Source organism: Haliotis rufescens, unplaced genomic scaffold (genome assembly GCF_023055435.1).
Source record: "Haliotis rufescens isolate VD_foot unplaced genomic scaffold, xgHalRufe1.0.p SCAF_2, whole genome shotgun sequence".
NCBI lineage: Eukaryota > Metazoa > Mollusca > Gastropoda > Lepetellida > Haliotidae > Haliotis > Haliotis rufescens.
The window spans coordinates 5,500,291-5,572,379 of record NW_025963890.1 but is presented as its reverse complement, the minus strand read 5'-3'; the positions used below and the strand labels follow the sequence as shown (position 1 = coordinate 5,572,379).

The window sequence follows — 72,089 nt, the reverse complement described above, 5'->3', positions numbered from 1 at the left end:
TAATTATCGCCGATAGTTATGTACAACTTGAAGCCAGGACTTTAATTATCACTGAATGCATCCATTCCCTTGATGAAGGAGTAATAAAGAAGTTGCCATCCATAAATTCTCTTCCTTATGTGTATCACCTCTAAATGCCATTCAAAGACTTGATGTGTTTGAAAGATAATCAAATACAGGTTGCAAACAATCCTGTGCAATCTTTACAGAAAACATAGATGACTTTTTTGTAACTTTTACGGTAAAAAGTAATTCTTTTAATGTGCAACAAAGCATATATGAGGACGATTGTGACTCATTATAAAAAACTCAAATGTTTAGTATTGAACAATGTCAGCTTTTGTCATAGAAACCCAATGAACATACTTGTTGTGAAGCCAAGAGTTGTATTGGTCGTCTCATGCCAGAAACGATCACCAGACCGTATGTCACTATATTGCTGTCCAAGTATGTAGGCAATCGTTGGACCAACCACACCTCCAGAAACAGGGGCCTCGTTCATGGCACCTGCGTAAAGGTCAATTTTGCTGGAGTCCCTGAAAGTGAGAATAGTTGGTGAGTATGTACTAAGCCGCCTTTTCCAATAGTCCAGCAATATCGCGGGAGGTGACACCAAATATGGACTTCACACATTATAATCATGAAGGGAATCGAACGAGGGCCTTCGACGTGACGAGCGTACCCTTACACCCATCAGGCTACCCCACCTTCCCTGAAACGAGAGTGAGGCGTGCTTATAAAATCCTATGTCAGCGCGGGACAATCCACAATAACACAGATTAACCACTGTGAACCACTTTGGTTAAACCCATCTTCCCGAGTTAAAGGCGTAAGCTGACTATGTCCCCCCAAATGACTAATCAGGTCCCACCTCTCGTAAAACTTGCATTTGCCTCGAACAAAAATGACCGCGCCCTGTCAAGACGATCTGATCGATAATCAAGATCTATATTGTAACAAAACGGGTCTTACCTCGCGAAATGCATCAAGTCACTTGAACACCTTCATTAAAAACATGATAGGATTTGCAAAATATCTGTCGGCGCCAAGTTGGCGGTACACATCCTTTGCAAATCCTGCACGTCGAAATCCATGTTGTTTGCGAACCGGATGTCTAGTTCGTCACGCGATTTTGATTGGACTATGCATAGACCATAGACTCGTTAGTCCGGAATTCCGGCTTATTTCGGCAAGGGTGGAAACTGGACTTTTACAGTCAGTTAACTCCCTTGCCTCGCCAAGATGGGTGAAACCACGCGAGCTCCTGTTTGACGCCGAAAGGGCAAGCATCACAATCAAGTCGATTCTAGGATTCCAACCTACAATCAGGATACGCAACTTAACCAACGACATAGCCCCTTGTTTCAACCATAGGGCAACCCTTCAGTAGAGGGTTTGAAAAAAGAAAACACGCCGACGCAGGCAGGTTGTGTCGTTCAAACAAAATGGGGTTACAGGCTGATAAAGAAATATCGCAGAACAAATTTTGCATGTCAAGTTTCAGTCTTCTTAAATATTGTGATGAAATTCTGTAAACAATATGTTGTTTACAAAGACAGTGGATTAGAAGTGTGTTGATATACTTCAGTGCCAGCTTTCTGAGATCCAGATATATACTTTGAAGCCATTTTTGGGGATGGTGCGTCGACCTAGGCCATTATCATAAGTTGTAATATGTTCATACCGACAGGTGAAAAATTGCGTTTTAATTATTTTTCAAAACTATTTATCTAAAAAAACTAAAAACAAAATGGAACTGGTTTTGAAACATGGAGGAAACACTCACGTGTACACAGAAGAAGCGCATGAAGGGTTTGTTGGTGTTGTAATAGTGATCGTTTTGTCGGTGGCGAACTGGATGGCCTTGTCCCGGAAGTCTGAGTAGGGGGGAAGGCCATGGTCCCGGCCTCGCTGTATGTTGAGGGACACGATGTCTTTAGCTCCATCTACAGTCTGGACGTGCTCAAACAGATGGTCAGTCATACCTGCCAAAACAATATGTATCATAGCAGGGATGCCACACGCGCTTAAACAGACGGTCAGTCATACCTGCCAAAACAATATGTATCTAAGCAGGGATGCCACACGCGCTCAAACAGATGGTCAGTTACACCTGCCAAAACAATATGTATCTACGCAGGGATGCCACACGTGCTCAAACAGATGGTCAGTCACACCTGTCAAAACAATATGTATCTAAGCAGGGATGCCACACGTGCTCAAACAGATGGTCAGTCACACCTGCCAAAAAAACTATGTATCTAAACAGAGATGCCCGACGTACTCAAACTAATGATCGGTCACACCTGCCAAAACAATATGTCTCTAAGCAGGGAAGCCATGCCTTTGCTGCCTTTTACAATTGTAACTGGTGGATTCGCCAACCAGTCAGGATGAGATTACAATATCGAAACTAATTAAATGTTTGTGTGAACTCAACTTGAGGTCCAGCTTCACATAGAACGATGAATATATTCTGAAGAAATATCATCGAAATTATCGATTTCAAAATGTTCCCAGAAACCACATTTATATACCAACAACCATCAGAAACGCTCTGCCTCCTTCAGTCTTCCACCTATGGCATTGTTTTCGCACTCACCATGAGTAATCTTCTCGTCGGCCTTCTGATTCTTGGCCGCCAGGAGCCCTTCGAAGACCTCTTTGATGCCATTAGTTGCATAGGCTACATCCATTAACATATCCTCGATCTTGAGATTGGCGTGGTCCTTCACATTGTACGTTGCGCGGAGCATGGAGTGGCCAAATCTGTGAGCAGCAGTAGCAAAGCTGTTGTACAGCCCTGGGTTAGCGGTAGCGTCATAGGCATATGTAGTGCCGAGATCAAAAGCATCGTAGAAATCGTTTCCAAGGATCAGAGGCAACCAGTCCTTGTAAGTGATATGTTGTATGGCAGCAATGACAATACGGCGAGCTTCCTGGTAGAGACGTTCATCGTCCCAGTCAGTGTGTGTCTTTGCAAGACCCCCTACAAGCCTGTTATGTTCCTTTACCCATAGCGTATGCATGGCTGTCAGACCAGCGAAGACATTGACCCGAAAGTCGCCTGAAACAAGTGTGTTTGTTTGTTGTTTAACGCCGCACTATTCCAGCTATATGATGACGGTCTGTAAATAATCGAGTCTGGACAATCCAGTGATTGGCATTTGCATCGATCTAAGCAACTGGTATACGATGACATGCATCAACCAAGTCAGCGAGACTGACCATCCGATCCTGTCAGTCGCCACTTACGACAAACAATGTCGCCTCTTACGGCAAGCATGGGTTGCTGAAGACCTAGTCTAACCTGTATCTTCACGGGTCCAGAAACCAATGGGGACGACTGCTTCAATGAGATAACATATTATGAGATTCTTATGTTGCAGATTGTCCATACAAGTAGCTGCACATTATAAAATGCCGGTGTACAGTAACAAACAGTGATTACAACTGCTATCCTACAAACATGGTTTTGATAGTCCAACGATATGACGGTGCATTAACCTGATAGAAGCACACATTTAACTCCACATATATTGTACTATGGGTCTAAAGTGAGTGAGTAGGGTGGACACCAGAAATGGGCTTCACACATTGTACCCATATCGGGAATCGAACCCGGGTCTTCGGCTTGACGAGCGAACGCTTTAACCAGCAGCTACGGGTCTAAATATCAAAATACTGAACAAACCATGTCTACTTTGTAATGCATATGTAAATTATTTATACTCATCATATGTGAATGAAAAAAATAACCTACCAGCATTCGGGCACTTATTCCCGGATCTCTGTAGGCAAAACGGCTTGTCGGAAGTTGGCAGGTTGTCGCCCCCAGAAGTGGTTTTCAGCAAACCTGCATGATGACAGAGCATGTTCAAGATTAAAGTGAACAAAACCCTTTCCATAATCTTAAGAAATATTTGCTGAAATCAGAGTCCGTTGTACGGTTCTGATAATGCCATAAGTATCTGTTTATGAATTCAAATCAAATAGTGACAATACCGGATGTTCGAGTGAGAGTGAGCGTATCCTGCCCTACCAGTGGCACCCGTCGCAAATACATTCAAAGGCAAGTCAATTGTTCACCTGAAATATAATTTGTGTCACAATGCGTCAAATTTGGAAATGTCCTCCACATGTCAAGCATCGGATGATGCCCTTGTAAATTTTCGCCTCGCACATACACAATACTCGCAATTCTTGCACAGTATGCGTGGGTGTCTTAGATTATACTTACCTCCTGATTTGGTTCTTAATTCGTCCGCCTCTTCAACTGAGCCTCCGTAGACGGTGCTGGCGTCGATGTAGGAGGTGAGGATGTTGAACTGTTCCCGAGGAGACGTATCTGCAGAACATGCAGGGATGATGCTTACGGAAGAGTAATGATGATTATATTCCATGAGGGATAAGTACAGACTGTATACAACATCTGCAGTGGTAGATATGTAATACTTACGGTGTGGAGAGGCTGAAGATCGGCTGAACCCGAGACATTCGTTAAAATAACGATCTCCGGACGGTATAACGATAGGGAAGCAATTCCCACTGAAATAGAAAATAGTTCGGCATTAGATTTATAAACTGTATCGTTCAATGCTCTTTTAGGGATAAAATAATTCAGAAACATTATTACTAGATACGATATATTAGAAACATTGGTATCGTGTTGTGAACACGATGTAAATGAATTATGTTACTAGAAAATCAGATTTCTGTCCTCCTCGAATTTATGGATAGAAATAAAATATTATCAAGTTATATTGTATCGTTTTTTGTTGTGAATTTGAATATCTTCTCAAATATTGCTTCTACGGAATGTCTTACTCAGAGTCGTAGTCGGGATGCTTGCCGTCGCTGTCCAATCCTGTACAGCATCCAGTTTCTTATAACAGATGAGAACATGACAATGAAATATATTGAAAGAAAAGAAAGAGATAAAGGGAATATTGTGAACGGTTACAGGTATTCTAGATCACAACGGGCCGATTGATTTGTTTGGGGGAGTGTATGACTTTAACGGGGAGACAACGTAGGGAAAGGGGGAACATAAGAAACGAGGAGAATATTGTTAGAGGTACATGGAGGTCCAAAAGTATTGCCGAAACAGATGTGTGGGGTAAAAGTAAAGTTAAAGTAGTGTTGCAGGCAGAAAGAGATAAAGGGAACATTGCTGCAAGTAGAAATAAATAAAGGGGATATTGTTGCAGGCAGAAAGAGATAAAGGATATATTGCTGTAGATAGAAAGAGGTAAAGGGAACATTGTTTCAGGCAGAAAGTGATAAAGGGAACACTGTTGCAGGAAGAGATAGAGGGAGTATTGTTGTAGACAGAAAGAGGTAAAGGGGATATTGTTGCAGGCAGAAGGAGATATAGGATAAATTGTTGTTGATAAAAAGAGGTAAAGGGGACACTGTAGCAGACAGAAGAGATTAAGTGAATATTGTTGAAGGTGGAAAGAGGTAAAGGTGATATTGTTGCAGGCAGAAGGATATATAGGATACATTGTTGTTGATAAAAAGAGGTAAAGGGAACACTGTAGCAGACAGAAGAGATAAAGTGAATATTGTTGAAGGTCGAAAGAGGTAAAGGTGATATTGTTGCAGGCAGAAAGAGATAAAGGATACATTGTTGCAGATATAAAGAGGTAAAGGAAACATTGTTGCAGCCAGAGAGAGATAAAGGGAATAGTGTTGAGGCAGAAAGAGATAAAGGGAACATTGTAGCAGGCAGAAGAGATCAAGTGAATGTTGTTGTAGGCAGATAGAGGTAAAGGTAGCATCGTTGCCGGTAGAAAGAGGTAAAGGGAACATTGTTGCAGATGGAAAGAGGTAAAGGGAAAATTGTTGCAGGTAGAAAGAGGTAAAGGGAACATTGTTGCAGGTGGAAAGAGGTAAAGGGAACATTGTTGCAGGCAGAAAAAGATAAAGGGAAAATTGTTGGAGGCAGAAAGAGGTTAAGGGAACATTGTTGTAGATAGAAAGAGGTAAAGGGAAAATTGTTGCAGGAAGAAAGAGGTAAGGGGAACATTGTTGTAGATAGAAAGAGGTAAAGGGAAAATTGTTGCAGTCAGAAAGAAGTAAAAGGAAAATTGTTGCAGGCATAAAGAGGTAAAGGGAAGATTGTTGTAGATAGAAAGAGGTAAAGGGAAAATTGTTGCAGGCAGAAAGAGGTAAAAGGAAAATTGTTGTAGATAGAAAGAGGTAAAGGGAAAATTGTTGCAGGCAGAAAGAGGTAAAGGGAACAATGTTGCAAGCAGAAAGAGGTAAAGGCAACATTGTTGTAGATAGAAAGAGGTAAAGACGGTATTGTTGTAGATAGGAAGAGGTATAGGGATCATTGTTGTAGATAGAAAGAGGTAAAGGTGATATTGTTGTAGATAGAAAGGGGTAAAGGGAACATTGTTATAGATAGAAAGAGGTAAAGGTGATATTGTTGTAGATAGAAAGGGGTAAAGGGAACATTGTTATAGATAGAAAGAGGTAAAGGTGATATTGTTGTAGATAGAAAGAGGTAACGGTGGTATTGTTGTAGATAGAAAGAGGTATAGGGATATTGTTATAGACAGAAAGAGGTAAATGGAACACTGTTGCAGGAAGAAAGAGGTAAAGAGAACATTGTTGCAGGCAGAAAGAGGTAAATGGAACATTGTTCCAGGCTGAAAAAAGTAAAGGGAACATTGTTGCAGGTAGAAAAAGGTAAAGGGAGCATTGTTGTAGATAGAAAGAGGTAAAGGGAACATTGTTGCAGGCAGAAAGAGGTAAATGGAACATTGTTCCAGGCTGAAAAAAGTAAAGGGAACATTGTTGCAGGTAGAAAAAGGTAAAGGGAACATTGTAGTAGATAGAAAGAGGTAAAGGGAACATTGTTGCATGAAGAAAGAGGTAAAGGGAACATTGTTGCAGGAAGAAAGAGGTAAATGGAACATTGTTCCAGGCTGAAAAATGTAAAGGGAACATTGTTGCAGGTAGAAAAAGGTAAAGGGAACATTGTTGTAGATAGAAAGAGGTAAAGGGAACATTGTTGCAGGAAGAAAGAGGTAAAGGGAACATTGTTGCAGGAAGAAAGAGGTAAAGGGAACATTGTTGCAGGAAGAAAGAGGTAAAGAGAACATTGTTGTAGATAGAAAGAGGTAAAGGTGATATTGTTGTAGATAGAAAGAGGTATAGGGATATTGTTGTAGACAGAAAGAGGTATAGGGAACACTGTTGCAGGAAGAAAGATGTAAAGGGAACATTGTTGCAGGCAGAAAGAGGTAAATGGAACATTGTTCCAGGCTGAAAAAAGTAAAGGGAACATTGTTGCAGGTAGAAAAAGGTAAAGGGAACATTGTTGTAGATAGAAAGAGGTAAAGGGAACATTGTTGCAGGAAGAAAGAGGTAAAGGGAACATTGTTGCAGGAAGAAAGAGGTAAAGGGAACATTGTTGTAGATAGAAAGAGGTAAATGGAACATTGTTGCAGGCAGAAAGAGGTAAATGGAACATTGTTCCAGGCTGAAAAAGTATAGGGATCATTGTTGTAGATAGAAAGAGGTAAAGGTGATATTGTTGTAGACAGAAAGAGGTATAGGGAACATTGTTGTAGATAGAAAGAGGAAAAGGTGATATTCTTGTAGGTAGAAAGAGGTAAAGGGAACATTGTTGCAGGAAGAAAGAGGTAAAGGGAACATTTTTGCATGAAGAAAGAGGTAAAGGGAACATTGTTGCAGGAAGAAAGAGGTAAAGGGAACATTGTTGTAGATAGAAAGAGGTAAAGGGAACATTGTTGCAGGAAGAAAGAGGTAAATGGAACATTGTTCCAGGCTGAAAAAAGTAAAGGGAAGATTGATGTAGATAGAAAGAGGTAAAGGTGATATTGTAGTAGAAAGAAAGAGGTAAAGGTGATATTGTAGTAGATAGAAAGAGGTAAAGGTAACATTGTTGCAGGAAGAAAGAGGTAAAGTTAACATTGTTGTAGATAGAAAGAGGTAAAGGGAAAAATTGTTGCAGGCAGAAAGAGGTAAAAGGAAAATTTTTGTAGATAGAAAGAGGTAAAGGGAAAATTGTTGCAGGCAGAAAGAGTTAAAGGGAACAATGTTGCAGGCAGAAAGAGGTAAAGGCAACATTGTTGTAGATAGAAAGAGGTAAAGGTGGTATTGTTGTAGATAGGAAGAGGTATAGGGATCATTGTTGTAGATAGAAAGAGGTAAAGGTGATATTGTTGTAGATAGAAAGAGGTAAAGGTGATATTGTAGTAGATAGAAAGGGTAAAGGGAACATTGTTATAGATAGAAAGAGGTAAAGGTGATATTGTTGTAGATAGAAAGAGGTAAAGGTGATATTGTTGTAGATAGAAAGAGGTATAGGGATGTTGTTGTAGATAGAAAGAGGTATAGGGAACACTGTTGCAGGAAGAAAGAGGTAAAGGGAACATTGTTGCAGGCAGAAAGAGGTAAATGGAACATTGTTCCAGGCTGAAAAAAGTAAAGGGAACATTGTTGTAGATAGAAAGATGTAAAGGGAACATTGTTGCAGGAAGAAAGAGGTAAAGGGGACATTGTTCTAGATAGAAAGATGTAAAGGGAACATTGTTGCAGGAAGAAAGAGGTAAAGGGAACATTGTTGCAGGTAGAAAGAGGTAAAGGGGACATTGTTGTAGATAGAAAGATGTAAAGGGAACATTGTTGTAGATATAAAGAGGTAAAGGGAACATTGTTGCAGGAAGAAAGAGGTAAAGGGGACATTGTTGTAGATAGAAAGAGGTAAAGGGACCATTGTTGCAGGTAGAAAAAGGTAAAGGGAACATTGTTGTAGATAGAAAGAGGTAAAGGGAACATTGTTGCAGGCAGAAAGAGGTAAATGGAACATTGTTCCAGGCTGAAAAAAGTAAAGGGAACATTGTTGTAGATAGAAAGAGGTAAAGGGGACATTGTTGTAGATAGAAAGAGGTAAAGGTGATATTGTTGCAGATAGAAAGAGGTATAGGGAACATTGTTGTTGATAGAAAGAGGAAAAGGTGATATTGTTGTAGGTAGAAAGAGGTAAAGGGAACATTGTTGCAGGAAGAAAGAGGTAAAGGGAACATTTTTGCATGAAGAAAGAGGTAAAGGGAACATTGTTGCAGGAAGAAAGAGGTAAAGGGAACATTGTTGTAGATAGAAAGAGGTAAAGTGAACATTGTTGCAGGCAGAAAGAGGTAAATGGAACATTGTTCCAGGCTGAAAAAAGTAAAGGGAACATTGTTGTAGATAGAAAGATGTAAAGGGAACATTGTTGCAGGAAGAAAGATGTAAAGGGGACATCGTTGTAGATAGAAAGAGGTAAAGGTAACATTGATGCAGGAAGAAAGAGGTAAAGGGAACATTGTTGTAGATAGAAAGAGGTAAAGGTAACATTGTTGTAGATAGAAAGAGGTAAAGGGAACATTGTTGCAGGAAGAAAGAGGTAAAGGGAACATTGTTGCAGGCAGAAAGAGGTAAATGGAACATTGTTCCAGGCTGAAAAAAGTAAAGGGAACATTGTTGTAGATAGAAAGATGTAAAGGGAACATTGTTGCAGGAAGAAAGAGGTAAAGGGAACATTGTTGCAGGTAGAAAGAGGTAAAGGGGACATTGTTGTAGATAGAAAGATGTAAAGGGAACATTGTTGTAGATAGAAAGAGGTAAAGGGAACATTGTTGCAGGAAGAAAGAGGTAAAGGGAACATTGTTGCAGGTAGAAAGAGGTAAAGGGGACATTGTTGTAGATAGAAAGATGTAAAGGGAATATTGTTGTAGATAGAAAGAGGTAAAGGGAACATTGTTGCAGGAAGAAAGAGGTAAAGGGAACATTGTTGCAGGTAGAAAGAGGTAAAGGGGACATTGTTGTAGATAGAAAGATGTAAAGGGAACATTGTTGTAGATAGAAAGAGGTAAAGGGAACATTGTTGCAGGAAGAAAAAGGTAAAGGGGACATTGTTGCAGGAAGAAAAAGGTAAAGGGGACATTGTTGCAGGAAGAAAGAGGTAAAGGGGACATGGTTGCAGGAAGAAAAAGGTAAAGGGGACATTGTTGCAGGAAGAAAGAGGTAAAGGGGACATTGTTGCAGGAAGAAAAAGGTAAAGGGGACATTGTTGCAGGAAGAAAGAGGTAAAGGGGACATTGTTGTAGATAGAAAGAGGTAAAGGGAACATTGTTGCAGGAAGAAAAAGGTAAAGGGAACATTGTTGCAGGAAGAAAGAGGTAAAGGGGACATTGTTGTAGATAGAAAGAGGTAAAGGGGACATTGTTGTAGATAGAAAGAGGTAAAGGGACCATTGTTGCAGGTAGAAAAAGGTAAAGGGAACATTGTTGTAGATAGAAAGAGGTAAAGGGAACATTGTTGCAGGCAGAAAGAGGTAAATGGAACATTGTTCCAGGCTGAAAAAAGTAAAGGGAACATTGTTGTAGATAGAAAGAGGTAAAGGTGATATTGTTGCAGATAGAAAGAGGTATAGGGAACATTGTTGTTGATAGAAAGAGGAAAAGGTGATATTGTTGTAGGTAGAAAGAGGTAAAGGGAACATTGTTGCAGGAAGAAAGAGGTAAAGGGAACATTTTTGCATGAAGAAAGAGGTAAAGGGAACATTGTTGCAGGAAGAAAGAGGTAAAGGGAACATTGTTGCAGGAAGAAAGAGGTAAAGGGAACATTGTTGTAGATAGAAAGAGGTAAAGTGAACATTGTTGCAGGCAGAAAGAGGTAAATGGAACATTGTTCCAGGCTGAAAAAAGTAAAGGGAACATTGTTGTAGATAGAAAGATGTAAAGGGAACATTGTTGCAGGAAGAAAGAGGTAAAGGGGACATCGTTGTAGATAGAAAGAGGTAAAGGTAACATTGATGCAGGAAGAAAGAGGTAAAGGGAACATTGTTGTAGATAGAAAGAGGTAAAGGTAACATTGTTGTAGATAGAAAGAGGTAAAGGGAACATTGTTGCAGGAAGAAAGAGGTAAAGGGAACATTGTTGCAGGCAGAAAGAGGTAAATGGAACATTGTTCCAGGCTGAAAAAAGTAAAGGGAACATTGTTGTAGATAGAAAGATGTAAAGGGAACATTGTTGCAGGAAGAAAGAGGTAAAGGGGACATTGTTGTAGATAGAAAGAGGTAAAGGGAACATTGTTGCAGGAAGAAAGAGGTAAAGGGAACATTGTTGCAGGTAGAAAGAGGTAAAGGGGACATTGTTGTAGATAGAAAGATGTAAAGGGAACATTGTTGTAGATAGAAAGAGGTAAAGGGAACATTGTTGCAGGAAGAAAGAGGTAAAGGGAACATTGTTGCAGGTAGAAAGAGGTAAAGGGGACATTGTTGTAGATAGAAAGATGTAAAGGGAACATTGTTGTAGATAGAAAGAGGTAAAGGGAACATTGTTGCAGGTAGAAAAAGGTAAAGGGAACATTGTTGTAGATAGAAAGAGGTAAAGGGAACATTGTTGCAGGCAGAAAGAGGTAAATGGAACATTGTTCCAGGCTGAAAAAAGTAAAGGGAACATTGTTGTAGATAGAAAGAGGTAAAGGGGACATTGTTGTAGATAGAAAGAGGTAAAGGTGATATTGTTGCAGATAGAAAGAGGTATAGGGAACATTGTTGTTGATAGAAAGAGGAAAAGGTGATATTGTTGTAGGTAGAAAGAGGTAAAGGGAACATTGTTGCAGGAAGAAAGAGGTAAAGGGAACATTTTTGCATGAAGAAAGAGGTAAAGGGAACATTGTTGCAGGAAGAAAGAGGTAAAGGGAACATTGTTGCAGGAAGAAAGAGGTAAAGGGAACATTGTTGTAGATAGAAAGAGGTAAAGTGAACATTGTTGCAGGCAGAAAGAGGTAAATGGAACATTGTTCCAGGCTGAAAAAAGTAAAGGGAACATTGTTGTAGATAGAAAGATGTAAAGGGAACATTGTTGCAGGAAGAAAGAGGTAAAGGGGACATCGTTGTAGATAGAAAGAGGTAAAGGTAACATTGATGCAGGAAGAAAGAGGTAAAGGGAACATTGTTGTAGATAGAAAGAGGTAAAGGTAACATTGTTGTAGATAGAAAGAGGTAAAGGGAACATTGTTGCAGGAAGAAAGAGGTAAAGGGAACATTGTTGCAGGCAGAAAGAGGTAAATGGAACATTGTTCCAGGCTGAAAAAAGTAAAGGGAACATTGTTGTAGATAGAAAGATGTAAAGGGAACATTGTTGCAGGAAGAAAGAGGTAAAGGGGACATTGTTGTAGATAGAAAGAGGTAAAGGGAACATTGTTGCAGGAAGAAAGAGGTAAAGGGAACATTGTTGCAGGTAGAAAGAGGTAAAGGGGACATTGTTGTAGATAGAAAGATGTAAAGGGAACATTGTTGTAGATAGAAAGAGGTAAAGGGAACATTGTTGCAGGAAGAAAGAGGTAAAGGGAACATTGTTGCAGGTAGAAAGAGGTAAAGGGGACATTGTTGTAGATAGAAAGATGTAAAGGGAACATTGTTGTAGATAGAAAGAGGTAAAGGGAACATTGTTGCAGGTAGAAAAAGGTAAAGGGAACATTGTTGTAGATAGAAAGAGGTAAAGGGAACATTGTTGCAGGCAGAAAGAGGTAAATGGAACATTGTTCCAGGCTGAAAAAAGTAAAGGGAACATTGTTGTAGATAGAAAGAGGTAAAGGGGACATTGTTGTAGATAGAAAGAGGTAAAGGTGATATTGTTGCAGATAGAAAGAGGTATAGGGAACATTGTTGTTGATAGAAAGAGGAAAAGGTGATATTGTTGTAGGTAGAAAGAGGTAAAGGGAACATTGTTGCAGGAAGAAAGAGGTAAAGGGAACATTGTTGCATGAAGAAAGAGGTAAAGGGAACATTGTTGCAGGAAGAAAGAGGTAAAGGGAACATTGTTGCAGGAAGAAAGAGGTAAAGGGAACATTGTTGTAGATAGAAAGAGGTAAAGTGAACATTGTTGCAGGCAGAAAGAGGTAAATGGAACATTGTTCCAGGCTGAAAAAAAGTAAAGGGAACATTGTTGTAGATAGAAAGATGTAAAGGGAACATTGTTGCAGGAAGAAAGAGGTAAAGGGGACATCGTTGTAGATAGAAAGAGGTAAAGGTAACATTGATGCAGGAAGAAAGATGTAAAGGGAACATTGTTGCAGGAAGAAAGGGGTAAAGGGGACATTGTTGTAGATAGAAAGAGGTAAAGGTGATATTGTAGTAGATAGAAAGAGGTACAGTTGATATTGTAGTAGATAGAAAGAGGTAAAGGGAGCATTGTTGTAGATAGAAAGAGATAAAGGGAAAATTGTTGCAGTCAGAAAGAGGTAAATGGAACATTGTTGCAGGTAGAAAGAGGTAAAGGGAACACTGTTGCAGGTAGAAAGAGGTAAAGGGTACATTGTTGTTGGCAGAAAGAGGTAAAGGGAACATTGTTGCAGGCAGAAAGAGGTAAAGGTAACATTGTTGTAGATAGAAAGAGGAAAAGGTGATATTGCTGTTGGTAGAAAGAGGTAAAGGTGATATTGTTGTAGATAGAAAGAGGTAAAGGGAACATTGTTGCAGGCAGAAAGAGGTAAAGGTAACATTGTTGCAGGAAGAAAATGTTCTGAAGTGTTGTTGTAGGTATATGAAAGGAAAATACTGTTTTCAGGAGGGAAAGACAACGACAGAAAAAGACCAATGGAGTTATGATTTAATTAACATTTGGACTTTTCTGACCTTCCGTCTCTGGTGTGCCAGCATAATCGTGAGCCATGAACTGCCCCCACTGCATGACTAGCGCGTTCAGTTTAGGCTCCAGACTACTGTCACTGTCGGCGGAGAAACACCCAACACTAACCGCCCTGGCACTAGGTAGACCATTCAACCGAGGTTTTCCTGTAGCTGTTAGTGAAATTAAATTAACTCGTTGAGTTTTATGTGGAGACCCTCATGGATACACATATAAAAATATATATAAAAATACCATCTTTATGAATTACATTGAAGTTTGAAAACAAGTTTACATTTAAAGTAAATAACAAAACTTGAAATATTTTCAATGGTAATTGTGATTCAAAGAAAATATGTAATACAGGTAGTATTTTATGTAATTTTACTTAAGCATAATGTTCTTTCATGTTTCTTAACCCATTTTTACAGACACATACAGTCATCATAGGCTGCATTGATGAGTCTCCTCATGTCCTGTAGAGGCGCTCCCCATCCTGGGTTGTTGAGGTTGTTGCAGATTCCACTTTCTGGGCGGATGGTGAAGTCGTCCACGCAGACGCTGGAGTCGTAATCAGGTATCAGGTGAAAATAGCAACAAGTGCATACTTTCAACTAGAGTTTGGTACAAACATAATTAGCAGGTACAGTTGAGCTTCCCCAATAGTGTCGCCATTCATTAACGTTTTCGTCAACATGTTCATATTTTCACGTTGTCACAATATCTAGTAAGACTAGTCGTAACTTAAGGATCCGCAACTTGCAATGCCGGGGATTGATTTGAGATGTTCTTTCAACGCAAGAGCTTCAATGTTGGTTTGTGAGAGGGATGTGGCTTTCGATTATTTTTAATGGTGTTTGCTTGTATATTTGTTAAAAGCCGCCCTTAGCAATAAGCCTGTTATATGACAGAGGCATGTGAGTAATGGAGTCTCGACCAGACAATCCTTTGATTTACTAGTATATTAGGAACAACATTCCCCGCGGTCGGAGTACTATGACGCCATCAACAGAATCGCAGAGTCTGACCACCCGGTCACTTCTGTCGTCTCTTACGAGTCATGTAGGTGGCTTTTGTCCTTTTCTAACCCGGTATCCCAGTGGGGAGACGAGCATAGTATCTGGGGACATATTCCACACGGGGTTAAGGGAGACAGAAAGGTGAATTGACAAGGATATACGGGTATCCTGGACATGGATGTGGTAACTCTTATTTTCATCATAATAACATACAAACAGATAGCTGCAGCAAACAACTTTGTCTTGAGCTTCTAATCTTCAAAAGTCGGAAAAGTGAATTATAATAGCAATGTTGAAATTTTAAGCTTTTCATCTTTTTATTGGAATTGGAATGTCAGACCATGCATCAATACAGCATGTTATTATCTCACGATGAGTAAGTGCGGTAGATGTTAGGTCACGTGTGAAATAGGTCAGTCATATCAGTAAGCGCCGAGGATACCGATAATGGGCTTACATCTCTTACAGGACTATGTGGGAAATCGAACCCTGGTCACTTCATTTTATTGAATATGATTAGCTATGAATAGATCTTCAGGAACCCATGCTTGCCGTAAAAGGTGACTATGCTTGTCGTAGGAGGTAACTAACGGGATCGGGTGGTCAGGCTCGCTGATTTGGTTGATGCATGTCATCGTATCCCTATTGCGTAGATCGATGCTCATGTCAATCTCTGGATTGTCTGGTCCAGACCCGAGTATATACATGCTGTCATATAGCTGGAATTTTGCTGAGTGCGGCGTTAAACAACAAACAAACAACACAATTTTGTGTAAGTGTTATTTTGAAACGCCATGGACATCTGACATCACACAAAAATAGTTTTATAGATTCTGTCATTTCAAATTTACACGACAGTTTATTATGGCAATTTTCGTAGTGTGACCTATTGCATCCAGCAACCTACCTGACCCTTGAACTGAGGCGGCCCTCCTCCCGAGTAATGATCTCCTCAAGTTTCGTTCCATGGTGCCACACCCTCTCAGAAGCTGGAAATGACCAAAGACATTCAGGCTGGCATAAAGCAGACCAGCTGATTTAGGACTACTATTGCCCGCACAAAGAACCAATTGCCGGTATCATTCATGTTAATTCATAACCCAAGGCTCGATCTGGGCGCATAGATGTTCTATTCGTCCAATAATCTATCTGACTAAGTCCCTTGTGATACATAGGTGTAGGAAAGCACTTACCATGGGTTTAAATCCCGATTATGATCAATGACTTGAATAGCTACATTAAGGAAGTTTTCGTTGGATTCACCAAATTGGCAATCGTCTTCTCCCTCCGTCTTTCTACGGACTTTCCTCCAAAATATGCTGTTACACCATGAAGTAGTTGAAGTGATGTCTAAAGCGGCGTTAAACCAAGACATACTCACTTTTGACAATATTGACTAACGAATATAAATTGATATCCCAGACACACACAAAATTCAGTTTGTAATAACCAGAGCCTGGAGTGTAAAAAGTGATGACTTTGGAGACGTCACTTCATCTCAACGGAAAGATATGCCAAGATGGGACTACACTTTAGAGCAAACGCATATTTTTTCCCAACGAAATTAAAAATGTATAATATTATGAAAAATACTTACATCCAGCAACAACCCCCAAAACACAAACACTGATGAGTGTATAGAGTAGCATTGTGTACAATGTCTGCCACCAATGAATCAGGTACATTAGCATTGGTATATATAGTCATCGGTTGAATAGCCAAAGATAACAACGTGTCACATTGATACATATCCCCCATTTTGTTTTTATTTTCTTCAGATGCATACTTGTATTTTCATTGTCTAATTTTGTTTAAAATCACGAAGTAAATCTGGAGTTTGGTACATGTGGAAGGACTGACAACAGTGACACTGCCATATCTATGGCTTGGCAGTGGCCAATTATGTCGATACATATGAATAAAATGACAAAACCCTTTCCATGTCTCAATAGAAAACTCTGCATGAAGCAGAGTCGCTATGCAAAAAAATGGCTACATTCCAGTGAATGTTTGTTAATTAAACGCAAAAACTGTTGATTAATCTTTTGCCAGGTGTGGTCATTGTTTGTTGCTTAATAACAGATTCAGAAGGTTATTGAAAACATGTTCTTGTTTGTCGTGGGGTATTACTGTCAACTGTGGCACAAATGATTGGGGCTGGGAGGGTGGGTATGTATGTTTGTCTGTTTGTGTGAGTGTGTGTCTAATAGTGTGTTGAGTTTGTTATATTTGGCTTTTAAACCGATGAATATATATATATAAACTTTTATTCCTACATAAGGAAGAGTACAAAAAAGCAGAAAATAATAGATGAACATTTAACAGAACAACATATTATTTTGCATTAAAAATGCAGAATGGATGTGCTGATATATTGAGCCAGAGATAGTTGAACACCATTTTAAACATTGGCTTGATATATTTTACACACACTCTTGCAAAGACATTAGCATCTTTGTCACATAGTCTGTAATCTGTTTTGCAAGACAACATGCATTCAGTGAGCTTTGCTGAGTCCATACCATGCAGGTAGCAGCTAAAGTCGACATCACCGATATTGATCAACTCCATCCAGAGCTGATCCCGAATGTCACACGTACATTCACACTCAACAACTGCATGTGTCACTGGATCACGATACACAAGACCACATTTGTGGCACACCTGTGTTATGACATGACAATGAACAGCCCTATTTCAGTTCTAACACAGTGGTAATGGCAGCCCACATGGCAAGGTTTCACACTGGCTCATATCCAGGGTCACTCCCCCCCCCCCCCCCCCTTCCCCCCCCCCCCCCCCACACACACACACACCCACACCCCTCCCACACACACACACACACACACACACACACCCCACGTCCCAATATGCACACCACCACCCCACACCCCAAACCGATGCGTAGAGTCGAACGTATCACAGTATATCTGTATCCTTCGGACAGCAGGGACACCTATATCCATGGTCACCACATTCAATGACAAATGCCCCGTGGATCAAGGAATGACGATCTTCCTAAAGTTTGTAATGTGGGATAGTGGTGTACAAAGTTGGAAAATTCAAATGTTTTCACATAATTTAACTTGGTACTTTTCTGAGATTGCAATTCCCATGGTATCAATTCCACTTGTTTCGAATACTTTCTTGTTTTAAGATTATGGTTAATCTTCGTGACAGGGATTCGTAGGTATATTTGCTGGACCCGGTAATATATCTATTTTATTGGGCGCTTTAGAATCCAGTACAAAAAAGAAATTGGCGTGTCTTCAGGTTTTGGAATCAAGCCAAAGCTTGATAGTATTGATGCGTGGTTTAGACAGATTTCTACCTTTGTTAACGAACTAGCCATATTGGCCTTATCTGTTGCGTTATTTTATATGTCACTAAAACAAGTTCTTTGATCAAACAATTAATCTAAAGATGCTTACGCATAATGGTTATTTATTTGAGGCCTTGTCACTGGGAGCAACCACAAATGTGGGACAGCCAGACTTTGGATTACAGCCGGCTGGAAAAGGGATGAGTTTATTCTGTTTGCTTCTTTTGAATTATGTGCACGCTACCAATGACACTAAGCACTGACTTAAGTTGCTCTCAATGATATGATACAGGTTTATATTCTCTAGTGGCATTATGGGAATACGCTTCGCCAGCACCTATGAGTCAACTCGGAGAATTGAAATGAACAAAACAATATACATTAATTACCCTTATAACAGAGCCGTATAGCTTTAATGACATGTCTTGTGATAATCAATAACAATCACAGTCCACGGGTTAATATCACACTATCATAAACTGGGTTTCATCACAGTCAACGGGCTTATATCACACTATAATATACTCGGGTTCATCACAGTCAAAGGGCTTATATCACATTGTTATATACTGGGTTTCATCACAGTCAACGGGCTTACATCACACTATTATATACTTGGTTTCATCACAGTCAACGGGCTTATATCACACTTTTATAAACTAGGTTTCATCACAGTCAACGGGCTTATATCACACTATTACATACTGGGTTTCATCACAGTCAACGGGCTTATATCACACTATTACATACTGGGTTTCATCACAGTCAACGGGCTTATATCACACTATTATAAACTTGGTTTCATCACAGTCAACGGGCTAATATCACAGTATTATAAACTGGGTTTCATCACTGTCAACGGGCTTATATCACACTATAATATACTGGGGTTCATCATAGTCAACGGGCTTATATCACACTATTATAAACTGGGTTTCATCACAGTTAACGGGCTTATATCACACTATTATAAACTGGGTTTCATCACGGTTAACGGGCTTATATCACACTGTTATATATTGGGGTTCATCACAGTCAACGGGTTTATATCACACTGTTATGTATAAGGGTTCATCAAGTCAATGGGTTTATATCACACTTTTATAAACCCGGTTTCGTCACAGTCAACGGGTTTATATCACACTTGTACATACTGGGGTTTCATCACAGTCAACTGTTTTATATCACACTATTATATGCTAAGTTTCGTCACAGACAACGGGCTTATATCACAAGATTACAAACTGGGGTTCATCACAGTCAACGGACTTTTATCACACGATTATGTACTTAGTTTCATCAACGTCAACGGGCTTATATCACACTATTATATACTGGGTTTCATCACAGTCAACGGGCTTATATCACACTATTTTCTACTTGGTTTCATCACAGTCAACGGGCTTATATCACACGTTTATATACTGGTGTTCATCACAGTCAACATGCTTATATCACACTATTATATACTGGGGTTCATCACAGTCAACGGGCTTATATCACACTATTATATACTGGGGTTCATCACAGTCAATGGGCTTATATCACACTGTTATATTCTGGGGTTCATTACAGTCAACGGGTATATATCACACTGTTATATACTGGGTTTCATTTCAGTCAACGGGTTTATATCACACGATTATATCCTGGGTTTCATCAGGATCATGATCATTAACCTGAATTTGTATAGGATGTTTACTTCGGTAAAAATGAGTAATACAACTTCAATAGTATAAATCAAATCCAACAAATCCGCCTATCAAGTCATCCAGGCATGTCACGGGCACATCTTCAACTGCATTTCAATATTCAAGGCCGCATACAATCTTATATTAAAGAAATCGCTTATTCAGTCTTATTAGGACTCTTCCTTTACAAAACCTACAACGTTGGTCTGTATGTTTGTTAAGTGACACAGGAAAAGTGTTTACATCATCACTTTGAGCAATTCAAGCATGCAGTCTTACAAGGTAAGCTTTATATCAACTATATTCAACAGCTTCACTCAAACGAAAGAATGCTTTCTTTTCGTTCAAAATGCACGACGTGTTTTTAATTGGAGTATGAAGAGGCGTAGACATGTGATTGTGTGTTTTCTTTTCATAAATATTAAACAGTTAAATTTCAAAGTAAACACCTAATGCTAGTGCAGCTATACCTATTTAGAGTCAATCAGCTTTTACAGTCGTTTGCTGAAGTATATATAACACTGTATAATCAATAATAGTTGTGTGACTGGGTGTGTTTGAAGGGGTCAGATTGTGTGGATGGTGCGCCAAGGTGTGTGGATGGTGCGCCAAGGTGTGTGGATGGTGTGTCAGGGTGTCTGGATGGTGTGTCAGAGTGTGAGGATGGTGTGTCAGAGTGTCTGGATGGTGTGTCAGGGTGTGTGGATGGTGCGCCAAGGTGTGTGGATGGTGTGTCAGGGTGTCTGGATGGTGTGTGAGAGTGTGAGGACGGTGCGTCAGAGTGTGCGGATGGTGTGTCAGAGTGTGAGGATGGTGTGTCAGAGTGTGGATGGTGCGTCAGAGTGTGTGGATGGTGCGTCAGAGTGTGAGGATGGTGCGTCAGAGTGTGTAGATGGTGCGTCAGAGTGTGAGGATGGTGCGTCAGAGTGTGTAGATGGTGCGTCAGAGTGTTTAGATGGTGCGTCAGAGTGTGAGGATGGTGCGTCAGAGTGTGTAGATGGTGCGTCAGAGTGTGAGGATGGTGCGTTAGAGTGTAAGGATGGTGTGTCAGAGTGTGTGGATTGTGTGTCAGAGTGTGTGGATGGTGCGTCAGAGTGTGTAGATGGTGCGTCAGAGTATGAGGATGGTGCGTCAGAGTGTGTGGATGGTGCGTCAGAGTGTGTGGATGGTGTGTCAGAGTGTGTGGATGGTGCGTTAGAGTGTAAGGATGGTGTGTCAGCGTGTGTGGATGGTGTGTCAGAGTGTGTGGATGGTGTGTCAGAGTGTAAGGATGGTGTGTCAGCGTGTGTGGATGGTGTGTCAGCGTGTGTGGATGGTGTGTCAGAGTGTGTGGATGGTGTGTCAGAGTGTGTGGATGGTGTGTCAGGGTGTGTGGATGGTGCGTTAGAGTGTAAGGATGGTGTGTCAGCGTGTGTGGATGGTTCGTCAGCGTGTGTGGATGGTGTGTCAGAGTGTGTGTGGATGGTGCGTTAGAGTGTAAGGATGGTGTGTCAACGTGTGTGGATGGTGTGTCAGAGTGTCTGGATGGTGTGTCAGGGTGTGTGGATGGTGCGTTAGAGTGTAAGGATGGTGTGTCAGCGTATGTGGATGGTGTGTCAGGGTGTGTGGATGGTGCGTCAGGGTGTATGGATGGTGCGTCAGGGTGTGGGGATGGTGCGTCAAAGTGTAAGGATGGTGTGTCAGGGTGAGTTGATCGTGCGTTAGAGTGTGTTGATGGTGCGTCAGAGTGTGTTGATGGTGCGTCAAAGTGTAAGGATGGTGCGTCAGCGTGTGTGGATGGTGTTTCAGAGTGTGTGGATGGTGTGTCAGGGTGTGTGGATGGTGCGTTAGAGTGTAAGGATGGTGTGTCAGCGTAAGTGGATGGTGTGTCAGGGTGTGTGGATGGTGCGTCAGGGTGTGTGGATGGTGCGTTAGAGTGTAAGGATGGTGTGTCAGCGTGTGTGGATGGTGTGTCAGAGTGTGTGGATGGTGTGTCAGGGTGTGTGGATGGTGCGTTAGAGTGTAAGGATGGTGTGTCAGCGTGTGTGGATGGTGTGTCCGGGTGTGTGGATGGTGCGTCAGTGTGTGGGGATGGTGCGTCAAAGTGTAAGGATGGTGTGTCAGGGTGAGTTGATGGTGCGTCAGAGTGTGAGGATGGTGCGTCAGGGTGAGTTGATGGTGCGTCAGAGTGTGAGGATGGTGCGTCAGAGTGTGTGGATGGTGCGACAGAGTGTGTGGATGATGCGTTAGAGTGTAAGGATGGTGTGTCAGCGTGTGTGGATGGTGCGTCAGGGTGTGGGGATGGTGCGTCAAAGTGTAAGGATGGTGTGTCAGGGTGAGTTGATGGTGCGTCAGAGTGTGAGGATGGTGCGTCTGAGTGTGTGGATGGTGCGTCAGAGTGTGTGGATGGTGCGTTAGAGTGTAAGGATGGTGTGTCAGAGTGTGTGGATGGTGCGTCAGGGTGTGTGGATGGTGCGTCAAAGTGTAAGGATATTGTGTCAGGGTGAGTTGATAGTGCGTCAGAGTGTGAGGATAGTGTGTCAGGGTGTGTTGATGGTGTGTCAGAGTGTGAGGATGGTGCGTCAGAGTGTGAAGATGGTGCGTCAGAGTGTGAGGATGGTGCGTCAGGGTGTGTGGATGGTGCGTCAGGGTGTGTGGATGATGCGTCAGGGTGTGTGGATGGTGTGTCAGAGTGTGAGGATAGTGTGTCAGGGTGTGTGGATGGTGCGTCAGGGTGTGTGGATGGTGTGTCAGGGTGTGTGGATGGTGTGTCAGGGTGTGTGGATGGTGCGTCAGGGTGTGTGGATGGTGTGTCAGGGTGTGTGGAGGGTGCGTCAGAGTGTGGGGATGGTGTGTCAGGGTGTCTGGATGGTGTGTCAACATGTCTGGATGGTGTGTCAGAGTGTGTGGATGGTGTGTCAGAGTGTGAGGATGGTGTGTCAGAGTGTGAGGATGGTGTTTCAGGGTGTGAGGATGGTGTGTCAGAGTGTGTTTGAAGGGGTCAGTTTGTGTGGATGGTTTATCAGGGTGTGAGGATGGTGCGCCAAGGTGTGTGGATGGTGTGTCAGGGTGTGTGTATGGTGCGTCAGAGTGTGCGGGTGGTGTGTCAGGGTGTGAGGATGGTGTGTCAGAGTGTGAGGATGGTGTGTCAGGTTTTGGGGATGGTGTGTCAGAGTGTGTGGATGGTGTGTCAGAGTGTGAAGATGGTGTGTCAGAGTGTGTGGATGGTGTGTCAGAGTGTGAGGATGGTGTGTCAGAGTGTGTGGATGGTGCGTCAGGGTGTGTGGATGGTGCGTCAGAGTGTGGCGATGGTGTGTCAGGGTGTCTGGATGGTGTGTCAACATGTCTGGATGGTGTGTCAGAGTGTGTGGATGGTGTGTCAGAGTGTGAGGATGGTGTGTCAGAGTGTGAGGATGGTGTTTCAGGGTGTGAGGATGGTGTGTCAGAGTGTGTTTGAAGGGGTCAGTTTGTGTGGATGGTTTATCAGGGTGTGAGGATGGTGCGTCAGGGTGTGAGGATGGTGTGTCAGAGTGTGAGGATAGTGTGTCAGGTTTTGGGGATGGTGTGTCAGAGTGTGTGGATGGTGTGTCAGAGTGTGAAGATGGTGTGTCAGAGTGTGTGGATGGTGTGTCAGAGTGTGTGGATGGTGTGTCAGAGTGTGAAGATGGTGTGTCAGAGTGTGAAGATGGTGTGTCAGAGTGTGTGGATTGTGTGTCAGAGTGTGTGGATGGTGTGTCAGAGTGTGTGGAAGGTGTGTCAGAGTGTGAGGATAGTGTGTCAGGGTGTGTGGATGGTGTGTGAGGTAGTGTGGATGGTGTGTCAGGGTGTGAGGATGGTGTGTCAGGGTGTGTGAATGGTGTGTCAGAGTGTGTGGATGGTGTGTCAGAGTGTGTGGATGGTGTGTCAGAGTGTGTGGATTGTGTGTCAGAGTGTGTGGATGGTGTGTCAGAGTGTGTGGATGGTGTGTCAGGGTGTGTGGATGGTGTGTCAGGGTGTGTGGATGGTGTGTCAGAGTGTGTGGATGGTGTGTCAGAGTGTGAGGATGGTGTGTGAGAGTGTGTGGATGGTGCGCCAAGGTTTGTGGATGGTGCGTCAGGGTTTGATGAAGTGGTTTAGATTTTGATGAAACTTGCTTTTGATTATTTAAACAAAGGGATATTATTTGAAACACATTTTGTTTCAGCAGATATTCCTAAAGTTGATTAAATTTAAATGAAACTCTCAAGATGGGTACCCCGTGAGCACCCTGATCCGAATGGGCCCCGGCCTCCCCAGAGTCGATTGAACTGATGGCTGGGCGTTATGCCTCGGTTGATGGCAATGACCTATACGTTGCCTGTTTCATTTCTCTTATTAACAACTATATTCGGCCTTTCCTGTGGCTATGACTTCTGTGTTGGTTTATGGGAACCGCCTCCGTCGTCTGATGGACAGGGAGTCTGCCGGGGAGCGGAAAGACGGCCGTTCGACTCCCCGTCCGCCTCATACCAACAGATGTTAAAATATTATACCCTGGTGCTCGGCATTGAGGGATACAACAAGGACTGGAGTACTGTGTCTGAGTGAAGTGCCCATGTTAAACTGCGGCATGATATCTGAGCGCTATAAGTCCCCACCTATACAAACATCTTTAAACCCCCCTCAAACCCTATTTCTCCCTACCTCACATGAAGCAGTATCACGATTGAGACCACAAAGAAATGACTTCACAAATGGGTCTACCACAAAGTGAAAACCCTTAATACAACAAAGAAGATTGTTTGCTGCTGAAATATTTTTTTATTTCTTCCGGATTCTAAGTGGTTGACATTACGGGAGAGTCTCTCAGGACAATTAAAATATGGACAAGTCAAGGTCGCCAAGACTGCTGCAGCTGATTTCTCCGTTAGACCTGAAATGATTCAAACGTTATTTTTTATTGTCAGCAGGAACCACTGGCACCAAATATACACTTTTGCTTGTATTTTTCACAAACGTCTTCATTACCCAGCCGATTAGATAAATATTTTCACAAAGGATAATATAGAAATTATGACAAGGAATATTATGGATAGCAACTTATTTGGAGTAAGCAGGGTGCGAGAACATGACACACACAAACAAATACAAATGAATCTAGTTTAATTATAATCTTATAAGCAAAGCCAGTTGTATCTATATGTCATGTTCTCCAATCCTGCCATTCACTTGATCAAGGGGCGAGAAGTAGCCCTGAAACGTTGTGTAAGTACAATAAAGAAGCTATTATCCATAACAGTATTCAAATCTTTGTCGTATCACGTCTCTTTTAGTAGTCCTTGTCGTAATAATATACAATTTCCAAATGCTATTATAGACATTCTGCAACCAAACACGTTTTCTCGCTTTTATATGAAAATAATGAAGTGGAAATCTGTCAAGTTTGTAAAGTACTTGTTAAAGAAAATTTCTTGGTGCTAACATCGGTTTTCGGAAAATTAGATTGCTGAAAAATGCTGAAATGCTGAAAGAAATGCCTCACAAAAGAAAGTTTCGCTAGAGTTGCAATTTGTATGTCTTCGGGGAAAACAACGGTGAATTTAACCTCTGACACCAACCACGTATGCTTTAAGAGTAAAGTATTCTTACGTTGCGTCTGGGATGCTGAAGGCGTCGGGCTGGATGGATGTTTTGCCGGTGTTGGTACAGATCACACGAGCCAGAGTTATTTTGTCGATCTCGGCTAGTTGATCTGTAAAACAGTATGACAATATTGAACGTGCATCGAATGGGACAAACAGGGAACATGTGCATCATTCTGTCAAATAACATGTTGAATGCTTGTCGCAATGAGGGGCCGTTCTTTCCTAAATTTTGTTAAACAAGCAAATACTCCCAAGAGGGGTACCCGGTGGTGACCCGGATCCGGTGCACCAGTGTTGATGGCAAGAAGCCACGGATGGCGAGGCTGTGTGCCTCGGGTGGTGGCGTGTGACGTGCTACGATCAGTACCTAGGTACTAGTACCTGTTCCCTGTTTCTCAACAACTACGTTTCACAGATTTATATAAAAAACAGTTCAACACTTTAAATAATTACTAGAATATGTCTCGATGAATTATTTCTAAATGGATCAACTCCACAACACCCCTGGGCCCTCTTGCACAAAGCGATCTTAGCGCTGCGATGATCGTAACTCCCGTACTCTGACCTAGACTTAAGACAGTCGTAGCGCTAAGATCGCTTTGTGCAAGAGGGCCCTGTCAATTGCCAAGAAACAGATAACCGAGACCAACTGTTCGAGCATATGATGGATCTGTGAGTGTCGAAAAGTGGGGTAAATCCCGTTCCATATTCACAAGAAATCTCTGTCAAATGCAGAGTCGATTGTACTATTGCGAATAGAACATGAACTCGTGTCTATAAATCACACCCATACTCATCACACATACCGTATTCGACGTAATAAGCGCCCAGGTATATCAGTCGTGGATAATGTAACAAAAGAGCCAACACATCCTCAAAGGTAACATTAAAGGACCCAAATGTGCATAGATCTAAAGTTAATCAACATTTAAGTAGGTGTTGCAAACAATCCTTGGACAGTTGCGAAACAATAGGAATATTCAAACGTTGTATTGGACCATGCCAGCATTTATCAGAGAAAGCAACATGACTTGCCTGCTGTGAAACCAATAGTTGTATTGGTTGTCTCGTACCAGAATCGATCACCAGACCGTATGTCACTAAATTGCTGTCCCATTATGTAGGCAAAAGTTGGCCCAACCACACCACCAGTAACAGGAGCCTCGTTCATAGCACCTGCGTATAGGTCGATTTTGCTTGTGTCCCTGAAAATAGAGATGTTGTTATTAACCTATGAAGCTACTTACGGGAATGATGCGACGACCTAGGCCATTATCATAAATTTCAGCTTGTAACATCTTCAGGTCGACTGGTGGTAAATTTGTTTTAAATTTATTCAAACCTATTAATCAGTACAACTAAAAAACAAAAAGGAACTGCTTTTGAAACATGGAGGAAACACTCACGTGTACACAGAAGAAGCGCATGAAGGGTTTGTTGGTGTTGTAATAGTGATCGTTTTGTCGGTGGCGAACTGGATGGCCTTGTCCCGGAAGTCTGAGTAGGGGGGGAGGCCATGGTCCCGGCCTCGCTGTATGTTTAGGGCCAGGAGGTCTTTAGCCCCATTTACAGTCTGGACGTGCTCAAACAGATGATCAGTTACACCTGCCAAAACAATATGTATCTAAAAAGGAGTGCCAAGCGTGCTCAAACCGATGATCTGTCACACCTGTCAAAATTATATGTCTCTTAGCAGGAGTGCCAGGCATGCTCAAACAGAGGATCTGTCACACCTGTCAAAATTATATGTCTCTTAGCAGGAGTGCCAGGCGTGTTCAAACAGATGGTCAGTTACACCTGCCAAAACAATATGTATCTCAGCAGGGAAGCCAGACGTGCTCAAAAGGATGGTCAGTTACACCTGCCAAAACAATATGTATCTAAACAGGGAAGCCAGACGTGCTCAAACAGATGGTCAGTCACACCTGCCAAAACAATATGTTTCTCAGCAGGGAAGCCAGACGTGCTCAAAGGGATGGTCAGTCATACCTGCCAAAACAATATGTATCTCAGGAGGGGAGCCAGACGTGCTCAAACAGATGGTCAGTCACACCTGCCAAAACAATAGGTATCTAAACAGGGAAGCCAGACGCACACGTACATGAACGTCGCAGTATAAGTGCAATAATCTTGAACGCGACGTTAAACCCCGTTTCACCTCACCTTAATTATTATAGGGATGGAAAAGTTGCAATAAAGAAAGGAAAAACATACAATTTGTAGCCGAAAGAAGACTCTAGACGAGTCTGTAGTAATGACATATATTGTAGGGAGTCATATAGGCATGCAGAACAGGTAGGCTTAGTCTTTTACCAGTTGCAGTTTGTACTCCAAGCGAGCAATACCTCCCAAGCCAGCACAGAGCATTGCCTGATAGCCAGCCAAGGAGAAATCCATCATCGGTAATTATCACGTTATCCTTTCAGCCTTATTCACATACTCTTAAAATCACTCTCATCGTTTGTTTGTTTGTTGTTTAACGCCGAACCTAGCAATATTCCAGCTATAGGACAGCGGTCTGTAAATAATCGAGTCTTGGCCAAGCGAGCAACACTTCCCAAGCCAGCACAGAGCATTGCCTGATAGCCAGCCAAGGAAACTCCATCATCGGTAATTATCACGTTATCCTTTCATCCTTATTCACATACATCACTCTCACCGAATTAATCACAAAACCCCTAAATCCTTAAAACCAACAACAACACTCAACTCTTATAAATAACCAACACCTTATCCTCCCCCATCTCCCTAACACAGCTCGCACTCATTTCTACTCGCTACCCACGCCCACCACTCAAACACACCCTTTGACCCAACTCCTAAAAACAAAAAAACACCTAATCCCCCCTTCTCCTTAACACAACGCACGCTCTTTCCTACTCACCACCCACGCCCACCACTCACATACCTCCACTCCTTCGACTAAATATCTCCTAATCCCCGCTTTCCACTTGTCTCACCTAATCCCAGCCTTCCAGCAACAAAATAAATCTTTAATAATTAATCCATTTCACAAACCCTCCTACTAAAACCAACAACAAATAACCACCGCAACCTCCTCCGCCTCCTAAACACAACTCACCAAGTAAAAACAACAAACCAACTCACCTCCCCAAAACACCACTCCCACTCCACCACCACTCACCACAACACACGCTCTCCAACTCTCCAAACAACATGACTGACACCCGCAACGCCACACTCGCAGACATGCCAGCTCCTAACTCACCCACGCCTGCGGAAGCGCACAACACTTCCGGGAGGTCACTCGAAAACATCGTCCCGACCGAGTATGGCGAAAACACGACACACACCACCCCCACCAAACCAGCTAACTCGCCACCTCAAAACACCAAAAAACGCAAACTCGACACATCCACTCCACCTCCATCGCCCACACCCTCCCCGGCCGCCTTCCTCACGACCTTCGCCCTCTACTTCTTCTCAGCAGGCTCAGGCACCACTCTCTCACTAGAACTTTCGGCAGATAAAATAGGACTTTGGTTTAAAAGAGAAAAAATAAATTACAACAATATTAAAAAAGCCAACAAAGGATACCAGATAATCTTCCCTAACCGAGAATCTTACAACGCAGCAAATAAAATAACTCAAATATTCCACGTCACAGTAATCAAACAAACACCTAATTGGCAACAATATACACGAGGCGTAATTAGGGTTAACCCAAGGGAAACAACTGAGGACTTACAATTATACTCTCTAGAAGCTAACATAAACCAAGACCAAAACCCTCAACCCCTAATCACCAGCACGCGTAGAATAACCTCAACTAGAAACGGAAAAACGGTCCCAACCTCCATTGTCATAATCAACTTCAAAAAGACCGCTAAATTCCCTGAAGCCCCCAAACACATATCCTTCGGAGCCCACACCAACTTAGAAGTCAAACCCTATATAAAGCAGGTTAAGCAATGTACAAAGTGCCTCAAATACAACCACACTGCCTCCCAATGCACATACCGTAAAACTAAATGTAAAAAATGCGCACAAACAGACTGCCCAGGCACATGCACACCCTGGTGCATCCACTGCAAATCCACCCAACACACTTCACTCTCAAACCAATGCCCATACAGACACACACTCACCCAGCAGGCCAACAAACACATAAACATAGACACGGCTAAAATCCAAACACGAAAATTTGCTACACCTGCATCTAAACCACTCCTCCCTACACCACACCCAAACACCATCCCACAAACAAACACCACACCCATAACCGACAGCTCTGTCTGGGGCCCCTACCGAGAAACCGCACCCACCTCACACATACAAGCAGCCACTCAACCAACCACGAACCCTCCCACATCTCACATAGCCAAAACATCAACCCCCGCATGCAAAACAAACCTCAAAATGACCACCACAACACGACCCTCATCCAAGCACCCTACAGCCAATATGGTAACAACGCTCTCCCACAAGCAAGCACAACAACAAAACACAAACACTATGAAATCATCAGCTACACCCATCCCACAAACACCTTCACAATCCTCCACATCACATGCCTCCCCCATGGAAACTCAATCAGCTAAACCTAATCTAACCTATGACGAAGATTTCTCCACTACTGAGGAAACAATAGACACTACTCCAACTAAAACAAACCAAACTCCCCAACCAGCCAACACCCAAAACCTAAACAACCTCACCTTACTCCTAGCATACATGCATAGTCAAAACTCACCAAAAGCTAGCATGAAATCCTTCTACAAAGTAGCTTTTAATCTAAAATTAACCGATCTTCCCTTCTTCCTCTTTAACCTCCATCTAAAAGAACTCACCGAATAAAATAAAAAATAAAAAATAAATCACCAATCACCCGAACCCAATATTCGAAGGACTAAATATTTTTCAGTGGAACGCCAACGGACTCACCTCCCACGGCCATGAACTAAAAACTAAATTTAAACTAAATAAAGGCCCTCACATTGCTTGTATACAGGAAACCAAATTCTCAAAAAAATCCAAATTCACACTACCTAACTACAACTCAGTTAGAACTGACAGAGCTAAACCGAAAACAAGAAGAGCCGCAGGAGGACTAATCATATTTATCAGGGAAGATATAAATTACGAAGAAATAAAAATAGACACGCCAAACCTAGAAGCCAACGGCATTAAAATCACATTAAATAACCGAAACATAAACATCATAAATATTTACCACTGGGCGGAACAAAAAGTCCAACCTGAGGATCTAAACAAACTACTCCAAATAAGCGATAAATCTACTATATTCCTAGGAGACTTTAACGCTCACCATCCTACATGGAGCATAGATGATAAAATAGATAATCATGGCAAATTAATCTCCGAATGGATAGAAACAAACGACCTAGTACTCCTTAATAGCAACCAACCCACGAGGTACGATAAGATAAACCAAAAAATGTCGGCTATCGACCTAACCATATGCACCGCAGATCTAGCCCAAAGTACTCAATGGGAAGTGCACGACGTCCCGCTAGGTAGTGACCACTTCCCCATAAACATAACCATAGGAAATACAAACGTACCAATCCAAACAGAAAACCAAGAACCAAAATTCCATTACAATAAAGCTAACTGGGACCAATTCCAAGATATCTGCAACGAAGCTAACCTAAACGAAATAGAAAATAATGATCCAGAAACCTATTGTAAAAACCTAACAGACTATATAATAAACGCAGCCAAAACCTCCATCCCCTTCAAAACATCTAAGACAGGCAAACCGACGGTACCATGGTGGAATGAGGAAATAGAACAGACTAGACGAAAACGTAAATCAGCCTTCAATAAAGCAAAACGCGACTACAAATATTTAAACATAGCCCACGAACTAAACCACCAGGTTCAAAAACTAGTCCAAATAGCCAAAAGTAGAGACTGGAAAAAATTCTGCGAAGGTATAAATAACCGTACAGATGCCAGAACGGTCTGGCGCAAAATCCACGCCATCAGAGGCTTAAAACGACATAAAAAAAACCCTAACATTGACAACTCAACCAACCCCGCCCAAAAAGCAAATAATCTCGCCAACCACTTTTCGGCCGTTAGCAGTAACACCAACTTCAGTAAAAAATTCCAAGATAAACTTAAAACAGAAAACAAACCCACAAAAGAACCAAACAATAACAATCTAGAAATAAATCAACCCTACACAATGGAGGAGCTCCTCTACGTAATCCAAAACAGGAAAAAGGGCACAGCCCCAGGATTAGACCTAACTTCTTACCAAATAATTAAAAAACTCCCCCTAAAACTACTCCAGGCACTACTCAAACTATACAATCTCATCTACCTAAACGGACAGGTTCCTACTCCCTGGAAACAGGCCCTAGTCATACCAATCCCTAAACCTAATAAACCAGCTAATCAAGCTAACTCATATAGACCAATATCCCTAACTTCAAACTTATGTAAAGTAATGGAATCAATGGCTAAAAATAGATTACAACATTACTTAACCCAAAATAACATCATAAACCCAGATCAAAGCGGTTTCACTCCTGGCCGCTCAACCCTAGATAACCTCACCCGACTAGAACAAGATATTAAGACAGGACAGCTAAATAAACAATATACCACAGGCATCTTCTTAGACTTCTCTAAAGCTTTCGACATGGTATGGCACGATGGGCTAATACAAAAACTTAAAAAAATAGGACTCAAAGGTCAGATAATAAACTACATCCAGGACTTCCTAAACAATCGTAAAATAACCGTGGGTATAGACCAAACTCTATCGGACCAATGTCCCCTAGAAAATGGTACTCCACAGGGCAGTATCCTCAGCCCCACCCTCTTCAATATAATGATAAACGATCTATTCGAGGGCCTATCCCCTAAAGTAAACACATCAAAATTCGCGGATGATGGAGCCATCTGGATCCGCACTAAAAGCATGAACATGGTCCAAAATTTACTCCAAAAATCTCTTAATAAAATACAACAGTGGGCTGACAAATGGGGCTTCTCCCTTAACTCAGAAAAAACAACAGGAATAGTATTCAAACATAAAAACATGAAACCCGCCTCCCCAATCCTCCAGCTAAACAATCAAACAATCAAATTTCAAAAACAAACCAAATTCTTAGGACTTATTTTCGATGAACATCTCACCTGGGATGCTCACATCCAAAACCTAACAACTAAATGCAGTAAAGACCTAAACACCCTAAGATGCCTAACTGGTTCTAACTGGGGAGCATCCAAAGATACCCTCCTCTCTCTCTACATATCACTAATTAGATCAAAACTAGACTACGGCTGCGCCATATACAACACCCTAAACAACTCTCTATCTAAAAAACTTGACTCAATACAATATCAGGCTCTCAAACTAATTACACGCACCCAACATGGCACCTCCTACACCTCACTTCAGGCCTTAACAGGAGAAATGCCACTAAGTCTACGCAGGGAACAGCTAAGCTTAAATTTCTGGGCCGCGTCCCAATCAAACCCTCTCATCCAAAACTTAATAAACCAAAACATCAGCCCCAAAAACCAAGCTCTAGCTCGTAAACACCCCTTACTTACCCCAATATCCCAAAGAATAACAAACTACCTAAATGAACACCAAATTAAAAATCTTAAACAAAACTGCAAACAATCAAATATCTTCACCCCTAAACTTAAAATACCCAAAATAGACACAACACTAGCTAGCCAAATAAATAAACAAACCGACCCAAACATAGCTAAAACTACCACACTAGCATACATACACGAAAATTGGCCAAATTGGTGTCACATTTACACGGACGGATCCTCAGATCCGACCTCCAAACACACAGGTTTCGGAGTCCATACCACACAACCAACTAAAACCACACAATCCTTCCGACTCCCAAACAACCAATCAATATTCACGGCAGAACTAATGGGCATGGCCTCAGCCCTCCATAATCAAGAATCCAAAAACCACAAAAAAATCCTAATACTTACCGACTCCCTAAGTGGACTGCAAGCCCTCCAAAACAAAAATACCAAAAACCGACCTAAATTAATAAATCAAATACTTAAAAGCTCCAACGACCTAACTAAGGCAGGCAAACAAATAACCTTCTTGTGGATACCCGCCCACGTAGGAATATACGGTAATGAAAACGCAGATAAAGCAGCTAAACTATCCCTCAAAATCCCAGAAATAAGCTTAAACTTACCCATCTCAAAATCAGAAATTAAAAGTGTAAACAAGCAAAAAATCACCAAAAAATGGCATAACCTATATCTAAACTCAAATAGCCAAATCAAAAAAGTGCTCAGCAAACCACTAACCAAACCAAAAATTCTCCATCCATCCAAAAAAATCGACAGAGTAATCACTAAACTCCAAACAGGACACACCAACCTAAATAACCACCTTAAAAAATTTAAAAAACACACTACAGGTAACTGCCCACACTGCAAACAACCAGAAACCCCAGAACACGCACTCATCCACTGCACACACTACCTAACACATCGAACCGCATTACAAACCACCCTCAATCTAAACAAGGCTCTAACTCTAGAATCAATACTAAACCCACAAAATAAACTAGAAAACTTCAAGGCCTTAGGCGTATTCTTAATCAAAACGGAACTAATAAAACGCATCTAAAAACACAATAACTCACCAAATCAAAATCACATAAACAAACAAACATCCACCATACCCAGCTCCCTTAGTTCTCCTCCCCAATCCCATCGGCATCTATTCCAAATCTCAAAATTCCCAAATTCTATATAAGCAACCCCTAAAACCCCCCTCTTGGGTTGCACAGACCACCTTCGCCCCTTTCGGAAACACATTAAATGGCCTGGCCGGGCCCGTGTGCGAAATACGCATCAGTCGGAAAGCGCACGTTAAATCTCCAAAGTAAGTAAGTAAGTAAGTAAGTACGCGACGTTAAACCCCGTTTCACCTCACCTCAATTATTATAGGGATGGAAAAGTTGCAATAAAGAAAGGAAAAACATACAATTTGTAGCCGAAAGAAGCCTCTAGACGAGTCTGTAGTAATGACATATATATTGTAGGGAGTCATATAGGCATGCAGAACAGGTAGGCTTAGTCTTTTGAAGGACTAGTCAAGATTGTCACTGGTGGATTCGTCAAACGGTCAGGCTCAGATTACATTATTAAGACGCAAGCGCAAGCGCAACTTGCATCAACTATATATAAGATAACTACTCGATAAATCGCAAAAGAGCTATGAAGAACGAAGCGGGGTTCATTTCACGATAAAACATCGTTCTATCATGGCGTCATTTCTGGAGATTCGAATATGCGCTTGCAACGAGATGACTTCATATATTGGATGACGTTATTTTTTAGAGGAAGTGCCAAGTGAGTTGTTCCCCATAGATGTAGTTTGGATAACCAGATAAACACAGTGGCCAAACGATCGCATCCAAAAGGGGAAGAGATATGAAAATAGGTATTAGGAGAAAAGTACAGATAATCATAAAATGGACTTGTCCGACATTGCCGAGGACGGATTCTATTCAGGGCGTCATCATTATTAAAATTGAGGTAACTATTTTTAAAGCTTGCATATTTTATCAGCATCCTTTAAGAGGCTGTACATAACGCTGATATCTCATATAAGAAAAAAAAGACTCGTTGTCGTTGTTTACTTCTTAAATAACCAGTATCCTCAACCAGAGATCCGGTTTCACATAGAACGATGATTATATAGTGAGAAATAAACCCTAGTTTATTTTAATTTAAACGGCAATGCCATGGCATCTGATTTACTGTCCATTTATTTAACAGTCAAGGGGAGACAATCCAGACTGTCAGTTGCTGATTATGCTGTAAGCGGTATTTGTTTTTTTATTGTTGCAAGGGACACGTCACAGGCGCCAAACGTAACTTGCAAACTACACGTTGTGCAGGAATTTGGTGATTTTTCTCAGTCTGTTTGTTTAAATTCACTCAAAGAAGAATGTCTGTGAATAAAAAAGGCGAAGGAAACGAACAGCCAAGTCAGTTCGACTTTCGACAATGGTGCAGTGACAGCCATCTGAACAGTAAGACCGCACAAATTTTGAATGACGAAGACATTGATAGTCCAGTTGCGTTGTGCTTGATGTCACTAGATGACATTACTGAACTAAGATTGTCGGTAGGTCAGCGGAACATCCTAATTCAAGCAATAAAACAGTTGAAATCGCCGCAACCAGTACAGTCGCTGCCGTCGCCTGTCACAACAAAAACACTTGCGTTTGTTTTCCTTTTCCAGCCCATATGGCACTAGCGCTGGATTTCTTGTTGTTTGTCGTTTAAGACAATTACTTTGTCCGTGTACTACTAGCATATCAACCAAGGATTGGATGATGGAGTTTAATAATTGTAAAAATATCATCGAATTTTTAACCCAAATCGTTTCAGTAATGAGCGATTTCAAAATGTTCCCAGAAACCACATTGATACAACCAACAAAAATCAGAAACGCTCTGCTTTCTTAAGTCGTCTACCTATGGCATTGTTTTCGCACTCACCATTAGTAAACTTCTCATCGGCCTTCTGATTCTTGGCCGCCAGGAGCCCCTCGAAGACCTCTTTGATGCCATTAGTTGCAAAGGCTACATCCATGAACATATCCTCGATCTTGAGATTGGCGTGGTCCTTCACATTGTACGTTGCGCGGAGCTGAGAGTGGCCAAATCTGTGAGCAGCAGTAGCAAAGCTGTTGTACAGCCCTGGATCAACGGAGGCGTCATAGGCATATGTAGTGCCGAGGTCAAAAGCATCGTAGAAATCGTCTCCAAGGATCAGAGGCAACCAGTCCTTGTAAGTGATATGTTGTATGGCAGCATTGACAATACGGCGAGCTTCCTGGTAGAGAAGTTCATCGTCATATTCAGTGTGTACATTGGCAAGACCCCCTGCAATCCTGTTATGTTCCTTTACCCACAGCGTATGCGTGGCTGTCAGACCAGCGAAGACATTGACCCGCCAGTCGCCTGAAACAAGTGTGTTTGTTTGTTGTTTAACGCCGCACTCAGACATATTCTAGCTATATGACGGCGTTTTGAAAATAATCGAGTCTGGACCAGACAATCCAGTGATTGACATCATGTGCATCGATCTACTCAACTGGGACACGATGACATGCATCAACCAAGTCAGCGAGCTGATCCCGTTAATAGTCGCCTCTTACGACAAGCAGGGGTTGCTCAAACCGGTTCTTCATGAAGGGCCTGTAACTGGTGATTGGGTGGCTGAAAAACGTAATGCGGTCTCAGGCATTTACCCCGGAATATGATTATCTATGACAGCAGGTCGCAGCTGTGTTTCCAAATTTTTAAACTAGTGGACGACTGTTTCAAGTTTCCAATGTCTGTTCCTATGAGTGAGTGAGTGAGTGAGACTGGTTTTACGCCGCTTTTAGCAATATTCCAGCAATATCACGGCGGGGGACACCAGAAATCACATATTTCAAGTACTTGCACAGTATAAAAGGATTGTGTACAGTTATATGCCATTACGACTTAATATCCTCCAAAAATGTTTTTGATAGTGTAACGATATGATGCTTTATTATGCTTGAAAGTGAGATTGGCCAGTCGGATAGCAGAAATACTAAACCTATATGAGCCCGTATACCGCCAGTAAAAATCCAAGAGGGTTGTTATTTACCTAATGTGAAATCGTGCACCGTCAACAACAGTCATCTTGGATTATCCAACACCCCCCTCACATATTTTACATGAAGATTTTGTTAGAGAAATTCTTATTTGACACTGTTTGGTATTTTAATTTCATTAATTGTGATGTCCAAAACACGTTAATGTTTAGAAATTTCAACGTTTGGCTCTAAGGTTTAAAGAGTAGTCTCCCTTTAACCCTTAACGTCAACGGTTGTAAGTGTCAAGTTTTCATTTTGATAAAGATAGCAGATAGTGTAAACGTTTCGGCATAATACATTCTGTATGCTTCTGCAGTTGTTATCTTTGGTGTCATATAAGATCAGCAGAAACATTCTGCCGCCTGTCCAATATTTTTCTGATCACCTAATATGACAGTATACGGCAACCGAAGACACTATAACTGATAATATAACCCTTTTAGAAGCACCATTTTATTCAACAGATATTGTACTATGCGTCTAAAAAAGGACCAAACACGTCTTCTGCTCAATAAATAAATATATAAATGATATATACTCATCCCATAAGAATGACATGTAAAAATACCTACCAGCATTCGGGCACTTATTCCCGGATCTCTGTAGGCAAAACGTCTTGTCGGAAGTTGGCAGGTTGTCGCCCCCAGAAGTGGTTTTCAGCAAACCTGCATGATGACAGAGCATGTTCAGGATTAAAGTGAACAAAACCCTTTCCATAATCATAAGAAATATTCGCTTAAATCAGAGTCCGTTGTACGGTTCCGACTGTGCCATAAGCATGTGTTCATGAATCACTCTCACAAAGTGATAATACAAGGTGTTCGCGAAAACAAACACGGCAACATGAGGTACAAGTCAAAATAAAGAATAGCATCAGGCGTACTTTTCCTCAATGATGCGTCAAATTTGAAAATGTCAAACAACTTTTGTTTTATTTTCGAAGAAAGAGCATGCCCGAGTGTACCTCAAAAGTTGTGAAATGTAGAAGGTGAGGTGAAATGGGGTTTAACGTCATACCAAAAGACGTTAAAAGATGGTACTTGTTGTTATCCTGTTTGGCGCTCGGCATGAAGGGGCTAAAACAAGGACTGCTCGGCTCGGAGTCAGTATACTGTGTCTGAGTGGGGTATTCATAGTAAACTGAGGCATGTTATCTCAGTGTGCTGGCACTATAAATCGGCATCAGTCCGTACTAGTACAAGCAGCCACACACACACACACGTGCATGCACGTCATGTAACGATGCTGTGCGTTATGGATAAAATGGTTTCATACGCATACGTATTAATCACAGTTCCTGCACAGAATGCGTGGCTGTCTCAGATTATACTTACCATCTGATTTGGTTCTTAATTCGTCCGCCTCCTCAACTGAGCCTCCGTAGACGGTGCTGGCGTCGACGTAGGAGGTGAGGATGTTGAACTGTTCCCGAGGTGACGTGTCTGTAGAACATGGTGAGGAGTGAGTGAGTAAATATATATTTGCAGAAAGAAGTAGAGGATAGTGGCAATCATCCTGACACATCTGATCTTTTATGGTATTGGCAACTGAAAATGATATGATCGGCTGGCGGGGAGTAAATTTAATGGGTTATGATGATTGGTTTGATGAGATTGTAGCGCAAAAGGGGTCTGGCCGCATTTGAAATTTGCTCTTGGCAGCCAACGCCATTAACATCGGATAAAACCACCTCTGATATGAAAGAATTCTTCCAGGCATGCTTCTGATCTGTTTGATTCATGTTGTGTGTGTGCACTCGTGAGTGAGAGCAACACCGAGTTCATTAAGAGTTGTGGGTAGAATTTGACGTTGACGTATACGTCTGCCAATGACGTTGCAGACATGTTCAAAAGAGGAAAGGTCAAGACTGAGTGTTGGTCATGGCATGACATGGATGTTTTGCTGTTGGAGGAATTGGGCAACAATCGTTGCACGATGAGCACGTGCATTATCATCTTGAAAGATGGAACGTGGTGAAATGTTGTCCCGATGGCATTGACCCGTGACTCTTTTATACCATCCATGCCATAATGGACCCACCCCCAAAATGATCATGCTGTACGACGAAAACGTCCATAAAACGCCCATTGAGACGTCTCCAAACTCGATTCATTTGGTCATGGAAGTCTAGAGTTAACCTGGATCCTCCGGCAACATGATAATCCCAGTGATGGCGTTCTCTACAAACTGACGCCACTGATTCAAATGACGTGCATGTAGGTTGTGGGATGACACATGGACGTCGGGCATGTACTCTCACACCAGTTGTCTGTTGCAACCAGTCCCTCATCTGTGTGGCAGTTTGCAACGGTTTTCTTAATGTCATCGTTTTAACTTATCTGTCCTGGGCTAGACAACAGTATTCTGACGTGTGCCCACCAGAAACATGGCACGTAAATGCTTTGCACGTTGCAAAACCTCGCGTGGTAAAAGTCCCAGACCTAAGTGACCGCCTCCGTGGTGTAGTGGACGGATTTCCGTTGTTCGATTCCCGGCCGCGCCATAATAAAAGACGTCAAAAGATGGTACTTGTTGTTATCCTTCCTGACGCTCAGCATTACGAGATGAAACAAGGACTTTGTGGCATAGTTTCTCAGTGGGCTAGCACCATAAAACCAGCATCAGTCCGAACGAGTGGAAACCCAATTTCACGTCACATCACTCTGACCTAAGTTCCGGTAGGGTCAACCGCGCTATGCTGACATTGATATAGCTAAACAATATGTTCAAATGATGTTAAACTGGACGATAATATTCCATGAGGGTCTAGTGCAAGACTGTATACAACATCTGTAGTGGTAGATAAGTAATACTTACTATGTGGGGAGGCTGCAGAGCGGGTGAATGGCAGACATTCGTTAAAGTAACGATCTCCGGACGGTATAACGATAGGGAAGCAATTCCCACTGAAAATAGAACATGTTTCGGCCTTAGAGTCTTAAACTGTATCGTTCAATGCTCAAACGAAATCTTTAGAAGATAAAATAACTCTAAAACATTTTTACAAGATATATTTTGCAAAGATGTGGACCAATAATGTCACAAGAATATCATATGTTCTATCCTCCAAAGGAAAAAAATAAATTATTATATAATATCGTTATTATATCGTTAGTTATATTGTATCGTTTTGTGTGGTGAATAGGAGCATATTCTCAAATATTGCTTATATGGAATGTCATACTCAGAGTCGTAGTCGGGATGCTTGCCGTCGCTGTCCAATCCTGTACAGCATCAAGTTTCTTATAACAGATGAGAACATGACAATGAAATATATTGTGAACGGTTGTAGGTATTCTTGATCATAACGGGCCGAGGGGCGGTCGGGTAGTCCAGTGGTTAAAGAGTTCGCTCGTTATGCCGAAGACCAGGGTTCGATTTCCGACATGGGTACAATGTGTGAAGCCCATATTCTGGTGTCCCCAGCCGTGTTATTGCTGGAATATTGCTAAAAGCGGCGTAAAAACATTCTCACTCATAACGGGCCGATTGAGTGTATGACTTTCACAGGGGGCAATGTAAGGAAAGGGGGAACATGAGAAAAGAGGAGAATATTATCTGAGATACAAGTTGGTTCAACATTATTGCCAAAAAGGTGTTGGGTGAAGCTTATATTCTTACATGTAGATGAGGTTAAGGTATATTGTTGCAGGTAGAAAGAGGTAAAGGGGATATTGTTGCAGGTAGAAAGAGGTAAAGGGGATATAGTTGTAGGTAGAAAGAGGTAAAGGGGATATTGTTGTAGATAGAAAGAGGTAAAGGGGATATTGCGGCAGGTAGAAGGAAGTAAAGGGATATTGTTGTAGATAGAAAGAGGTAGGGGGATATTGTTGTAGACAGAAAGAGGTAAAGGGGATATTGTTGTAAGTAGAAAGAGGTAAAGGGGATATTGTTGTAGACAGAAAGAGGTAAAGGGGATATTGTTGTAGACAGAAAGAGGTAAAGGGGATATTGCGGCAGGTAGAAGGAGGTAAAGGGGATATTGCGGCAGGTAGAAGGAGGTAAAGTGGATATTGTTGTAGATAAACAGAGGAAGGGGGATATTGTTGAATATTATCTGAGATACAAGTTTGTTCAACATTATTGCCAAAAAGGTTTTTAGGGCGTGAGGGTGAAGTTATTATTCTTACATGTAGATGAGGTTAAGGTATATTGCTGCAGGTAGAAAGAGGTAAAGGGGATATTGTTGTAGATAGAAATAGGTAAAGGGATATTGTTGCAGGTAGAAAGAGGTAAAGGGGATATTGTTGTAAGTAGAAAGAGGTAACGGGATATTGTTGTAGGTAGAAAGAGGTAAAGGGATATTGTTGTAGATAGAAAGAGGGAAAGGTATATTGCGGCAGGTAGAAAGAGGTAAAGGGGATATTGTGGCAGGTAGAAGGAGGTAAAGGGGATATTGTTGTAGGTAGAAAGAGGTAAAGGGGATATAGTTTTAGGTAGAAAGAGGTAAAGAGGATATAGTTTTAGGTAGAAAGAGGTAAAGTGGATATTGTTGTAGATAGAAGGAGCTAAAGGGGATATTGTTGTAGGTAGAAAGAGGTAAAGGGGATATTGTTGTAGATAGAAAGAGGTAAAGGGATATTGTTGGATGTAGAAAGAGGTAAAGCGGATATTGTAGATGGAAAGAAGTAAAGGGGATATTGTTGTAGATAGAAAGAGGTAAATAGGATTTTGTTGTAGGTAGGAGGAGGTAAAGGGACATTCTTGCAGGTAGAAAGAGGTATAGGAAATTTTATTGCAGGCAAAAAGAAATAATAAAATTATTGTAGCAGGTAGAAAGAGATCAGGGGAATATTCTTGCAAAAAGGAAAATATAATATTGTTGCAGGTAAAACGATATGAAGAGAATATTTTTGTAGATAAAAAGAGGTTTTGGACATATTGATGTAGACAGAAAGAGATCAAGTTAATAATGTTGCAATCAGAAAGATATAAAGGATATATTTTCTCAGATAGAAAGAAGTAAAGGGGATATTGTTGCAGGAAGGAAAATAACAATGGTGTAATAATTGGTTGAATATTTAAACTTTCTTACTCTTTGTCCCTGGCGTGCCAGCAAAATCGTGAGCCATGAACTGCCCCCACTGCATGACAAGCTGGTTCTGCGTTGGCTCCAGACTACTGTCACTGTCGGCGGAGAAACACCCAACACTAACCGCCCTGGCACTAGGTAGACCATTCAACCGAGGTTTTCCTGTAGCTGTTAGTGAAATTAAATTAAATCGTTCAGTTATATGTGGAGACCTTCATGGATACACATATACAAATATATAAAATTACCATCTTTATGAACGATATTGAAGTTTCAAAACAGAATATTGTTGAAATTTAATGTGATCATTTAAAGTAAATGACAAAAGACTGGCACTGGGTAGACCCTTCAATTGAGGCTTTCCTCTAGCTGTGAGTGACATTAACTCGTTCAGGTATATATTGAGATCTTCATGTAAACATGTATATATAAATACCGTCTTTATGAATTACATTGAAGCTTTAAAACAAATATATTGTTGAAATTTATTGTTTACATTTAAAGTAAATAACAAATTTTAAAATAGTCCAATGAAAATTGTTATTCATAGAAAATATGTACCATTTACACATTGAGTTGAAAATAAAGTTTTATGTAATTTTACTTAAGCATAATGTACTTTCATATTTCTAAACCCATTTTTACGGACACATACAGTCATCATAGGCTGCATTGATGAGTCTCCTCATGTCCTGTAGAGGCGCTCCCCATCCTGGGTTGTTGAGGTTGTTGCAGATTCCACTTTCTGGGCGGAAGATGAAGTCGTCCACGCAGGAGCTGGAGTTGTAATCAGGTATCAGGGGAAAAAAGCAACAAGTGCATACTTTCAACTAGAGTTTGGTGCAAACATAATTAGCAGGTACAATTGCGCTTGTCAAATAGTGTTACTCTCATATTTACGACATTTATTAACGTCAACACTTTCATATTTTCACTATGTTTATACAATATCCAGTGTGACTAATTTGAACTTATCGACAATTTACCATTCCTTGGATGTTTGTGAGAGGCAGAATATTTGTTCCAGCATGTCCAGAAAAGGCTTACATGTTTTTCTAACAACCTCTGGCTATAAGGTCTACAGTATGGACCTTTAGCGATATTTGACCAGTCTGAAAATGGCTCTCGTAGATGAGATGATCTATCAACATAACGTGACATAAATAACAGATAGGTATAGTAAATATCGAATTCAATTGTTGATTTGTCAAAAAATAGAGAAATTTGAATTACGAATGTGATTTTAAACTTTTGAGATTTTCTGCTTTCAAAGCAAGAGCTACGACGTTGGTTTACGAGAGCGATGTTGTTTTCCATTACTTTTAAAGTTGTTTTTTGTTTGTTTGTTTGTTTGTTTGTTTAACGCAGCACTGAGCAATATTCCAGTAACATTACAGAAGAAATCAAACCCTCGTCTTAAACGTAATATCTGAAGCCACTGTATTTGTGTACTACAATGGTAGTTTGGAAACTACTTGAACATCTGATATCAAACAAAGGAGTTTCGTCTAAAATATAGTTTAATAAATGTCCATGTTATTTCACATTTACACAACAGTTTATCATGACGCTTTTCGTAGTGTGACGTATCGCATCCAACAACCTACCTGTCCCTTGAGCTAAGGCGACCCTTCTCCCGAGTGACAATCTCTTTAATTTTCGTTCCAGGGTGCCACACCCTCTCAGAAGCTGAAAAGACCAAAGACATTCCGAAAGGGTATAATGCAAAGACCAGCTGATTTTGGCCTACTATTGTCCACACAAAGAAAACAATTATTGGTATCGTCCATGTAAATTAAAATGTCCCTAGGCTCTCATGGGGCGCATAGTTGTTCTGTATGTCCGGTAAAATCTACTGAGTGATTGAGTGAGTGAGTGAGTGAGTGAGTGAGTTGGGTTTAACAGTATTCCAGTTATATCACGGCGTGTCAGCGTAATGTGTGAGGAAAGCCCGAAGTGATGCAGGTCTCAGAGTTTTTCATACTTCGGTTAAACCCACGAGCACGGGTATGGTGCTGACATACCTAGAAATATAATCGGGGCGAACCGGGATTTGAACCCACATTCTACCATAAATTTGCGCGTTCGGTTCCAAATTCAATTTAGAGGGGTTAAATCTACAGGTAACCTAGCTCTACATTGAAAACACAGTATGTTTATCTCCTAAATCATAGGTTTCTGGCGTGCCCAAGGGCAACTCTGCACAGCGAATCGCGGCGCCTTAGACGACTGGGCCACCTGTGCCCCCTAGTCCGGTAATCTATATGACAAAGATCCCAAGAATACAGGTCCAGGAATCCCAGCGTTCGCCCCGATTATGATTCGTAGCTTGGATAGCTTCATTATACAAGTCTTCATTGGATTCACCAAATTGGCAATCGTCTTCTTACTCCGTCTTTCTATGGACATTCCTCCAAAACATGCTGCTACATCGTGATGTAGTTGAAGTGGTGTCTAAAGCGGCCTTAAACCAAGACATACTCACTTTTGACATTGCTGACTAAAGAATAAAATTTGATATCCCAGACACACAAAAGATTCAGTTTGGAAACAGTAATAACCAGCGACCTTAGTGTAAAACTTGATTAGTGATTCCATTTCAATATGTTGTCATTCGTGACCGATGACGTTTCAAGGGTCTGCAAATCATTGTACTACAAATTTATTGTAGCGATATATCCTTGGAGATATCACTTCATCTCACTCAAGATATATCCCAAGATAAATCTACATTTCAGAGCAAATTAAATAAGGATAAGATATATGGATGAGCAACTTCTTTATTACAATTAGGAGCGACGTTTCGGTGTAGGTTCTAACACCGTTCACAGCAAATGCAACGGTAGGAAAAACATCATTTCGAATTACAAAAATAAAATTGATACATAAACAATACTAACACGCAGCAACAACCCGGTATATATAGTCATTAGAAGAATAGCCAAAGATAACAACGTGTCGCAGTATTATTACATATCCCTCATTTTGTTTCGCTTTTGTCTTCTTCAGAAACTTCTAGTATTTTAAAAACGTGAACACTGTATTAAAACGAAATAAAATTGTAGTTTGGGATATCTGGAATGATTAATATCGGTGATCTTTCACAATACCATATCGATTTCTTTACAGTCAGTCATATCAGTAGGGACACATCTCCAAATGAATGGAAACATTTCAGTATTTTTTGTGATGTCTTTGCTAATTAAACGCAGATACTGTTGAAATACTTGGTATGGTTTTTGTTGGCTGCTAAAATAAGTGGAAAGTTAATTCTGATTCAATTCAAAAAGGTATTGAAAAAAACTTGTACATGTGTTTGTATGTGTGTGTGTGTGTGCATCCTTTCTCTGCGTGCGTACGTGCGTGCGTGCATGCGTTTGTGTGTGTGTATCCTTTCTGTGTGTGTGTGCGTGCGTGTGTGCGTGAGTGTGTATGTGTGCGTGTGTGTGTGTGTGTGTGTGTGTGTGTGTGTGTGTGTGTGTGTGCGTGCGTGCGTGTGTGTGTGTGCGTGTGCGTGTGTGTGTGTGTGTGTGTGTGTTCATTACAATTATAACGTATGAACAAGAGATCCTATATGATCACATGGTTACTATGATCAGTATTTATTAACCATAGTTTGCTTTAACCATCAGTGACGATGATTTGCTCTGAAAAAGAGAGAGAAATTACATGTTACTTTCTTAAAAATAACTGTTACACTTTGTGTGAAACAAACGACTGTAAGTTTGTCTTCATTCACTTTGTCTTCATTCACTTTGTCTTCATTCACTTTGTCTTCATTCACTTTGTCTTCATCCACATTACCGGAATATTCTCTGTAAATATTCAAACATTCAATATTTAAAATACATGACAACGAAAAGCCCTTTTTCAGTACTAACACAGTGGTAATGGCAGCCCACATGGCACGGTTTCACACTGGTTCATATCTTCAGATGCATCTGGTCACCTTGCATTTTCATTGTCTAATTTTGTTTTAAAAAACGAAATAAATCTGGAGTTTCGTATATGTGGAAGGACTGACAACAATGGCAGAGTCATATCTGTGGCTTGGCAGTGGCCAATTATGTCGATACATATGAATAAAGTGACAAAACCCTTTCCATATCTCAATAGAAATCCCTGCATGAAGCAGAGTCGCTGAGCTAATAAATATCTACATTCCAGTTAACGTTTGTTAATTAAACGCAAAAACTGTTGATGAATCTTTTGCCAGGTGTGGTCATTGTTTGTTGCTTAATAACAGATTCAGAAGGTTATTAAAAAAATGTTCTTGTTCGACGTGGTGTATTACTGTCAACTGTGGCACAAATGATTAGGGCTGGGAGGGTGTGTCTGTATGTGTGTGTGCGTGCGTGCGTGCGTGCGTGCGTGCGTGCGTGCGTGCGTGCGTGCGTGTTAAAGAGTTAAAATATACAACATTCCTTTACATACAAATAAATCATTACAATTATAACGTATAAACAAGAGATTTTATATGATCACATGATTACTATGATCAGTATTAATTAACCATAGTTTGCTTTAACTATCAGTGACGATGATTTGCTTTGAAGTAAACTGTCAAACAAAGGTTTTATATCACACTGTTGTATACTGGGTTTCATTACAGTCAATGGGCTTATATCACACTGTTATATTCTGGGTTTCATCACAGTCAACGGGTTTATATCACACTGTTATATACTGGGTTTCATCACAGTCAACGGGCTTATATCACACTGTTATTTTCTGGGTTTCATCACAGTCAACGGGCTTATATCACACTGTTGTATACTGCGGTTCATTACAGTCAACGGGCTTATATCACACGATTATGCACTGGTGTTCATCACAGTCAATGGGCTTATATCACATTGTTATATTCTGGGGTTCATCACAGTCAACGGATTTATATCACACTGTTGTATACTGTGGTTCATCTAAGTCAACGTGTGTATATCACACTGTTATATACTGGGTTTCATTACAGTCAACGGGTTTATATCACACTGTTACATACTGGGTTTCATAACAGTCAACGGATTTATATCACACTGTTATATACTGGGTTTCATTACAGTCATATAGAATACTAAACGAGCTCCCGTGTAATACCAATTTTATGAAACTCGTGAATAGTTCTGGTATCTGACTCGCTTTCCAGTCAATGGTTTTATACTGTGGTTCATCTAAGTCAACTGGTATATGTCACACTGTTATATACTGGGTTTCATTACGGTAAACGGGCTTATATCACATTGGTATATTCTGGGGTTCATCACAGTCAACGGATTTATATCACACTGTTGTATACTGTGGTTCATCTAAGTCAACGTGTGTATATCACACTGTTATATACTTGGTTTCATTACAGGCAACGGGTTTATATCACACTGTTATATACTGGGTTTCATTACAGTCAATGGGTTTATATCACACTTTTACATACTGTGGTTCTTCACAGTCAACGGGTTTATATAACACTGTTGTGTACTGTGGTTCATCTAAGTCAACGGGTATATATCACACTGTCATATACTGGGTTTCATCACATTCAACGGGTTTATATCACACTGTTGTATACTGTGGTTCATTACAGTCAACGGGCTTATATCACATGATTATATCCTGGGTTTCATCATGATCATGATCATAAACCTGAATTTGTATAGGCTTTTTACTTTGGTAAAAATGAGTAACACATCTTCAATAGTATAAATCAAATCCAACAAAACTGCCTATCAAGTCATCCAGGCATTTCACGGGCACATCTTCAACTGCATTTCCATATTCAAGGCCGCATACAATCTTATATCAAAGAAATCGCTTATTCAGTCTTATTAGGACTTTTCCTTTACAAAACCTACAACATTGGTCTGTATGTTTGTTAAGTGACACAGGAAAAGTGTTTACATCATTACTTTGAGCAATTCAAGCATGCAGTCTTACAAGGTAGGCTTTATATCAGCTATATTCAACAGCTTCAGTCAAACGAAAGAATGCTTTCTTTTCGTTCAAAATGCACGACGTGTTTTAAATTGAAGAGTATGAAGAGGCGTAGAACATGTGATTGTGTGTTGTTGTTTTTCATAAATATCAAACAGTTAAATTTCAAAGTAAACACATAATGCTAGTGCAGCTTTACCTATTTAGAGTCAATCAGTGGCTTGTTACAGTCGTTTGCTGTAGTATATATAACACTGTATAATCACTAATAGTTGTGTGACTGGGTGTGTTTGAAGGGGTCAGTTTGTGTGGATGGTGTGTCAGAGTGTGTGGATAGTGCGTCAGGGTGTGTGGATGGTGGGTCAGGGTGTTAGGATGGTGGGTCAGAGTGTGTGAATGATGTGTCAGAGTGTGTGGATGGTGGGTAAGAGTGTGTGATGGTGTTTCAGGGTGTGTGGATGGTGTGTCAGGGTGTGTGGATGACGTGTCAGGGTGTGTGGATGGTGCGTCAGGGTGTGTGGATTGGATTGTGTGTCAGGGTGTGAGGATGGTGCGTCAGGGTGTGTGGATGGTGTGTCAGAGTGTGTGGATGGTGTGTCAGAGTGTGTGGATGGTGTGTCAGAGTGTGTGGATTGTGTGTCAGAGTGGGGATTGTGTGTCAGAGTGTGTTGATGGTGTGTCAGAGTGTGTTCACGGTGCGTTAGAGTGTGTGGATTGGATTGTGTGTCAGGGTGTGTTGACGGTGTGTCAGATTGTGTGGATGGTGTGTCAGAGTGTGTTCATGGTGCGTCAGAGTGTGTGGATTGGATTGTGTGTCAGGGTGTGAGGATGGTGGTCAAAGTGTGTGGATGATGTGTCAGAGTGTGTGGATGGTGTGTCAGAGTGTGTGGATGGTGTGTCAAAGTGTGTGGATTGGATTGTGTGTCAGGGTGTGAGGATGTTGGTCAAAGTGTGTGGATGGTGTATCAGGGTGTGGATTGTGTGTCAGAGTGTGTTGATGGTGTGTCAGAGTGTGTGGATTGTGTGTCAGGGTGTGTGGATGGTGCGTCAGAATGTGTGGATGGTGTGTCAGGGTGTGTGGATGGTGTGTAAGTTTGTGTAGATGGTGTGTCAGAGTGTGTGGATCGTGCGCCAGAGTGTGTGGATAGTGCGCCAGGGTGTGTGGATGATGTGTCAGAGTGTGTGGATTGGATTGTGTGTCAGGGTGTGAGGATGGTGAGTCAGAGTGTGTGGATGGTGTGTCAGAGTGTGTGGATGGTGTATCAGAGTGTGTGGATGGTGTGTCAGAGTGGGGATTGTGTGTCAGAGTGTGTGGATGGTGTGTCAGGGTGTGTGGATGGTGTGTAAGTTTGTGTAGATGGTGTGTCAGAGTGTGTGGATCGTGCGCCAGAGTGTGTGGATTGTGCGCCAGGGTGTGTGGATGATGTGTCACAGTGTGTGAATGGTGTGTCGGAGCGTGTGGATAGCTTGTCAGAGTGTGTGGATGGTGTGTCAGAGTGTGTGGATGGTGTGTCAGAGTGTGGATTGTGTGTCAGAGCGTGTTGATGGTGTGTCAGAGCGTGTTGATGGTGTGTCAGAGTTTTTAGATGGTGTGTCAGGGTGTGTGGATGGTGTGTCTGGGTGTGTGGATGGTGTGTTAGTTTCTCTAGATAGTGTGTCAGAGTATGTGGATGGTGCGCCAGGGTGTGTGGGTTGTGCACCAGGTTGTGTGGGTTGTGCACCAGGTTGTGTGGGTTGTGCACCAGGGTGTGTGGATGATGTGTCAGAGTGTGTGAATGGTGTGTCGGAGTGTGTGGATAGTGTGTCAGGTTGTGTGGATGATGTGTCAGGGTGTGTGGATGATGTGTCAGAGTGTGTGAATGGTGCGTCAGGGTGTGTGGATGATGTGTCAGGGTGTGAGGATGGTGCGTCAGAGTGTGTGGATGGTGTGTCAGGTTGTGTGGATAATGTGTTAGGGTGTGTGGATGGTGTGTCAGAGTGTGTGGATGGTGTGTCAGTGTGTTGCCTGTGCGTCAGAGTGTGTGGATTGGATTGTGTGTCAGGGTGTGAGGATGGTGAGTCAGAGTGTGTGGATGGTGTGTCAGAGTGTGTGGATGGTGTATCAGAGTGTGTGGATGGTGTGTTAGAGTGGGGATTGTGTGTCAGAGTGTGTTGATGGTGTGTCAGAGTGTGTGGATGGTGTGTGAGGGTGTGTGGATTGTGTGTCAGAGTGTGTGAATTGGATTGTGTGTCAGGGTGTGAGGATGGTGAGTCAGAGTGTGTGGATGGTGTGTCAGAGTGTGTGGATGGTGTGTCAGAGTGTTTGGATGGTGTGTCAGAGTGGGGATTGTGTGTCAGAGTGTGTTCATGGTGTGTCAGAGTGTGTGGATGGTGTGTCAGAGTGTGTGGATGGTGTGTCAGTGTGTTGACGGTGCGTCAGAATGTGTGGATTGGATTGTGTGTCAGGGTGTGAGGATGGTGAGTCAGAGTGTGTGGATGGTGTGTCAGAGTGTGTGGATGGTGTGTCAGAGTGGGGATTGGGTCATTTTTGGGGGGATGGTACGCCAATGTGTGAGGATGGTGTGTCAGGGTGTGAGGATCTTGTGTCAGGGTTTGTGAATGGTGCCTAAGGTTGTGTGGATGGAGCGACAAGGTGTGTGGATGGTGCGCCAAGGTGTGCTACCGGTGTGCTCTGGTTTGCTTCCGTTCCTGCATGTGGCCATGACTTCGGCGCCTTCTGGTAGTCTAGTGGATAAGGAGTCAGCCAGGACAGCGGCAGTCGATGGTTCGATCCCCTTCCTACAATTCTGTTTAACAAGCAAATACTCTCAAGAGGGGTACCCCGTGAGCACCCTGATCCGAATGGGCCCCGGCTTCCCCAGAGTCGATCGTAAAAGGCCTCTTAATTCAACTGATGGCTGGGCGTTGTGCCTCGCCTTATGGCAAGTGCCTATACGTTGCCTGTTTCATTTCTCTTATTAACAACTATTTTCGGCCTTTCCTGTGGCTATGGCTTCTGTTTTGTCTGGAAGATCACGTTTGTTTATGGGAACCGTCTCCGTCGTCTGATGGACAGGGAGTCTGCCGGGGAGCGGAAAGACGGCCGTTCGACTCCCCGTCCGCCTCATACCAACAGATGTTAAAATATTATACCCTGGTGCTCGGCATTAAAGGATACAACAAGGACTGGAGTACTGTGTCTGAGTGAAGTGCCCATGTTAAACTGAGGCTTGATATTTGAGTGGATTAGCGCTATAAGTCCCCACCTATACAAACATCCTTAAACCCCACTAAAACCCTATTTCTCCCTACCTCACATGAAGCAGTATCACGATTGAGACCACAAAGAAATGACTCCACAAATGGGTCTACCACAAATTGAAAACCCTTAATACAACAAAGAAGATTGTTTGCTGCTGAAATATTTTTTATTTCTTCCGGATTCTAAGTGGTTGACATTACTGGAGAGTTTGTCAGGACAATTAAAATATGGAAAAGTCAATGTCGCCAAGACTGCTGCAGCTGATTTCTCCGTTAGACCTGAAATGATTCAAACGTTATTTTTTATTATCAGCAAGAACCACTGGCACCATATATACACTTTTGCTTGTATTTTTCACAAACGTCTTCATTACCCAGCCGATTATTTTCACAAAGGATAATATAGAAATTATGACAAGGAATATTATGGATAGCAACTTATTTGGAGTAAGCAGGGTGCGAGAACATGACACACACAAACAAATACAAATGAATCTAGTTTAATTATAATCTTATAAGCAAAGCCAGTTGTATCTATATGTCATGTTCTCCAATCCTGCCATTCACTTGATCAAGGGGCCAGAAGTAGCCCTGAAACGTTGTGTAAGTACAATAAAGAAGCTATTATCCATAACAGTATTCAAATCTTTGTCGTATCACGTCTCTTTTAGTTGTCCTTGTCGTAATAATATACAATTTCCAAATGCTATTATAGACATTCCGCAACCAAACACGTTTTCTCGCTTTTATATGAAAATAATGAAGTGGAAATCTGTCAAGTTTGTAAAGTACTTGTTAAAGAAAATTTCTTGGTGCTAACATCGGTTTTCGGAAAATTAGATTGCTGAAAAATGCTGAAATGCTGAAAGAAATGCCTCACAAAAGAAAGTTTCGCTAGAGTTGCAATTTGTATGTCTTCGGGAAAAACAACGGTGAATTTAACCTCTGACACCAACCACGTATGCTTTAAGAGTAAAGTATTCTTACGTTGCGTCTGGGATGCTGAAGGCGTCGGGCTGGATGGATGTTATGCCGGTGTTGGTACAGATCACACGAGCCAGAGTTATTTTGTCGATCTCGGCTAGTTGATCTGTAAAACAGTATGACAATATTGAACGTGCATCGAATGGGACAAACAGGGAACATGTGCATCATTCTGTCAAATAACATGTTGAATGCTTGTCGCAATGAGGGGCCGTTCTTTCCTAAATTTTGTCAAACAAGCAAATACTCCCATGAGGGGTACCCGGTGGTGACCCGGATCCGGTGCACCAGTGTTGATGGCAAGAAGCCACGGATGGCGAGGCTGTGTGCCTCGGGTGGTGGCGTGTGACGTGCTACGATCAGTACCTAGGTACTAGTACCTGTTCCCTGTTTCTCAACAACTACGTTTCACAGATTTATATAAAAAACAGTTCAACACTTTAAATAATTACTAGAATATGTCTCGATGAATTATTTCGAACTGGATCAACTCCACAACACCCCTGGGCCCTCTTGCACAAAGCGATCTTAGCACTGCGATGATCGTAACTCCCGTACTCTGACCTAGACTTAAGACAGTCGTAGCGCTAAGATCGCTTTGTGCAAGAGGGCCCTGTCAATTGCCAAGAAACAGATAACCGAGACCAACTGTTCGAGCATATGATGGATCTGTGAGTGTCGAATAGTGGGGTAAATCCCGTTCCATATTCACAAGAAATCTCTGTCAAATGCAGAGTCGATTGTACTATTACGAATATATCCTGAACTCGTGTCTATAAATCACACCCATACTCATCACACATACCGTATTCGACGTAATAAGCGCCCAGGTATATCAGTCGTGGATAATGTAACAAAAGAGCCAACATATCCTCAAAGGTAACATTAAAGGACCCAAATGTGCATAGATCTAAAGTTAATCAACATTTAAGTAGGTGTTGCAAACAATCCTTGGACAGTTGCGAAACAATAGGAATACTCAAACGTTGTATTGGACCATGCCAGCATTTATCAGAGAAACCAGCTTGACTTGCCTGCTGTGAAACCAATAGTTGTATTGGTTGTCTCGTACCAGAATCGATCACCAGACCGTATGTCACTAAATTGCTGTCCCATTATGTAGGCAAAAGTTGGACCAACCACACCACCAGTAACAGGGGCCTCGTTCATAGCACCTGCGTATAGGTCGATTTTGCTTGTGTCCCTGAAAATAGAGATGTTGTTATTAACCTATGAAGCTACTCACGGGAATGATGCGACGACCTAGGCCATTATCATAAATTTCAGCTTGTAACATCTTCAGGTCGACTGGTGGTCAATTTTGTTTTAAATTTATTCAAACCTATTAATCTGTACAACTAAAAAACAAAAAGGAACTGCTTTTGAAACATGGAGGAAACACTCACGTGTACACAGAAGAAGCGCATGAAGGGTTTGTTGGTGTTGTAATAGTGATCGTTTTGTCGGTGGCGAACTGGATGGCCTTGTCCCGGAAGTCTGAGTAGGGGGGGAGGCCATGGTCCCGGCCTCGCTGTACGTTGAGGGCCAGGAGGTCTTTAGCCCCATTTACAGTCTGGACGTGCTCAAACAGATGATCAGTTACACCTGCCAAAACAATATGTATCTAAAAAGGAGTGCCAAGCGTGCTCAAACCGATGATCTGTCACACCTGTCAAAATTATATGTCTCTTAACAGGAGTGCCAGGCGTGTTCAAACAGATGGTCAGTCACACCTGCCAAAACAATATGTATCTCAGCAGGGAAGCCAGCATGCTCAAACAGATGGTCAGTTACACCTGCCAAAACAATATGTATCTCAGCAGGGAAGCCAGACGTGCTCAAACAGACGATCAGTCATACCTGCCAAAACAATATGTATCTCAGCAGGTAAGCCAGACGTGCTCAAACAGACGGTCAGTCACACCTGCCAAAACAATATGTATCTCAGCAGGGAAGCCAGACATGCTCAAACAGATGGTCAGTCACACCTGCCAAAACAATAGGTATCTAAACAGGGAAGCCAGACGCACACGTACATGAACGTCGCAGTATAAGTGCAATAATCTTGAACGCGACGTTAAACCCCGTTTCACCTCACCTCAATTATTATAGGGATGGAAAAGTTGCAATAAAGAAAGGAAAAACATACAATTTGTAGCCGAAAGAAGCCTCTAGACGAGTCTGTAGTAATGAAATATATATTGTAGGGAGTCATACTAGTCAAGATTGTCACTGGTGGATTCGTCAAACGGTCAGGCTCAGATTACATTATTAAGACGCAAGCGCAAGCGCAACTTGCATCAACTATATATAAGATAACTACTCGATAAATCGCAAAAGAGCTATGAAGAACGAAGCGGGGTTCATTTCACGATAAAACATCGTTCTATCATGGCGTCATTTCTGGAGATTCGAATATGCGCTTGCAACGAGATGACTTCATATATTGGATGACGTTATTTTTTAGAGGAAGTGCCAAGTGAGTTGTTCCCCATAGATGTAGTTTGGATAACCAGATAAACACAGTGGCCAAACGATCGCATCCAAAAGGGGAAGAGATATGAAAATAGGTATCAGGAGAAAAGTACAGATAATCATAAAATGGACTTGTCCGACATTGCCGAGGACGGATTCTATTCAGGGCGTCATCATTATTAAAATTGAGGTAACTTTTTTAAAGCTTGCATATTTTATCAGCATCCTTTAAGAGGCTGTACATAACGCTGATATCTCATATAAGAAAAAAAAGACTCGTTGTCGTTGTTTACTTCTTAAATAACCAGTATCCTCAACCAGAGATCCGGTTTCACATAGAACGATGATTATATAGTGAGAAATAAACCCTAGTTTATTTTAATTTAAACGGCAATGCCATGGTATCTGATTTACTGTCCATTTATTTAACAGTCAAGGGGAGACAATCCAGACTGTCAGTTGCTGATTATGCTGTAAGCGGTATTTGTTTTTTTATTGTTGCAAGGGACACGTCACAGGCGCCAAACGTAACTTGCAAACTACACGTTGTGCAGGAATTTGGTGATTTTTCTCAGTCTGTTTGTTTAAATTCACTCAAAGAAGAATGTCTGTGAATAAAAAAGGCGAAGGAAACGAACAGCCAAGTCAGTTCGACTTTCGACAATGGTGCAGTGACAGCCATCTGAACAGTAAGACCGCACAAATTTTGAATGACGAAGACATTGATAGTCCAGTTGCGTTGTGCTTGATGTCACTAGAAGACATTACTGAACTAAGATTGTCGGTAGGTCAGCGGAACATCCTAATTCAAGCAATAAAACAGTTGAAATCGCCGCAACCAGTACAGTCGCTGCCGTCGCCTGTCACAACAAAAACACTTGCGTTTGTTTTCCTTTTCCACCCCATATGGCACTAGCGCTGGATTTCTTGTTGTTTGTCGTTTAAGACAATTACTTTGTCCGTGTACTACTAGCATATCAACCAAGGATTGGATGATGGAGTTTAATAATTGTAAAAATATCATCGATTTTTTAACCCAAATCGTTTCAGTAATGAACGATTTCAAAATGTTCCCAGAAACCACATTGATACAACCAACAAAAATCAGAAACGCTCTGCTTTCTTAAGTCGTCTACTTATGGCATTGTTTTCGCACTCACCATTAGTAAACTTCTCATCGGCCTTCTGATTCTTGGCCGCCAGGAGCCCTTCGAAGACCTCTTTGATGCCATTAGTTGCATAGGCTACATCCATGAACATATCCTCGATCTTGAGATTGGCGTGGTCCTTCACATTGTACGTTGCGCGGAGCTGAGAGTGGCCAAATCTGTTAGCAGCAGTAGCAAAGCTGTTGTACAGCCCTGCATCAACGGAGGCGTCATAGGCATATGTAGTGCCGAGGTCAAAAGCATCGTAGAAATCGTCTCCAAGGATCAGAGGCAACCAGTCCTTGTAAGTGATATGTTGTATGGCAGCAATGACAATACGGCGAGCTTCCTGGTAGAGAAGTTCATCGTCATATTCAGTGTGTACATTGGCAAGACCCCCTGCAATCCTGTTATGTTCCTTTACCCACAGCGTATGCGTGGCTGTCAGACCAGCGAAGACATTGACCCGCCAGTCGCCTGAAACAAGTGTGTTTGTTTGTTGTTTAACGCCGCACTCAGACATATTCAAGCTATATGACGGCGTTTTGAAAATAATCGAGTCTGGACCAGACAATCCAGTGATGGACATCATGTGCATCGATCTACTCAACTGGGACACGATGACATGCATCAACCAAGTCAGCGAGCTGATCCCGTTAATAGTCGCCTCTTACGACAAGCAGGGGTTGCTCAAACCGGTTCTTCATGAGGGGCCTGTAACTGGTGATTGGGTGGCTGAAAAACGTAATGCGGTCTCAGGCATTTACCCCGGAATATGATTATCTATGACAGCAGGTCGCAGCTGTGTTTCCAAACTAGTGGACGACTGTTTCAAGTTTCCAATGTCTGTTCCTATGAGTGAGTGAGTGAGTGAGTGAGTGAGTGTGGTTAACGCCGCTTTTAGCAATATTCCAGCAATATCACGGCGGGGGACACCAGAAATCACATATTTCAAGTACCAGCACAGAATAAAAGGATTGTGTACAGTTATATGTCATTACGACTTAATATCCTCCAAAAATGTTTTTGATAGTGTAACGATATGATGCTTTATTATGCTTGAAAGTGAGATTGGCCAGTCGGATAGCAGAAATACTAAACCTATATGAGCCCGTATACCGCCAGTAAAAATCCAAGAGGGTTGTTATTTACCTAATGTGAAATCGTGCACCGTCAACAAAAGTCATCTTGGATTATTCAACACCCACCTCTCATATTTCACATGAAAATTTCGTTACAGAAATTCTTATTCGACACTGTTTGGTATTTTAATTTCATTAATTGTGATGTGCAAAACACGTTAATGTTTAGAAATTTCAACGTTTGGCTCTAAGGTTTAAAGAGTAGTCTCCCTTTAACCCTTAACGTCAACGGTTGTAAGTGTCAAGTTTTCATTTTGATAAAGATAGCAGATAGTGTAAACGTTTCGGCATAATACATTCTGTATGCTTCTGCAGTTGTCATCTTTGGTGTCATATTAGATCACAAGAAACATTCTGCCGCCTGTCCAATATTTTTCTGATCACCTAATATGACAGTATACGGTAACTGAAGACACTATAACTGATAATATAACCCTTTTAGAAGCACCATTTTATTCAATAGATATTGTACTATGCGTCTAAAAAAATGACCAAACACGTCTTCTGCTTAATAAATAAATATATAAATGATATATACTCATCCAATAAGAATGACATGTAAAATACCTACCAGCATCCGGGCACTTATTCCCGGATCTCTGTAGGCAAAACGTCTTGTCGGAAGTTGGCAGGTTGTCGCCCCCAGAAGTGGTTTTCAGCAAACCTGCATGATGACAGAGCATGTTCAGGATTAAAGTGAACAAAACCCTTTCCATAATCATAAGAAATATTCGCTTAAATCAGAGTCCGTTGTACGGTTCCGACTGTGCCATAAGCATGTGTTTATGAATCACTCTCACAAAGTGATAATACAAGGTGTTCGCGAAAACAAACACGGCAACATGAGGTACAAGTCAAAATAAAGAATAGCATCAGGCGTACTTTTGCTCAATGATGCGTCAAATTTGAAAATGTCAAACAACTTTTGTTTTATTTTCGAAGAAGGAGCATGCACGAGTGTACCTCAAAAGTGTAATGTAATGAAATGTAGAAGGTGAGTTGAAATGGGGTTTAACGTCATACCAAAAGACGTTAAAAGATGGTACTTGTTGTTACCCTGTTTGGCGCTCAGCATGAAGGGGCTAAAACAAGGACTGGTCGGCTCGGAGTCAGTATACTGTGTCTGAGTGGGGTATTCATGGTAAACTGAGGCATGGTATCTCAGTGTGCTGGCACTATAAATCAGCATCAGTCCGGACTAGTACAAGCAGCCACACACACACACACACACACACGTGCATGCACGTCATGTAACGATGCTGTGCGTTATGGATAAAATGGTTTCATACACATACGTATTAATCACATTTCCTGCACAGAATGCGTGGGTGTCTCGGATTATACTTACCATCTGATTTGGTTCTTAATTCGTCCGCCTCCTCAACTGAGCCTCCGTAGACGGTGCTGGCGTCGATGTAGGAGGTGAGGATGTTGAACTGTTCCCGAGGTGACGTGTCTGTAGAACGTGGTGAGGAGTGAGTGAGTAAATATATATTTGCAGAAAGAAGTAGAGGATAGTGGCAATCATCCTGACACATCTGATCTATTATGGTATTGGCAACTGAAAATGATATGATCGGCTGGTGGGGAGTAAATTTAATGGGTTATGATGATTGGTTTGATGATATTGTAGCGGAAAAGGGGTCGGGGTCACATTTGAAATTTGCCTTGGCAGCCAACGCCATTAACATCGGATAAAACCACCTCTGATATGAAAGAATTCTTCCAGCTAGCTTCTTATCTGTTTGATTCATGTTGTGTCCACTCGTCAGTGAGAGCAACACCGAGTTCATTAAGAGTGGTGGGTAGAATTTGACGTTGACGTATACGTCTGCCAAAGACGTTGCAGACATGTTCAAAAGAGGAAAGGTCAGGACAGAGTGTTGGTCATGGCATGACATGGATGTTTTGCTGTTGGAGGAATTGGGCAACAATCGTTGCACGATGAGCACGTGCATTATCATCTTGAAAGATGGAACGTGGTGAAATGTTGTCCCGATGGTATTGACCCGTGACTCTTTTATACCACCCATGCCATAATGGACCTACCCCCAAAATGATCATGCTGTATGACGAAAACGTCCATAAAACGCTCATTGAGACGTCTCCAAACTCGATTCATTTGGTCATCGAAGTCTAGAGTTAACCTGGATTCTCCGGCAACATGATAATCCCAGTGATGGCGTTCCCTACATACTGACGCCACTGATTCAAATGACGTGCATGTAGGTTGTGGGATGACACATGGACGTCGGGCATGTACTCTCACACCAGTTGTCTGTTGCAACCAGTCCCTCATCTGTGTGGCAGTTTGCAACGGTTTTCTTAATGTCATCGTTTTAACTTATCTGTCCTGGGCTAAACAACAGTATTCTGACGTGTGCCCACCAGAAAAATGGCACGTAAATGCTTTGCACGTTGAAAAACCTCGCGTGGTAAAAGTCCCAGACCTAAGTGATCGCCTCCGTGGTGTAGTGGACGGAGCGTCTGCCCGGAAAGCGGATTTCCGTTGTTCGAATCCCGGCCGCGCCATAATAAAAGACGTCAAAAGATGGTACTTGTTGTTATCCTTCCTGACGCTCAGCATTACGATATGAAACAAGGACTTTGTGGCATAGTTTCTCAGTGGGCTAGCACCATAAAACTAGCATCAGTCCGGACGAGTGGAAACCTAATTTCACCTCACATCACTCTGACCTAAGTTCCGGTAGGGTCAACCGCGCTATGCTGACATTGATATAGCTAAACAATATGTTCAAATGATGTTAAACTCGCTAATGCGTTCCTTCTGTAACTTTGACAAACATGGAACAGCCGTATTAAATACGTTTAACAACGTATATCTTTAAGGTTCTATTTTTCTTGCAGTGACATTAAACTTAAACACGTCCATCTCAACAGAACTGAACATCACACAAAGAACGGAAATTTAAGGACGATAATATTCCATGAGGGTCTAGTGCAAGACTGTATACAACATCTGTAGTGGTAGATAAGTAATACTTACTATGTGGGGAGGCTGCAGAGCGGGTGAATGCCAGACATTCGTTAAAGTAACGATCTCCGGACGGTATAACGATAGGGAAGCAATTCCCACTGAAAATAGAACATGTTTCGGCCTTAGAGTCTTAAACTGTATCGTTCAATGCTCAAACGAAATCTGTTGAAGATAAAATAATTCTAAAACATTTTTACAGCATATATTTTGCGAAGATTGTTTTCGTGATGTGGACCAATAATGTCACGAGAATATCATATGTTCTGTCCTCCAAAGGGAAAAAATAAATTATTATATAATATCGTTATCATATCGTTGGATATATTGTATCGTTTTGTGTGGTGAATAGGAGCATATTCTCAAATATTGCTTATAGGGAATGTCATACTCAGAGTCGTAATCGGGATGCTTGCCGTCGCTGTCCAATCCTGTACAGCATCCAGTTTCTTATAACAGATGAGAACATGACAATGAAATATATTGTGAACGGTTGTAAGTATTCTTGATCATAACGGGTCGAGGGGCGGTCGGGTAGCCCAGTGGTTAAAGCGTTCGCTCGTTACGCCGAAGACCCGGGTTCGAATTCCGACATGGGTACAATGTGTGAAGCCCATTTTCTGGTGTCCCCCGCCGTGCTATTGCTGAAATACTGCTTAAAGCGGCGTAAAACCATACTCACTCACTCATAACGGGCCGATTGAGTGTATGACTTTCACAGGGGGCAATGTAAGGAAAGGGGGATCATGAGAAAAGAGGAGAATATTATCTGAGATATTGCCAAAAAGGTGTTTAGGGTGTGAGGGTGAAGTTAATATTTTTACATGTAGATGAGGTAAAGGTATATTGCTGCAGGTAGAAAGAGGTAAAGGGGATATTGTTTTAGGTAGAAAGAGGTAAAGGGGATATTGTTTTAGGTAGAAATAGGTAAAGGGGATATAGTTTTAGGTAAAAGAGGTAAAGAGGATATAGTTTTAGGTAGAAAGAGGTAAAACGGATATTGTTGTAGATAGAAAGAGGTACAGGGGATATAGTTGTAGATAGAAGGAGGTAAAGGGATATTGTTGTAGATAGAAAGAGGTAAAGGGGATATTGATGTAGGTAGAAAGAGGTAAAGGGGATCTTCTTGTAGATAGAAAGATGTACAGGTGATATTGTTGTAGGTAGAAAGAGGTAAAGGGGATATTGTTGGAGGTAGAAAGAGGTAAAGGGATATTGTTGTAGATGGAAAGAGGTAAAGGCATATTGTTGTAGATGGAAAGAGGTAAAGGGATATTGTTGTAGATGGAAAGAAGTAAAGGGGATATTGTTGGAGGTAGAAAGAGGTAAAGGGGATATTGTTGTAGGTAGAACGAGGTACAGGTGATATTGTTGTAGATGGAAAGAGGTACAGGTGATATTGCTGTAGATAGAAAGAGGTACAGGTGATATTGTTGTAGGTAGAAAGAGGTAAAGGGATATTGTTGAAGGTAGAAAGAAGTAAAGGGGATATTGTTGTAGGTAGAAAGAGGTAAAGGGGATCTTCTTGTAGATAGAAAGAGGTAAAGGGGATATTGTTCGAGGTAGAAAGAGGTAAAGGGATATTGTTGGAGGTAGAAAGAGGTAAAGCGGATATTGTTGTAGATAGAAAGAGGTAAAGGGATCTTCTTGTAGATAGAAAGAGGTACAGGTGATATTGTTGTAGGTAGAAAGAGGTAAAGGGATATTGTTGTAGATGGAAAGAGGTAAAGGGATATTGTTGTAGATGGAAAGAGGTAAAGCGGATATTGTTGTAGATAGAAAGAGGTAAAGGGATATTGTTGTAGATAGAAAGAGGTACAGGTGATATTGTTGGAGGTAGAAAGAGGTAAAGGGATATTGTTGTAGATGGAAAGAGGTAAAGGGATATTGTTGTAGATGGAAAGAGGTAAAGGGATATTGTTGTAGATAGAAAGAGGTAAAGGGATATTGTTGTAGATAGAAAGAGGTAAAGGGATGTTGTTGTAGATAGAAAGAGGTAAAGGGGATATTGTTGTAGGTAGAAAGAGGTACAGGGGATATTGTTGGAGGTAGAAAGAGGTAAAGGGGATATTGTTGGAGGTAGAAAGAGGTAAAGGGGATATTGTTGGAGGTAGAAAGATGTAAAGGGGATATTGTTGGAGGTAGAAAGAGGTACAGGGGATATTGTTGGAGGTAGAAAGAGGTAAAGGGGATATTGTTGGAGGTAGAAAGAGGTAAAGGGGATATTGTTGGAGGTAGAAAGAGGTAAAGGGGATATTGTTGGAGGTAGAAAGAGGCACAGGGGATATTGTTGTAGATGGAAAGAAGTAAAGGGGATATTGTTGTAGGTAGAAAGAGGTGAAGGGGATATTGTTGTAGATGGAAAGAGGTAAAGGGATATTGTTGTAGATGGAAAGAGGTAAAGGGATATTGTTGTAGATAGAAAGAGGTAAAGGGATATTGTTGTAGATAGAAAGAGGTAAAGGGATGTTGTTGTAGATAGAAAGAGGTAAAGGGGATATTGTTGTAGGTAGAAAGAGGTACAGGGGATATTGTTGGAGGTAGAAAGAGGTAAAGGGGATATTGTTGTAGGTAGAAAGAGGTAAAGGGGATATTGTTGTAGGTAGAAAGAGGTACAGGTGATATTGTTGTAGAGTGAAAGAGGTACAGGTGATATTGCTGTAGATAGAAAGAGGTACAGGTGATATTGTTGTAGGTAGAAAGAGGTAAAGGGATATTGTTGAAGGTAGAAAGAGGTAAAGGGGATATTGTTGTAGGTAGAAAGAGGTAAAGGGGATCTTCTTGTAGATAGAAAGAGGTAAAGGGGATATTGTTGAAGGTAGAAAGAGGTAAAGGGGATATTGTTGTAGGTAGAAAGAGGTAAAGGGGATCTTCTTGTAGATAGAAAGAGGTAAAGGGATATTGTTGGAGGTAGAAAGAGGTAAAGCGGATATTGTTGTAGATAGAAAGAGGTAAAGGGATCTTCTTGTAGATAGAAAGAGGTACAGGTGATATTGTTGTAGGTAGAAAGAGGTAAAGGGATATTGTTGTAGATGGAAAGAGGTAAAGGGATATTGTTGTAGATGGAAAGAGGTAAAGGGATATTGTTGTAGATAGAAAGAGGTAAAGGGATATTGTTGTAGATAGAAAGAGGTAAAGGGATATTGTTGTAGATAGAAAGAGGTAAAGGGGATAGTGTTGGAGGTAGAAAGAGGTACAGGTGATATTGTTGTAGGTAGAAAGAGGTAAAGGGATATTGTTGTAGATGGAAAGAGGTAAAGGGATATTGTTGTAGATGGAAAGAGGTAAAGGGATATTGTTGTAGATAGAAAGAGGTAAAGGGATATTGTTGTAGATAGAAAGAGGTAAAGGGATGTTGTTGTAGGTAGAAAGAGGTACAGGGGATATTGTTGGAGGTAGAAAGAGGTAAAGGGGATATTGTTGGAGGTAGAAAGAGGTAAAGGGGATATTGTTGGAGGTAGAAAGAGGTAAAGGGGATATTGTTGGAGGTAGAAAGAGGTACAGGGGATATTGTTGGAGGTAGAAAGAGGTAAAGGGGATATTGTTGGAGGTAGAAAGAGGTAAAGGGGATATTGTTGGAGGTAGAAAGAGGCACAGGGGATATTGTTGTAGATGGAAAGAAGTAAAGGGGATATTGTTGGAGGTAGAAAGAGGTAAAGGGGATATTGTTGGAGGTAGAAAGAGGTACAGGGGATATTGTTGGAGGTAGAAAGAGGTAAAGGGGATATTGTTGGAGGTAGAAAGAGGTAAAGGGGATATTGTTGGAGGTAGAAAGAGGCACAGGGGATATTGTTGTAGATGGAAAGAAGTAAAGGGGATATTGGTGTAGGTAGAAAGAGGTAAAGGGGATATTGTTGTAGATGGAAAGAGGTAAAGGGATATTGTTGTAGATGGAAAGAGGTAAAGGGATATTGTTGTAGATAGAAAGAGGTAAAGGGATATTGTTGTAGATAGAAAGAGGTAAAGGGATGTTGTTGTAGATAGAAAGAGGTAAAGGGGATATTGTTGTAGGTAGAAAGAGGTACAGGGGATATTGTTGGAGGTAGAAAGAGGTAAAGGGGATATTGTTGGAGGTAGAAAGAGGTAAAGGGGATATTGTTGGAGGTAGAAAGAGGTAAAGGGGATATTGTTGGAGGTAGAAAGAGGTACAGGGGATATTGTTGGAGGTAGAAAGAGGTAAAGGGGATATTGTTGGAGGTAGAAAGAGGTAAAGGGGATATTGTTGGAGGTAGAAAGAGGTAAAGGGGATATTGTTGGAGGTAGAAAGAGGCACAGGGGATATTGTTGTAGATGGAAAGAAGTAAAGGGGATATTGTTGTAGGTAGAAAGAGGTAAAGGGGATATTGTTGTAGATAGAAAGAAGTGAAGGGGATATTGTTGTAGATGGAAAGAGGTAAAGAGGATATTGTTGTAGATAGAAAGAGGTAAAGGGACATTGTTGCAGGTAGATAGAGGTATAGGAAATCTTATTGCAGGCAAAAAGAAATAATAAAATTATCGTAGCAGATAGAAAGAGATCAGGGGAATATTCTTGCAAAAAGGAAAATATAATATTGTTGCAGGTAAAACGATATGAAGAGAATATTTTTTTAGATAAAAAGAGGTTTTGAACATATTGATGTAGGCAGAAAGAGATCAAGTTAATAATGTTGCAATCAGAAAGAGATAAAGGATATATTTTCTCAGATAGAAAGAAGTAAAGGGGATATAGTTGCAGGAGGTATATTTAAACTTTCTTACTCTTTGTCTTTGGTGTGCCAGCAAAATCGTGAGCCATGAACTGCCCCCACTGCATGACAAGCTGGTTCAACGTTGGCTCCAGACTACTGTCACTGTCGGCGGAGAAACACCCAACACTAACCGCCCTGGCACTAGGTAGACCATTCAACCGAGGTTTTCCTGTAGCTGTTAGTGAAATTAACTTAACTCGTTCAGTTATATGTGGAGACCTTCATGGATACACATATACAAATATATAAAATTACCATCTTTATGAACGATATTGAAGTTTCAAAACAGAATATTGTTGAAATTTAATGTGATCATTTAAAGTAAATGACAAAAGACTGGCACTGGGTAGACCCTTCAACTGAGGCTTTCCTCTAGCTGTGAGTGCCATTAACTCGTTCAGGTATATATGGAGATCTTCATGTAAACATGTATATATAAATACCGTCTTTATGAATTACATTGAAGCTTTAAAAGAAATATATTGTTGAAATTTATTGTTTACATTTAAAGTAAATAACAAATTTTAAAATAGTTCAATGAAAATTGTGATACATAGAAAATATGTACCATTAACACATTGAGTTGAAAATAAAGTTTTATGTAATTTTACTTAAGCATAATGTACTTTCATATTTCTAAACCCATTTTTACGGACACATACAGTCATCATAGGCTGCATTGATGAGTCTCCTCATGTCCTGTAGAGGCGCTCCCCATCCTGGGTTGTTGAGGTTGTTGCAGATTCCACTTTCTGGGCGGAAGATGAAGTCGTCCACGCAGGAGCTGGAGTTGTAATCAGGTATTAGGTGAAAATAGCAACAAGTGCATACTTTCAACTAGAGTTTGGTGCAAACATAATTAGCAGGTACAACTGCGCTTGTCAAATAGTGTTACTCTCATATTTACGACATTTATTAACGTCAACACTTTCATATTTTCATTATGTTTTTACAATATCCAGTGTGACTAATTTGAACTTATCGACAATTTACCATTCCTGGGATGTTTGTGAGAGGCAGAATATTTGTTCCAGCATGTCCAGAAAAGGCTTACATGTTTTTCTAACAACCTCTGGCTATAAGGTCTACAGTATGGACCTTTAGCGATATTTGACCACTCTGAAAATGGCTCTCGTAGATGAGATTATCTATCAACATAACGTGACATAAATAACAGATAGGTTTAGTAAATATCGAATTCAATTGTTGATTTGTCAAAAAATAGAGAAATTTGGATTACGAATGTGATTTTAAACTTTTGAGATTTTCTGCTTTCAAAGCAAGAACTTCGACGTTGGTTTGCGAGGGCGATGTTGTTTTCCATTACTTTTAATGGTGTTTGTTTGTTTGTTTGTTTGTTTAACGCAGCACTGAGCAATATTCCAGTTATATTACAGCAGAAATCGAACCCTCGTCTTTAACGTAATATCTGAAGCCACTGTATTTGTGTACTACAAGTGTAGTTTGGAAACTACTTGAACATCTGACATCAAACAAAGGAGTTTCGTCTAAAATATAGTTTTATAAATGTCAATGTTATTTCACATTTACACAACAGTTTATCATGACGCTTTTCGTAGTGTGATGTATCGCATCCAACAACCTACCTGACCCTTGAGCTAAGGCGACCCTTCTCCCGAGTGACAATCTCACTAATTTTCGTTCCAGCGTGCCACACCCTCTCAGAAGCTGAAAAGACCAAAGACATTCCGAAGGGTATAATGCAAAGACCAGCTGTTTTGGCCTACTATTGTCCACACAAAGAAACAATTATTGGTATCGTCCATGTAAATATAAAATGTCCCTAGGCTCTCATGGGGCGCATAGTTGTTCTGTTAGTCCGGTAAAATCTACTGAGTGATTGAGTGAGTGAGTGAGTTGGGTTTAACAGTATTCCAGTTATATCACGGCGTGTCAGCTTAATGTGGGAGGAAAGCCCGAAGTGATGCAGGTCTCAGAAGTGATGCAGGTCTAGAAATATAATCGGGGCGAACAGGGATTTGAACCCCCAATCATAGGTTTCTGGCGTGCCCAAGGGCAACTCTGCACAACGAGTCGCGGCGCCTTAGACGACTGGGCCACCTGGGCCCCCTAGTCCGGTAATCTATATGACAAAGACCCCAAGAATACAGGTCCAGGAATCCCAGCGTTCGCCCCGATTATGATTCGTAGCTTGGATAGCTACATTATACAAGTCTTCATTGGATTCACCAAATTGGCAATCGTCTTCTTACTCCGTCTTTCTATGGACATTCCTCCAAAACATGCTGCTACATCGTGATGTAGTTGAAGTGGTGTCTAAGGCGGCCTTAAACCAAGACATACTCACTTTTGACATTGCTGACTAAAGAATAAAATTTGATATCCCAGACACACAAAAGATTCAGTTTGGAAACAGTAATAACCAGCGACCTAAGTGTAAAACTTGATTAGTGATTCCATTTCAATATGTTGTCATTCGTAACCGATGACGTTTCAAGGGTCTGCAAATTATTGTACTACAAATTTATTGTAGCGATATATCCTTGGAGATATCACTTCATCTCACTCAAGATATATCCCAAGATAAATCAACATCTCAGAGCAAATTAAATAAGGATAAGATATATGGATGAGCAACTTCTTTATTACAATTAGGAGCGACGTTTCGGTGTAGGTTCTAACACCGTTCAGAGCAAATGCAACGGTAGGAAAAACATCATTTCGAATTATAAAAATAAAATTGATACATAAACAATACTTACACGCAGCAACAACCCCCAAAACACAAACACTGATGAATGTATAGAGTAGCATTGTGTACGAAGTCTCCAACCACTGAGTCAGGTAAATTCACTCCGGTATATATAGTCATTAGAAGAATAGCCAAAGATAACAACGTGTCGCAGTATTATTACATATCCCTCATTTCGTTTCGCTTTTGTCTTCTTCAGAAACTTCTAGTTTTTAAAAACTTGAACACTGTCGTGTTTTTTAATTAAAACGAAATAAAATTGAAGTTTGGGATATCTGGAATGATTAATAACGGTGGTCTTTCACAATACCATATCGATTGCTTTACAGTCAGTCATATCAGTAGGGACATATCACCTAATTAATGGAAACATTTCAGTATTTTTTGTGATGTCTTTGCTAATTAAACGCAGATACTGTTGAAATACTTAGTATGGTTTTTGTTGGCTGCTAAAATAAGTGGAAAGTTAATTCTGATTCAATTCATAAAGGTATTGAAAAAAACTTGTACATTATTCTGGTGCGCTGTAGTGTATCACTGTCGACTGTGGCTCAGGTGATGTTACAATTTTGTATGTGTGTGTATGTGTGTGTATTCTTTCTCTGTGTGTGTGTGTGTGTGTGTCCTTTCTGTGTGTGTATATGTGTGTGTGTGCATGCGTGTGTGTGTGTGTGTGTGTGTGTGTGCGTGTGTGTGTATGTGTGTGTGCATGTGTGTATGTGTCTGTATGTGTGTGCGTGCATGCGTGTGTGTGTGGATGTGTGTGCGTGTATATATGTGTGTGTGCATGCGTGTATGTGTGTGTATGTATGTGTGTGTGTGCGTGTGTGTGCGTGCGTGTGTATGTATGTGTGTGTGCGTGCGTGTATGTATGTGTGTGTGCATGCGTGTGTGTGTGTGTGTGTGTGTGTGTGTGTGTGCGCGTGCGTGCGTGCGTGAGTGTGTGTGTGTGTGTGTGTGCGTGCGTGGGTGTGTGTACGTGTGTGTGTGTGTGTGTGTGTGTGTGTGTGTGCGTGCGCGTGCGTGCGTGCGTGAGTGTGTGTGTGTGTGTGTGTGCGTGCGTGGGTGTGTGTTCATTACAATTATAACGTATGAACAAGAGATCCTATATGATCACATGGTTACTATGATCAGTATTTATTAACCATAGTTTGCTTTAACTATCAGTGACGATGATTTGCTCTGAAAAAAGAGAGAGAGATTAAATGTTACTTTCTTACAAATAACTCTTACACTTTGTGTGAAACAAACGAGTGTAAGTTTGTCTTCATTCACTTTGTCTTCATTCACTTTGTCTTCATCCACATTACCGGAATATTTTCTGTAAATATTCAAACATTCAATATTTAAAATACATGACAACGAAAAGTCCTTTTTCAGTATTAACACAGTGGTAATGGCAGCCCACATGGCACGGTTTCACACTGGTTCATATCTTCAGATGCATCTGGTCACCTTGCATTTTCATTGTCTAATTTTGTTTTAAAAAACGAAATAAATCTGGAGTTTCGTATATGTGGAAGGACTGACAACAATGGCAGAGTCATATCTGTGGCTTGGCAGTGGCCAATTATGTCGGTACATATGAATAAAGTGACAAAACCCATTCCATATCTCAATAGAAATCCCTGCATGAAGCAGAGTCGCTGAGCTAATAAATAGCTACATTCCAGTTAACGTTTGTTAATTAAACGCAAAAACTGTTGATGAATCTTTTGCCAGGTGTGGTCATTGTTTGTTGCTTAATAACAGATTCAGAAGGTTATTAAAAAAATGTTCTTGTTCGACGTGGTATATTACTGTCAACTGTGGCACAAAAGATTGGGGCTGGGAGGGTGTGTCTGTATGTGTGTGTGCGTGCGTGCGTGCGTGCGTGCGTGCGTGCGTGCGTGCGTGTTAAAGAGTTAAAATATACAACATTCCTTTACATACAAATAAATCATTACAATTATAACGTATGAACAAGAGATCTTATATGATCACATGGTTACTATGATCAGTATTCATTAACCATAGTTTGCTTTAACTATCAGTGACGATGATTTGCTTTGAAGTAAACTGTCAAACAAAGGTTTTATATCACACTGTTGTATACTGTGGTTCATCACAGTCAACGGGTTTATATCACACTGTTATATACTGGGTTTCATTACAGTCAATGGGTTTCTATCACACTGTTACATACTGGGTTTCATTACAGTCAACGGGTTTATATCACACTGTTGTATACTGTGTTTCATCACAGTCAACGGGTATATATCACACTGTTATATACTGGGTTTCATAACAGTCAACGGGTTTATATCACACTGTTGTATAATGCGGTTCATTACAGTCAACGGGTTTATATCACACTGTTGTATACTGCGGTTCATCACAGTCAACGGGCTTACATCACACGATTATGCACTGGTGTTCATCACAGTCAATGGGCTTATATAACACTGTTATATTCTGGGGTTCATAACAGTCAACGGATTTATATCACACTGTTGTGTGATGTGGTTCATCTAAGTCAACGTGTATATATCACACTGTTATATACTGGGTTTCATTACAGTCAACGGGTTTATATCACACTGTTACATACTGGGTTTCATTAAAGTCAACGGGTTTATAACCCACTGCTGTATACTGTGGTTCATCACAGTCAACGGGTTTATATCACACTGTTGTATACTGTGGTTCATTACTGTCAACGGGTTTACATCACACGATTATGTACTGATGTTCATCACAGTCAATGGGCTTATATCACATTGTTATATTCTGAGGTTCATCACAGTCAACGGATTTATATCACACTGTTGTATACTGTGGTTCAACTAAGTCAACGTGTATATATCACACTGTTATATACTGGGTTTCATTACAGTCAACGGGTTTATATCACACTGTTACATACTTGGTTTCATAACAGTCAACGGGTTTATATCACACTGTTATATACTGGGTTTCATTACAGTCATATAGAATACTAAACGAGCACCCGTGTAATACCAATTTTACGAAACTCGTGAATAGTTCTGGTATCTGACTCGCTTTCCAGTCAATGGTTTTATACTGTGGTTCATCTAATTCAACGTGTATATATCACACTGTTATATACTGGGTTTCATTACAGTCAACGGGTTTATATCACACTGTTATATACTGGGTTTCATTACAGGCAACGGGTTTATATCACACTGTTATATTCTGGGGTTCATCACAGTCAACTGGTTTTTATCACACTAATATATACTGGGTTTCATTACAGTCAACGGGTTTATATCACACTGTTATATACTGGGTTTCATTACAGTCAACGGGTTTATATCACACTGTTACCTACTGTGGTTCATCACAGTCAACGGGTTTATATCACACTGTTGTATACTGTGGTTCATCACTGTCAAGGGCTTATACCACACGATTATATCCTGGGTTTCATCATGATCATGATCATAAACCTGAATTTGTATAGGCTTTTTACTTTGGTAAAAATGAGTAACACATCTTCAATAGTATAAATCAAATCCAACAAAACTTCCTATCAAGTCATCCAGGCATGTCACGGGCACATTTTCAACTGCATTTCCATATTCAAGGCCGCAAACAATCTTATATTAAAGAAATCGCTTATTCAGTCTTATTAGGACTTTTCCTTTACAAAACCTACAACGTTGGTCTGTATGTTTGTTAAGTGACAAAGGAAAAGTGTTTACATCATCACTTTGAGCAATTCAAACATGCAGTCTTACAAGGTAAGCTTTATATCAGCTATATTCAACAGCTTCAGTCAAACGAAAGAATGCTTTATTTTCGTTAAAAATGCACGACGTGTTTTAAATTGAAGAGTATGAAGAGGCGTAAAACATGTGATTGTGTGTTGTTGTTTTTCATAAATATCAAACAGTTAAATTTCAAAGTAAACAACTAATGCTAGTGCAGCTTTACCTATTTAGAGTCAATCAGTGGCTTGTTACAGTCGTTTGCTGTAGTATAAATAACACTGTATAATCACTAATAGTTGTGTGATTGGGTGTGTTTGAAGGGGTCAGTTTGTGTGGATGGTGTGTCAGAGTGTGTGGATAGTGCGTCAGGGTGTGTGGATGGTGGGTCAGGGTGTTAGGATGGTGCGTCAGGGTGTGTGAATGATGTGTCAGAGTGTGTTGATGGTGGGTAAGAGTGTGTGATGGTGTTTCAGGGTGTGTGGATGGTGTGTCAGGGTGTGTGGATGCCGTGTCAGGGTGTGTGGATGGTGCGTCAGGGTGTGAGGATGGTGCGTCAGAGTGTGTGGATGGTGTGTCAGAGTGTGTGGATGGTGTGTCAGAGTGTGTGGATGGTGTGTCAGAGTGTGTAGATGGTGTGTCAGAGTGGGGATTGTGTGTCAGAGTGTGTTGATGGTGTGTCAGAGTGTGTGGATGGTGCGTCAGAGTGTGTGGATGGTGTGTCAGGGTGTGTTGACGGTGCGTCAGAGTGTATGGATTGGATTGTGTGTCAGGGTGTGAGGATTGTGTGTCAGGGTGTGAGGATGGTGCGTCAGAGTGTGTGGATTGAATTGTGTGTTAGAGTGTGTGGATGGTGTGTCAGAGTGTGTGGATTGGATTGTGTGTCAGGGTGTGAGGATTGTGTGTCAGGGTGTGAGGATGTTGGTCAAAGTGTGTGGATGGGATTGTGTGTCAGGGTGTGAGGATTGTGTGTCAGGGTGTGAGGATGGTGCGTCAGAGTGTGTGGATTGAATTGTGTGTCGGGGTGTGTGGATGGTGTGTCAGAGTGTATGGATGGTGCGTCA

General features: G+C 41.2%; 2 protein-coding genes and 1 long non-coding RNA gene across 4 annotated transcripts in view; all 3 read right to left on the bottom strand.

Annotated features, from left to right (window-relative positions):
* The window catches only part of LOC124147929 (thyroid peroxidase-like), a 20,098-nt gene extending 3,766 nt beyond the window's left edge, over positions 1-16,332 (bottom strand). Inside the window, exons 1-11 of the mRNA XM_046518779.2 lie at positions 16,272-16,332; positions 15,582-15,663; positions 14,095-14,216; positions 13,664-13,828; positions 4,828-4,885; positions 4,460-4,548; positions 4,241-4,348; positions 3,764-3,856; positions 2,603-3,067; positions 1,787-1,985; positions 367-536 (exon numbers count right to left, since the gene is read on the bottom strand). Coding sequence (XP_046374735.2) covers positions 367-536; positions 1,787-1,985; positions 2,603-3,067; positions 3,764-3,856; positions 4,241-4,348; positions 4,460-4,548; positions 4,828-4,885; positions 13,664-13,828; positions 14,095-14,216; positions 15,582-15,663; positions 16,272-16,323 — 1,603 coding nt within the window. The 5' untranslated portion in view covers positions 16,324-16,332. The remainder of the gene's footprint in view (positions 1-366; positions 537-1,786; positions 1,986-2,602; positions 3,068-3,763; positions 3,857-4,240; positions 4,349-4,459; positions 4,549-4,827; positions 4,886-13,663; positions 13,829-14,094; positions 14,217-15,581; positions 15,664-16,271) is intronic.
* An 8,093-nt stretch (positions 16,333-24,425) lies between these two features.
* Positions 24,426-67,404, bottom strand: LOC124112747 (peroxidasin-like). Of its 2 annotated transcripts, none has more exons than XM_048399537.1 (13): positions 67,323-67,398; positions 66,186-66,267; positions 65,241-65,362; positions 64,589-64,753; positions 60,240-60,297; positions 59,861-59,949; positions 58,202-58,309; positions 57,425-57,517; positions 55,724-56,188; positions 53,495-53,693; positions 53,123-53,292; positions 52,092-52,194; positions 24,426-24,557 (listed from the first exon to the last, which is right to left on the bottom strand). In XM_048399537.1, the coding sequence occupies exons 1-13, from the start codon at positions 67,372-67,374 to the stop codon at positions 24,500-24,502; spliced, it is 1,764 nt and encodes a 587-aa protein (XP_048255494.1). In that variant the 5' UTR covers positions 67,375-67,398; the 3' UTR covers positions 24,426-24,499. The 2 variants fall into 2 exon arrangements, with proteins under 2 accessions (XP_048255494.1, XP_048255493.1); XM_048399536.1 differs by lacking the exon at positions 24,426-24,557 and adding an exon at positions 51,253-51,383 and having other exon boundaries at positions 67,323-67,404.
* Positions 37,482-40,175, bottom strand: LOC125382020. The gene is made up of 4 exons (XR_007222142.1): positions 40,089-40,175; positions 39,722-39,810; positions 38,239-38,346; positions 37,482-37,569 (listed from the first exon to the last, which is right to left on the bottom strand). It is a non-coding gene; the product is annotated as an uncharacterized LOC125382020 (long non-coding RNA).
* Positions 67,405-72,089: the final 4,685 nt, after the last annotated feature.

Excerpts from the sequence above, each read along its gene's own strand:
- LOC124112747 (XM_048399536.1), bottom strand. The coding sequence starts at position 67,374 with ATGCTACTCTATACATTCATCAGTGTTTGTGTTTTGGGGGTTGTTGCT. Across the intron at positions 53,694-55,723 it reads CGATGAGAAGTTTACTAATG|GTGTAACTGATCATCTGTTT; the intron begins GTGAGTGCGAAA and ends TTGTTTTGGCAG. Across the intron at positions 53,293-53,494 it reads TGCGCTTCTTCTGTGTACAC|GGACACAAGCAAAATCGACC; the intron begins GTGAGTGTTTCC and ends CTCTATTTTCAG.